This window comes from Brachionichthys hirsutus, chromosome 16 (genome assembly GCF_040956055.1).
Source record: "Brachionichthys hirsutus isolate HB-005 chromosome 16, CSIRO-AGI_Bhir_v1, whole genome shotgun sequence".
In the NCBI taxonomy this organism is placed as follows: domain Eukaryota; kingdom Metazoa; phylum Chordata; class Actinopteri; order Lophiiformes; family Brachionichthyidae; genus Brachionichthys; species Brachionichthys hirsutus.
In genome coordinates, this window is record NC_090912.1 from 5,801,162 (window position 1) to 5,870,884 (window position 69,723).

General features: G+C 42.5%; 5 protein-coding genes across 5 annotated transcripts; 3 read left to right on the forward strand and 2 right to left on the reverse strand.

Annotated features, from left to right (window-relative positions):
* The first annotated feature begins 12,852 nt into the window (after positions 1-12,852).
* On the forward strand, positions 12,853-18,328 carry LOC137905683 (cytosolic Fe-S cluster assembly factor nubp1-like). The gene is made up of 10 exons (XM_068749928.1): positions 12,853-12,883; positions 14,258-14,362; positions 14,521-14,654; positions 15,373-15,441; positions 15,933-15,965; positions 16,037-16,127; positions 16,208-16,362; positions 17,077-17,187; positions 17,353-17,539; positions 17,883-18,328. The coding sequence occupies exons 1-10, from the start codon at positions 12,853-12,855 to the stop codon at positions 17,933-17,935; spliced, it is 969 nt and encodes a 322-aa protein (XP_068606029.1). The 3' UTR covers positions 17,936-18,328.
* A 7,431-nt stretch (positions 18,329-25,759) lies between these two features.
* On the forward strand, positions 25,760-33,682 carry ciita (class II, major histocompatibility complex, transactivator). The gene is made up of 19 exons (XM_068749807.1): positions 25,760-25,814; positions 26,644-26,691; positions 27,121-27,168; positions 27,917-27,982; positions 28,511-28,702; positions 29,069-29,119; positions 29,286-29,399; positions 29,489-29,545; positions 29,657-29,868; positions 30,013-31,217; positions 31,376-31,897; positions 32,059-32,238; positions 32,312-32,377; positions 32,473-32,553; positions 32,649-32,732; positions 32,932-33,015; positions 33,111-33,194; positions 33,351-33,434; positions 33,607-33,682. Exons 1-19 carry the CDS (start codon positions 25,760-25,762, stop codon positions 33,680-33,682), a joined length of 3,309 nt encoding a protein of 1,102 aa, XP_068605908.1.
* Positions 33,683-37,032: 3,350 nt separating this feature from the next.
* Positions 37,033-37,302, reverse strand: dexi (Dexi homolog (mouse)). Its single transcript, XM_068750439.1, has one exon. The coding sequence runs from the start codon at positions 37,300-37,302 to the stop codon at positions 37,033-37,035; it is 270 nt and encodes an 89-aa protein (XP_068606540.1).
* Positions 37,303-38,180: 878 nt separating this feature from the next.
* clec16a (C-type lectin domain containing 16A) lies at positions 38,181-60,280 on the forward strand. Its single transcript, XM_068749619.1, has 24 exons — positions 38,181-38,277; positions 38,537-38,665; positions 38,843-38,976; positions 39,394-39,542; positions 40,006-40,111; positions 41,291-41,296; positions 42,494-42,617; positions 42,758-42,932; positions 43,494-43,544; positions 43,768-43,884; positions 46,847-47,141; positions 48,118-48,226; positions 48,313-48,413; positions 48,927-49,046; positions 49,496-49,605; positions 50,961-51,005; positions 51,513-51,563; positions 51,688-51,816; positions 52,217-52,337; positions 54,507-54,658; positions 54,849-55,053; positions 55,445-55,615; positions 56,558-56,695; positions 57,972-60,280. The coding sequence occupies exons 1-24, from the start codon at positions 38,204-38,206 to the stop codon at positions 58,514-58,516; spliced, it is 3,357 nt and encodes a 1,118-aa protein (XP_068605720.1). The 5' UTR covers positions 38,181-38,203; the 3' UTR covers positions 58,517-60,280.
* A 2,851-nt stretch (positions 60,281-63,131) lies between these two features.
* On the reverse strand, positions 63,132-64,509 carry socs1a (suppressor of cytokine signaling 1a). The gene has a single exon (XM_068750073.1). The coding sequence runs from the start codon at positions 64,507-64,509 to the stop codon at positions 63,745-63,747; it is 765 nt and encodes a 254-aa protein (XP_068606174.1). The 3' UTR covers positions 63,132-63,744.
* Between the last annotated feature and the right edge of the window lie 5,214 nt (positions 64,510-69,723).

Sequence of the window (69,723 nt, forward strand, 5' to 3'; positions counted from 1 at the left end):
CTATGCTGCGCTTTACTGAAAAGACAAACCTAGCATGGTCACCTATAGCATTTTTCTTGCATCTGTGTGAGGTCGGAGGTCACACACACTTCCTAATTGACACCAACGACACACCAACTTCGACTATTCCACCTGCTATCAAATAACAGACACCTCTCTCTCCTTCTGCAACATTAAGTATGACTGAAAATACTCTCACATTAAAACCTGCAGGCCTTATTTCATGTCACATTTGAAACAGGCTGAGCAAAGAGGCAAAAAGAAAAAGAAAAAGCGCTGCACTGTCCAAATACTTCAACTAAAGCTGCTCCAGGTACAGAAATGACTGGAGAGGAATCTGACTGTGAATGAACTGAGATCGTTACAGGCCCTTCCTTCAGCAGGTAGAAGAAGCCAGAATACATGAAAACATACAGGTCAGAATTGATCAAATAAGATGTCCAATGTGTTCACTCTTAATGTTCCATGTTTTCAATTTCCTGATTGAAATGTAGACCTGCAACACCAGCAGACACTGAAATCAGTGTTGGAATACAATTTAATTACTCAGGAATACCTCCTGTCCATTCTTCACGCAGCTCATTATTTGCGTTGTGTGTGAAACAGTGTGTGACTGCAAACCGGGACGACCAAATTCATTTGGAATGGATTGCTGCTAATTTGTACATTTTCATTTGACATCAAAAGGCGTGAAAACAGGCTGAAAAATCGCCTCAAACGAGAAAGACTTGGATACAATATTGCTGTTTTCCACCACAAGACGGTGCCCAATGTGAAGTATTCAAACTGGAAACAAATTAATGAACCAAATTAAAATTAAAAACATTGTTCCGTGTTCCAGAACAAAGAGCTGGAACAACGCCGGTTAATGAGCAGTATATAGAATAACGAACAAAAAAATGAAGTACATCATTAGAATTCATATTTGCCACAGAGTCAGGCTTACAGATCAATTACTTTGGGGTCTATTGAACCACCCGAGACGCGACACGCACAAGAAAACTCGTGCATGCACTACACATTCCTCCTTAGTGGAAATAGAACAATCTATTCTCTTTCATATGAACGGATTTAACGTTCATTGACTGCACAGAGATATATTTAACTCACGCACCGGCTGACGACAACGCCCATTTCATTCCCGACTTCAGTTATGATCCTTGTTAAATAAATAAATAAATACATACATACATACCGGTAAATAAAACCCCACTGGGGGCGGCAACAACGGTTCACTAATCTGCCCTGTGATTAATTATCATACAAGAGAAATGTGTAAAGAAATACCTAAAGGCGATGATATCCACCGACATGCCTTCGCAGAGAAGCAGAGTTGTAGATTATAACAGTTGGGAATAAGCATTCAAACATATGCAAACTAAACAAACAAACAAAAAAGCATGTTTCACTCACCGACTTTGGACTGGAAGGAAACGAAGACGGAAAGTTGCGACTGTATAGAGAAACTTATCAGGTCGAAGATTGATTGCAGTAAAACAACTTCCAGACGACAGTCCCTTCAAAAAAGCAAAAAAAGGCTGAAAGACGCACGTTCTGTTGCCCGTCTGTCGGGAGCGCGCGTAGGAGGTGCCCGAGAGCTGGAGCTGGGTGTGGTCTAGGAGGTGCGCGTGGGTGTACGCACGCGCGTGTGCGTGGCAGCGATAGGAGAGGGACTGGTGACAAAAGAAAAAAAAAAACGTGTCACCATAAAATGAACTTAAGGAGTGAGAGGAGAAATATTCTACAGATGAGAAAAGAAGCGAGGAATGCAGAACTCAGAGAGGAAAAGGAAATGAAAAATGAAGAGGAAAGAAGTCAAGGAGAATGAAGAGAATACTGAAGAGAATACTGAAGAGAATTGCAGAACGGTTCCTCTTCCTCTCCCGCTGTCAGTGTTTCTTCCCTCCACCTCATAAAGCAGGCTGAACGGTGCTCCGAGGGAGATTTGGATTTCAGATCTCTACAAATTTGGATCAAATTCTTGCCTCTGTGTCTCAGAATATACTTTATAATAAAAATATTTCCTCTTTTCAGCTGCTGCTGCAAATTTAGTACACATTCAGGGGCGTTACTAAAAAGATTTTTACCAGGATATGCTTGCCGCTCAGAACTATCTATTTTATTTCAAAAGTTATGCGTTAAGATTTTACATTTCACTCCAGGCAGAGTTGATCATTTCTGGACATACGTGTGTGTGTGTGTTTTCTTGAAGATGCTTAAAAGACTGGCTATACACTTTCATGTCTGTTGGGTAAACATGAAGCTACAGTCATCAGCTTAGCTTAACACAAATACTGGCTGTTTACTGCATTCAGTCTTCATGCTAAGATAAGCAAACCACCAGCTGGCTTTATATTTAATGGGTTGATATATGAGAGTGCCATCAATTTTACAATCTGACTGTAAATAACCCAAGCCTGAAGGAAGGTCTGTGAGAAATCTGATGAATCAAGGTCATCCTCAGCTCCATCAAGCAAGTGTTGTAAAAAAAAAAAAAAAATTCCCGCTGATGTTCCCACCGTCTCAGCAGAGCTGACAGTCTAAAAAGTCTGTTTATACAAGGCCACACCCATTTCTAAAAGGCTTTGGGGCTGAGTCAATAAACTGCTTCCCCCATCAAGACTTGTCATTTGCAAATTGCATAAGGAAAATCAACATTCAACTGGAACCTCAGCAATTAGTCTGCACACAGGAGTTTGCTGTGTTATTCCTAACGCAGGTTATATTATAACCTCAAGAAGTCAGCACATTTGTCCCCACTGACAGCAAGCGGTCATAAGGGGACAGTTTCAACAGACCAGGCACGAGGTGATGAAGGCTCCATTGTCAAGGCTCGTTATTTAGCGCAGGATTCTTTGCATTTTCCAGGCAGCCTCAACACGGGGCTGTAATCACTGCTGGAATGAGTGCGCATCCATCCAGGGTGATGTTGGCACGGAAAGTTTTAAATGTTAGTATTAGAACTGTGAGCTGACAATTTATCACTGATGGTGGTGCGTTCAGGCTCAGTTAAAGGGCAGGGGCGGGATTTGCCCATTGGCCAGTCAGAGAGTGCCCCACAACGCTACTGGTAGTTCTCTGATGTGCTGATGTGTTCCAGAAATGCACTTTTGAAATTCATACTGAAGTGAGAAATGTAATTATGATAATTCGCAAAATAAATTGTTGTTTCATGCTGCGTGAAAACAACAGAAAAGTTTCCATGCCTATTTTTGATCCTGATGAAGGCCGTTGTAAAAAAGAAAAAAGGATCTTCACATTTTCAAGCGTTTGCCTCCGAATCACTTAAATTCTATGCAAGATAAGGCCGGAATCCACCTTAATTTGCCGATAGTGTGTGTGACTGTGTGCTGACACAGTTGGTACTGATTAACTTATTGGTGATCGTATTCCAACGTCAAAAAACGTCAGAGTTAGACTCACTTTCTCGCTGTGATTAAGTCCCAGATCTTTATAAATGATATCTTGAATAATAGCAGAGTACCAAGGAAAGGTTTGCTAACTCAGAGGGTCAAATGCAGAGGACGCTCTCTCCCTGAATGGCTAGAAACTTTTGAATATGTAGCTAGAATTTTAAAACTACCGGTAGGCTAAAATTTCACATTGTCCTGAGATGTGAACGTGGCATTGTCAGGAATCCCATTAACACTTTATTCCAGATCTACAAGAAAGGATTTTCATAATAACTTTATGTTTTACAGACAAGCATCCAGTGAGCTGTAGTGTCATTTATATTTTCTTGTGTGTCCTTGTTTTTTGCAGTAAAACTTCAATTTTGGATCCGGCATGCTAAAATCCATAAACAAGTCCATCAATTACGATGCAGCTGCTCGACCGCTCCTCGTGTGCATGTTTCCGTAACAGACAGCAGGGAGGAACGCTATTAGGGTGTGTTTTTTAAAGCAGCCTCAGGACTCCTGCTTGTGTAAAAATAGCAAGTTACCAAAGAAATAACTTTTCATTAGGCCCAAAGGTGTCTCAAAAATGTTTTCACACCTTCACATTTGTACACACACACACACACACACATGGTGTAACAAATAATTGCTGCAGGAATCCACCCAAATCTTGTGTTGTCTGGAAAGGAGACAGAGATATGCCACATTGAAACGCTTAATGCAATGGATTCTCTTTCATTGCCTCTGTGTCTTCTCTCACACACACACACATTGTCTTGATTGGGATTGTCATGGATTGTTATGTGCAGAGTGGTCCTCTATAAAACCTGATATTCCTGCACCAGGCCAAGGATGTCGGTTGAGTGTCTCTTATTTCATCTGTCACCTGTGTTTCAGCCTGTTGATCATTTCAACACAGCACACACACACACACACACACACACACACACACACACACACAGCTTGCGGCTGTTTAAACAACAAGCAATCCCATCATCCACAGCTCCTCGTGCATTCACAGCGCCTTCCCTAAAGCGTGTCATGTGTCCACCTAAAGGTAAACACTGCTAATGTTGGCGACCCACTCATCCCTGCAGACATATATCCGTTACCTGGTATTGTCTGTAGTTGGAGACAAGAATAAGGTATAGACATCTCCACCTAGAAATTCCATAACAAGCATATCTCAGCATAGGACAGAACTGCCTCACCCCTGCCTTGTTTTCTCTGCAGCTTCCACCTCTGGGAGACACCTTCAGTTTTGTTTCGATATTAATTCACACTTTTGTGCTTTTTTTTCAGTGATTTGCTAATCTTCTAAAAACATAAATACTTTTTATGTTTTTAGAAGATTAGCAAATTAGCAAAAGTATTCTCTTCCTTTAACAAAATGAGAATCCCTCCCTAAACTCAAGCATGTACTGATGTAATGACCCCCCCAAACATGAAACAAATTGCTCCCCATCTAAGACTCCTACATCTAAATGTAAGAATGCAACAACATACAGTGTTCTCTCTGCATGTCTTTTTCCCTAATCCCAAAAAAAGAAAATAGGCAAAATTAACATGCATAATGTGCAAGTCAATTAAATTGTTTTTTATATTCCTGTCCAATTTGTATTTCTTTTGTTTAACAGAAGTGTAACAATGTGTGCCACTTCCCATGGAAACACTTTGAAGAGTCCGTAAGAGTTCTATCGATAATGTTTTTCAAACCTTACTGGTCCTTCTGGTATTTATTTTGCAGGTTAATGATTTGACCATGATTGTCACGGCCTACGGCAGGTACGAACCCAAATGCGAGGCAGTCGAACGGAAATACAAAAACAGCTTTTATTGTCGGCTAGGACAGTCAGGCAGACAGATCCGAGGGGGCAGGCAAAGAGGCAGAGCCCGGGAAACAGGCAGGATCGATACACGGGAGGTCGGTCTGAAGTGCTGGAGAGCAGGTAACATCACTGACAATCTGGCAGGGGTGTGGCGACTGAGCTGAGCATATATAGAGTCCGGGCTGATGTCTGACGGGTTGCAGGTGCTGACAGGAACACAGGTGATGGGAATGAAGTGATTGCAGGAGCAGAGGAGAAGGGAAGACAGGGAGAGTTAGTGGGAGAATGACACCGGCCTGCCTCGAGGCGTGACAATGATGCCTATAACTGCTGCTGTTTCTTAAATGTTAGCATGACTAATCCTATCTCCTATCAAGCTTTATGTACTGAGAACAAATAACAATAATATAATAGGGGAATACCAAACTACTACTATTGTGGATCTGATTTTAATAAATGTACACAGTATGATGTTTAATTCACCTCAATCAATGTTTTTCATTGGCAGCAGAAAAAGGAACTGCTTTTGCTGCTGCTTTCTGTTGGATGTTAGCTCCTTTCATCTCTCGTAGGGCCTCCTGTGTGACTATAAAGACTCAAATCTCTCCCCTGTCTCTCCTTCTCCACCACTTCCACCACCTGGACGCCTGCCAGACACACGCACACACACACACGCGCACACACACACACACACACTCACACAAAAACATACAAAGGCCTACAGCCAGACAGGAAGCACCCACCCCCACCTCCCCCATTCCTCTTTCTCACAGCATGCATGTGTGTGTGTGTGTGTGTCCATATGGAGGCCTGCCACTGTAGACAATCAGCAGGAGGCACATTTAACAGCACAGGAAAAAAACTTTGCTAAGACACGTGATAGAAGATACTGTAGTAGTGGATCGAAGTAATATTATTAGCGAGGGGAAAATACACACAATGCTCTACAAACCAAACAGAGATAGAGAGATGTGATTGTGGAACAATGCTGGCTCTAAGAATGTTTTTAAAGGCTCTGTCCTTCCCCCCCTTCCCCTCTGTTGTGGAGAGGAGAGGATCAGGCGGCGCTGGCACTGCAGTCGATTTCCTAAAGGTTTTTCATTCACACTACTAAGCCTTAAATTACATTTCTTCTTTGTGTGTATCCAGATGGGACATGAAAATATCACAGCCACAAATGCTTTACATTGTATTTGCATCTCTAGATTTTCCTTCATTTGCTTGCATGCCCCATGAGACAATCTCGGAAACAGGTCGGAAACCGGTATGTCAAGAGCACACCAATATCAGGGTTTGTCCCTTAAATACAGGAACTGGGCTCTGGTACAAGGACTGCACTGATAATAAATCTATTTAAGGTCTTTCAGATAGAGTTAACATTTACTGTCATAATAATAATAATACCATCTTTATTTTAGCTGAATGATTAACCTGTTGAGATAAAGGCTCTTTTTCACAAAGCCAGCAGCACATGTCATAATTTACATAACTGTGTACAAGATACAAGAAATATGTACAGCAATACAAATACACATTGGAACCTCATTGAAAAGTGCTGGTAGCAAGATACAAGCGCAATCATACAAATAAAATTCAACCACACTTTCAGAGGTGCCACATTCTAAACCCTTTAGGGTCACAACAGTCTCGGACAGAATTTTAATTTGAAACTGAAAGTTGTTCCTGGAATCTTCCAATGTACATTGTTTATGAGTTAACATTTAAATATCAATAGTTTCCCTCAGCACCTAAACTAAATAATGTCTAATGGCAAAAAAGAAATTGCCTCAACAATTTCTGATTGTGCGTACATTTTAATTTCTATTGTAGGAAATTGCGTGTAGCTTTTACTTTCCTGTATTTGACAAGTGTGTGTGTGTGTGTGTACCTCTATTTAACACAGCATGACCAGAAATAGGCTGCTATCCAGGCTAATCTTCCTTCCTTGACATAAACTCACATGCAACAGGCCAGTCTTCCTTCCAACAAAGATATTTTCATTGTCATCACAACTGCCGCCCCAACTGTCATATTCAGACACGCAAACACATGATGATCCCAGACTGGGAGATAACAATGGTTATTCTGGGGTTATTCTGTTGAGGCAGCCGTTCGGGACAACTGAGGGGGAGAAGGTGACACTGCCTGGCCTCCTATCAGCCAACTCACAAGCTCTCCTGTCTAATTGACCTCTGACCTTTTATAATCTGTGTGTGTACGTGTGTGTTTGCGTGTGTGTGTGTCATCCACGCTTGTGAAGATATTGGCTTCACATCGCAGGCTTGCTCGTGTCTGAGAACACTCGGATGTCAAAGCACTCATATGTCGAGTTATGACTGTGTTACATTACTGCTCGGGTAACAGCTGAGTGAGTAACTGCTTATAATATTTTTTTTATAAACATAAGTGACTCTTTTTGACACATTTTTTTAAACATATAAATGAGATGTCGTGTTACTGCTGTGAACCAGATGTTGAAATCCCCATTAATCAACTGTTGCAGTGTTTCTGAAGCTGGAGGTAAAGAGGGTTAGCTCTGTATGGTGGTGGTGGTGGTGGAGGGGGGGGTATGTGGTCAGTGGTTCGGGTTGCGGGCTGGTGAGATGGGGACATGAGGATAGACTTGATGTCTGGGATTCCTCTGGCTGAAGCCTGACCAGAATAACTACAAGAAGTATCTTGCACTTGGACAGCATGCATGTGTTCCCATGGTGCTCAAATAGATTGCACAAAATCATAAAGATACTGCATGTAACATTTTAGCTAAATTTATAGGCAACTTTATTGGCAAAAATTTACAAGGCTTGGCTAAGTTCCTTTAAAATGTGTCTCAGCAAGCTGGCCCAATCCCAATTCTCCCGTTGTCCCACACGTCTTGTGCTACCCCTCTGTTTTCACGTTCCAGTGTAGACAGTGTGTCCAGTTTCTTTAGTGGGTAGAAGGGTAGCGGTCATCTAATCCTCCACACAGACCAGATTAAGGTTGGAGTACTTCAACATGTGTTAAGACATGTCTCCGCTGCATAGTGCTTCTTCTGATCAGCTATCAAAGACAAGAATGTGCGCACCTCCTCAATATAAGGGCTCTTTGGTTGTGTGTGTGCCAGACATTGACCAATCAGTGGTCTGAAATGTTTCACATGACTTTTCAGTTCCTGCTTATCCCACTTAGAACTACACCAGAGTTGGTACTAAAAAATAGCAGGGACAGGAACCACGTATGCTTTACCTAAAGGGAAATACGAGTAGGGTGGATTTAAGTAGAGCCAGTACAAAACAATGAAAAAGTGGTATTACTTTTTGTATTAAAGAAATACTTCTGTATTTTATGAATTATGCCTCTCTGGAGTTATAGATAAGACCATTATTAATCCTGAAGGATAGTTGTATCCAATCGTTACGCTTGTCTGACTGACCCCTATATAAAAAACATGAAAGTGGTATCGATCATGTTCTCGCTCTCTGCAAGAAATCAGCTAAGTGCCTCTCAGGGGATAACTATTGCTTTAAAGTCTCTCACTGGCAAATCCAAAGTGAGAGAATTACGCTGACTCTGCAACTTCTGGCAGAGAGGGTTATTTAGGATGGAAGTGCATTAAGTGATCTTTGCAGATGAGGAGAAAGTTAGAATTCTTAATTGTCTTGTTTTGACATTTCATCATTTGTCATCCTAATATCACGAAATTATGAGTGCGACTCATTGACATTCTGACATTCTCATGAGAGTTTGTGATATATGATAGTGTGGGTCCAGAAGTCAGCAGTCTGTTTCTTTAAAATAATTAGGTAGAGAAGCAATCCAAGGTGTGATCTGGATATGTGTTATCACACAGGGAGTGTCCACGTCCAATCACACACACAAAAGCGTGAAGGAAAATGTACACACAAAACATGTATAATGTGAGCAATGAGTTTGCATAGTCCATGATTAATGTGTGTGGGTGTGAATTTATTTGTATTTTCATGAAGTGTGGCTTATAAAAGAAAATATTCGTAGTTCTAGGTCTAGGATGAAATGTAATTTTTGATGTTCTCTCTTAAAGCACTCACATTTGCTTTTGGGCTTATTTAATTTTGACATCAAACACAACTGTCAAAATCTTTGTCAGTTCCTGCAGGAACATGGGTTCCACACTTTGGTTACATCCCACAAGATGCAGTTTCATAAGTGAAGGAGAAATTTATATTGAATTTCATAAGAGAAGCAGGAGAAAAGAGGAATTGAAGAGGGCGTGAAGGGAAAATTGGGAGAAGGTGTAGTTCTACATAAGCATCGCATTATGAATTAATATTAGAAGACTTTGCCATTTGAACATGAGCAAATTAAGCTTTGGGTTGAAATGACAGCTGTCTTTAGAGGATAGTCTCAGACAAAACACACAGGTTTTGTACTGAAAATCTCTGTGTCAACCTTTATTCAAGTACAAATATGTCAAACTGCACATTCAAGTTACTTTTCAAACATGCACCAAGGCAGCCCATGGTACTGTTTCCCAGAGGGCAATTTTGGGTCTAAATATAGTTTTAGATACGAGCACGAGAAGTCAAATAAAACTGGCATGTGATGATATTTCAGTCAGGAATCCATTCTAGTCATTTTCGTGTTTTACTATTTTATTATTAATGTGATCTTATTGGAAACTATGATCTCTCAGCCAGGCCCAGGTCTGTGTGGTTAGAATGAGGGTACACGGTCATGCACAGTATCAGAGAACAAAGGCTAAATGACTGAGCTCTAAATGTATTGAAATGAAATCCACAGACTTCTGATTATACTTCACAACATTTCACATGGCGTTTGCTAACTGCAGCACATCCAGATCGCACCCCTCATTTTTTCCATTGTCAACTTACTTCCTCTTTTCTCTTCAGTTGTGCGATATCTCATAATACACTCTCCAAAACACACACAAAACCTGCTCTGTCAATGCTTACAGAAAGTGGAGTTATATTAACTGTGTGTGTGTGTGGGTGGGTGTATTGTTTTGCAGTATGATGATAGTCTGTGCAGCAAAGGCTTACCCTTTGTTCTGGGTAACTCAGTGAACTAATGTGAGTCTATTAAGTGTGTGTGTGCGCACAGATCACTTGCTGAATGGACAGAATGTGCCCGACGTCATAATCAGCAAACTATATAGTCAACTGAACTGTGTGATTGTGCAACTGACATTTGAGATTCTGGGATGTACTAAATGTCAATTTTAATTAATGTTAATAACTCAGGGATAACCGCTGATTTTGCTAAAGAGAAAAAATGCTTTGCACATCAAACACAAATCACAATTAATGTCATGTTTGTAGCAATGTGCAATTAAATGAGGCAGTCAGTCGATCACTTTGGCTAAAATATCTCAAACAGATTTATGGACTAATTTACAGACGTTTCTAGTCAGCCTTAGGAAAAACAGTCATCACTTTAATGAGTCTTTAATCCTTCTTTTTGTGCAATTATCAGCTCCACAATCCACAATCCAGGATCTCCTGTGGATCATCACCAAAATGTAATCATCTGTTCCTGGTAACATTCCCAACATTTCCTGAAATTTTCATTCAGATCCTTTTGAGTTATGTTGTTATCAGACAGACACCAGCAAAAGAAATGATGTCCTTGACGGAGGTAAAAATGATTACAATGTGTGAGAACATGAAACTGTGCAGTGTCTCCTGAAAACTCTTCACTAAGTGATATAATCATTTTTCTCTCTGAATAGGGGCTTAGCAGCACATCGTAAACACGATAATGTCTGCACTGACACTCGGTTGCCTCCATTGATTGAGAGAGTCAATTCAAATCTTTTAGCATTTCCTTTACAGGATGTAGAGAGGCATGGGAGAAATAATGGAGGAGGAGGATATTAAAGCCATTTCCCAAATTATGCTCCCAAACTCAAGTCTCTAAATACAATGTTGTTTTTCTCTGATTGGGCTTGAATCTCGCCTCGAGGGATGAATTACAGGGATGTGTGTTTTTTCCTCCCCTCTGACCTCTAACAAGTTCATACATGCATGAAACATTTTGCACATTAAATGGAAATAGAATGATGTGATTTTACTTTTTTTTACATTTCCTGTTGTACTTAGTGTGATTTAGAATGTTGTTTTTCCCATTTCTATATGCATGTTATTCACTTTCCATCAGACGTCTTACTTATTGTGTTGCTCAGACAGCGGAATCTAATTTTAGCAGCCAACAATGGGTTGCGGCTAACTGTGAATCAACATACATATCACATTACATACTCTGATCAGTGCAAACAATTGAGAGAAGATATGCACAAGCAAACACATGCACAGTAACACAACTTAAAAACACAAAGGTAGCCATGGAAAATACACAGAAATATGAATACTGGCTGAAATACTCAAGACACGTGCACATACTTGCACACCCCCACTGCTCCATCTCACTTGTTCTATGTTATTATGTCAGACAAATTATACTCCTTTGACCACCTTTTCCGGTGATGTCAATGAGCCAATCAAACAGCTTGGTCCTCCGGTTTGAAAGTAGTTTAACGTTCACAGCATAATACAAAGCGCTACTACAGTTCATGATAAGTACCGGACGAGTGCGCGCACACACACCTGTCATCAAAGCTCCCAGGATGAAAACAGTTGTTGTACAGTTGAACAAAGATTCACGGTGCGACGGTTTTTATATTATATTTTTATGTTATTTTAAAATTACCCATTCACTCATTTCCCACTAAACATTTAGGCAATTCTGAGTTGCTGATCTACTGATTTTTGTTTTATGTTATATACTCAAAAGGCACATTAATATCAAAATAATTTTAAGGATGCACAATATAATTGTTTTTTCCTCTGATATCCAATATGCTAAGACACTAATTTGAACATACCATTAACTCTGTCTATATGGAACTGAATATATAATCATATTATAATACCTACATGGTCCAGTGGCAGATGCAAACATGACATTGAATAATACATCACTTTTCAAACTGTTATTATAAACTAGCATCAATGGACTGCGAATACTGGCTTGAAGACAATTTGAATCCTATTTGAATATGACTTTGTTCCTAAACTTTACTCTTTAACCCTAATCAACAGCACCTTCTAGTGGATACATGGAGCTTTATTGGCGGGGGAGCAAGCGCGCAGACGGTGAACACTGAATTGTTCAAATTTCTGTTGTGTGGCTGTTTAATTGAAACAAATGGCTCGATGTCGTGGAGGATTATCTTGTAGGGGGGCCCATATGGTTATTGCTTGTACCGGGCCCCGGCAAGTCTGTTGACGGCCCTAGATATGAATAAACTAATGTATGCCTGATGTTGATGCTGAACACTGTCAAATAATCATTATTGTTTAATCAAATGCCGTGTAGGATAAAGTGTTGTTGTTTTTTGATGCAGTTTACTTATGTTTGTGAATAACGGTAAATAAATTAACATTGATATTTAATAATTAGAACTTGGATGATCACATGCAATGTTGCCCTCTTTAAGAAAAAAGAAGGTAGTTAAGGTAGAAATAATTGTTGCGATTAAAACATTTGGATGATGTTATTATTAGAAACTGGTGCTGTATCCATACGGAACCTCTGAAGGGGAAGACTTTGACGGATGGACACCCGGCCGGATGTACGGAGCAAAGATGGCGGACGTACCAGACAGCGCTCCTGAGCGTGAGCTTTTATGTTTCATTTTGAGCGATTTCTTTAGTCCTGGTTTTGACGGGGTTTGAAAACAACTTCAACGTTGTGATGTATTTGAAACCATTACTTCAAAACCAATACTTAATATTGAATCTACTTGGGATATTCGCTGTTTTCAGAGTTTACTTTCCATATCCAGTCTGCAATCAGTTGCAAGAAAACATTACCAAATGTCCATCTGGGCTGCTTCTGCGGGGACTCGGGCTTCTTTCTACGGTCTATAAGCAAGCGTCGTAGTTCAACTGACGACTCTAAATAATACTAAATAGTTGGAAATTGCATAATTCCATTCTCATTTCCACTACATTATTACACGTTATTGAAGATTCAGTTTAGTACTGCATCCAGCTGCCAATCGAACGCGACTCCCTGGATGTTTGCTGCGCCATGGTGACAGTTAAAAAGAATATTCAGAATCTAGTGAATTTACTTTAGAAGACATTACGAAAAGCACGCCCAGTACAATCAGTTCTAGTTACTAGTCTGCAGAATTATTATCACCTGACAGTAATGGATGTTCTGTCCTGTGAAGTCCCTGTAAAGTATTAAAATCGATCAACAGATCTGGAATGTAGCTTGGATCCACATCAAACTTCAATGCGTGTTAGATCTTGTGGGGGTTATAATGTCATTTCTTTCACATCGTTGTATCCTCGGATCTAGAAACAATAATCTTGTAATCTCCTCTCTCACACAAAATACTCTGCATGTCGATCATGAGGATCTCTATCAGGATGTAATGGATTGTTTCTTCCTAAAACAATTAATCTAAATCTGTCCCGGTTGCTTTTATTTTCTCTTGAGTAACAAACAGCAGTAAAAATAAAAACATGACCTGCTCTGCAAAATAGCTAGGACTCAATGTTTTAGTAATATTTTATTGTCTAAACATTTATTATTATTATTATTATTAACTGATATAAAGTTCATTTTATAATCAAGACTTAGCGTTTTTAGGTTAAATCGCATTTGGCATTTATTATTATTATTAGGGATGAATGCACAAATACATTAGTCTCAACAGTGATTATTGAGCTTTAGCTACTAGCTAACATCTATCGTCTGTAGTCTCTGATCCACGTACACATTTTCCCAAAATTCCTCTTCCTGCATTTGATATGTTTGGAATCTCTACCATTTCTCCTAAAGCCTAAAATAAAGTTTGTTCTGTTAAATCAAAGTTTGGCATCACTGTCTGATGAAATGACTTCCACCCACCAGCTGGTGGCAGAGTTAAGAATGTGTTAAATATAGGCTTGAGTTAAAGTTCAGTCACCAGAACCTGAACATAGATTTTTATTTTCTTTAAGATGATATAGTAAAACCTTTGCTTCCTCCGTTTAGACTGCCCAGGTACAAAGAGCGAACTCGCAGGAAAGGCCTCACCATGTCAGGGCTGTCCAAACCAGAAAATCTGTGCCTCTGGAGCCACAAAGGCTCCCGACCCTGGTAAGACTCCTTCATCTTAAAATTCGGATCATTTGATATGCACAGAATGGCTGTTTCAGATCACTAAATCACTTATGAGTACCCTGTAATTATTCTTGTGCCGCTGCTACCTACTGTGTTACAGTCTCCCTCTGGGTTTTTTTTTTCTTCTTCTCCAGCTATAGCAGAGATCGGAGCAAAGCTGTCAACAGTCAAGCACAAGATTCTTGTGCTTTCTGGTAAAGGAGGGGTGGGGAAGAGCACCTTCAGCGCTCACCTTTGTCACGCCCTTGCAAGTGATGGTGCGAAAGAGGTAAAACCTCAGCCGTCTGGTGGGAGTTCCAAACTCTCTCGTGAAGTTCAGATATTTTCTTTTTTGTCCAACTGGAACAAACCAATGTGGCCTGTGCTTTAAAATACCAGTTCTCTGGACTTGAGTTCTACTCTCATAACTGTGACATAACTGTGATATTATAACAACCAGTAGGGGGCGTCGCAGATGAGATTTGCCTGCTTTAAGCCACTGCAGTTCAGATTTTTATGATTTCCTCTGCTCTTATGATCCATCTTGTTTGTGATGCAGCAGTCAGATTAAACTTTATATCCCAATGAATATTTAAACCCTTCTGAGTTCTTGTTGGTTAAACTGTAAATTACAAGGTTGCACATCTGGTGATTGATTTATTCATGACAGCTCAAAGGCGGCATGTTGTCAACTCATACAAACAGCGTACTGCAAACACACAGGCCTTGCTGATCCTCTGTTTTAAATCCTACAAAACTTGATCTAGAAAGAAATTCATTGATATGTATTTGATATTATATAATATTTACCCAGAGTGTTTCTGCACGTAATAGCACTTCAAAGTGTATTTTTCTCTGTTTAAACTATGTTCCAATGCATATGTATTTCTTATAGTGCAAACAATATAGATATTCTAAGGTTACAAAGTTTACGGTGAATGTCAGTCACGCCTGTCACAGTCTGTCTGCTAAGCTGAAGAGTAAAGAAACTTTGTCATTGATTTTAGGTTGCCCTGCTGGATGTAGATATCTGTGGTCCCTCCATTCCAAGGATCATGGGGTTAGAGGGAGAACAGGTGAGGTGTGGAAAGAGCTACGATCCAGAGTCACATACTCAAAGCAGCTTGAAAAGTTAAAAGATCCTAGCAGTGCATGTCGACTTATGCCTTAAGTCTAACTAACCCTAACCCTATAGTCCCTGTCTCTCCTCTGGACATGTCCAAACCATCGAAGTCAGCCCTCTCTGACCTCGTCTCCAAGACCACACAAGAAGACAAACATTGTAGTAATTCCATGAACCGTTTATATTGCTATTTAATATTTTTTTATATTATGCGACAAACAATGAAGTTAGATGCACGACTGTGTTTCTAGACATGCTCGCGTTATGTCTGTCCAGGGCACATTATTATATCAGATCTATGTTGTGATGAAGTGAACTGCTTATCAGTGTCAGTAATATATTTAATAATTGTCTAAAATTCCATAATCATGACGCCCCTATGTGTAGCATGAAGTAGCTGTACATTGTATATTGGTCAACCCTCCTTGATTTTCTTGTGCACAGGTTCACCAGAGTGGCTCAGGCTGGTCTCCTGTGGTGAGTTGGATTTTCAAATATCAGCCGTTGCTGTTGAGTTCAATGTTGACAGCAAATGTGTTCATTTCCAGTATGTGGAAGAAAACCTGTCTGTCATGTCTATCGGCTTCCTGCTCAGCAGCCCTGATGATGCTGTGATCTGGAGAGGACCAAAGAAAAATGGTGTGTGTGTGTGAATGTGTGTGTGTGTGTGTGCATGTTACGCCAGCATATAACTTATCTGCCGTTTCTCTAAACATCAGGGATGATCAAACAGTTTTTGAGGGACGTTGACTGGGGGGAACTGGATTACCTGGTTGTGGACACGCCCCCGGGCACCTCTGATGAACACCTATCAATTGTCCAGTACCTTAGCTCCACCCACGTTGACGGAGCTGTCATCATCACTACACCACAGGTATGCACAAATTGGCAGCCTGCCCCAGGGCAGCTGTGGCTACAATAGTAGCTTCACCACCACCAAGTATGGAGTGAATGAATAATGCACAATGTAAAGTGTCTTTGAGTGTCCAGAAAAGCGCTCTATAAAACCAATGCATTATTATTATTATTATTATTATTATAGCAGCAATGACACTAAAAACCACAATGGTATTAACAGATTTAAGCATGCTTGTTTTGATGTGTGTCTCTAGGACTGTTTTACTGTTGTTAGTGAAAGACAAGAAGAACTTAACACTTCCTGATGCTTAAAATAGGCTGGAGCCTGTGAGGCAAGGCAGAATAATCATTTCCTCATTCCTTCAGCTCTGACAGCCAGAACTACTCCAGCATGAATTCAGAATTACCGTATTGGCCCGAATATAACACGACCCGACCTTTTCAGCCTAATTTCAATGCAAAAAACATCGTGTTATATTCGGGCCAATACGGTAACCAAGAAAAAAAAATGCTAAGCCAGGAAGTGTGTACTTTTTTGTTTCTTTGTTTGTTTTTCGGCTCATTTCCAAACCAGAGCTTTTCAGTTCTTTGAGGCTATCTGCTCGAGAGAGCCGCAATGGCAACTCAAACAAATCATTTCTCTTCCACTGCCCATACTGGTGCCTTTGTTTCCCCCACATTGCTCTTCAGTTGCCTTTTTTTATTTCTTTTTTTTTGTATCTCTCTTTAGGAAGTGTCACTGCAGGACGTGCGAAAGGAGATCCGGTTCTGTCAGAAAGTCAAGATGCCCATCATCGGCGTGGTGGAGAACATGAGTGGCTTCGTCTGCCCGTCATGCAAGGTTGCTTGCACAGTGATACAAACTGACACATGAAAATGTGCATAAACCACCTCTAGTTTAACTGAAAATGCTTTTGCTGCTGTGTGATAAATTATACAAAATAATCTTTTTTTTTTTAAATGGCAATGGATATGAAAATTCTTATAAAATGTTCCTGTCTCGTAGAACACATCCCAGATCTTCCCTCCGACCACCGGGGGTGCAGAGCAAATGTGTGCAGATCTAAATTTACCGTTGTTAGGAAAGATACCTCTGGATCCGAGGATAGCACGAAGCTGTGATGAGGGCAGGTCCTTTCTCAGTGATGTGCCCGATTCTCCTGCTGCTAGAGCCTACGAGAGGATCGTGCAGAGTAAGTGTTTTCTGGAGGATGTCTCTAGTGTCCGCTTTCTATCATAGCTGGCGGGATTGGGTCACATTTCAGGACAAGCAGGTTACACCCTCACATAGATATATATTCATCTGCCAACGAAATCTGTCATTAGCCTTGTTGGCAGGGTCCATGGAAAAGGGGAAAAGACAGAAGTTCGATATGTCGAATTTCACCGTCGTGGATCTAAGATTCAAAGTTGCTTTGTGTAACAGATGTTTTATTCAGGCAGATCTGAAAAAACAAAACAAATCAGACACATAAAGGTCTTCAGTCACAGAGGAAATGACCTTCATCATCATCACACTCCTCTTTCCTCCATCAGGTATTCAGGGCTTCTGTTCCAACCGAGTGATGGACGAGCAAAGCACCACCTGAAGCGCACGGAGCACGACGTGGCAATGCTTAACGCTTAATGCGTTTCATAAAACAGCTTTACGCCGGAGGAAATTGTTTCTCTACATGGTTTTCAATTTAATTGATAGACTTTTGAATCCCTGAGAGATAACTTGTATAGAGTAGTTGTGAATGTGAATATAACAACAGATTCATGTCCTCTGCTATCTATCAGGGTCAGGTCTCCAGCAGAGAATGAAATGTCGACTTCAGATGTAGTTATAAATTGCTTAATTTATGCTGACTAATAATACTGTGACATTGTGGTATTTTATTTGCATAAACTATAAATCGGATGTATGATTTGTGTATAATGTTCCTGCTGTACTATCATGAAATCACCTGTTGTGGATTTTCTATCAAGAAATTAAAGCAGAGGCCTTTTTCTGTAATTTTGTCCCTCATTTCTTGCCATCTTCTTTTGTGCATATGTTTGACTGTGAGTGTTACACACTGTGAGCCCTTTGTCTTGCAGGGCTCACTAAAATAATTGAGTGACATTTGTATCCTGCAGAGGAAGCAACGGCCGACGCAGCCATTGACACTATTTCTCCAAAATCGTATGATAATATTGTCACGCTGGGTTATAAATATGTATCTTTAAGCACTAAAACATTTCCCCACAAACAGAAAAACAGGGCTAATTAACTACCGGTATGTTGTAGTCATGATGTGTGTACTATTCAGTGAATAGGAATGTGCCATTAAACCTGAACAGTCAGAAAATAGTTTTATCCCTGCTGCTTCTGAGTGACACCCAAAAGCAGTCCCTCTGCTGCCTGGCTCACACGGGGTGAATTTCAGTCTATTTAAAAGTGCAGTGTCATATTCATTCCTACAATTAAAAAAACAACAACCCGCTGTGGGGAAAAATGGACCGAAAGTGCTTCTATTTAGTGGGATCACCTCGATCCAGCATGTAAAACTGGACCTACCGGCCATTGGGACCTCAGCCAGGAATCAACCCGACAACATCTGTTGAGAATCTGCCATTACCAATGGACGAATAGGGCAGCATCTGGTCCGGGCCCAAGACGTTTCTGTAAGTGGTGGGTGAGCACGACCTACATCGCATGATGAGCGTCCCTATACACGGGCACGTGATCACAGATCCGGTCTCAGGTTAGATTACCAAATGAAAGCAAAAAAAAAAATGAATCAAAACAGATGCCAGTAAGTAAAAATGAAAGAATAAATGAGGTGAATTCAGAGGAGGAGGAGGAGGAGAAGGAGGAGTGGCTAGGGATGCCTATCTCTCCGTGCCAACAGTGGTTGGGAGTTACAGCTGGCTCAGGTGGCATATTTGACTGCTGGCTGTGCAACAAGTGGAATCTCAGCAGCCGGCAGCAAAGCAGGATGCCCTGTTCTGAACATGGACGGGTATCCAGAGCTTGCGGCAGCATGCAGGTCCCTGGAGCTGTACACCGACGACTTGAACCACACAGACACGACTGTTCCAAGGTTTACGCCGGCTGCAGAAGGAGCCTTTGCGACACCTGAAGGCCTCTATTTCTCACCGTGCAGCACAGCCGGACTGATCGCTGAGCCCTTCAGTATCACTGGAGCAGAAAGTGATGCCTCGGCACCTGCAGCAACACCCAAAGCCAACCCCACGGGCTGGCTGGACGGTGATCTCTGGGACACAGACACAGCAGAAGACCTGTTTTGTTTGACAGGGAACGTGAAATGCGGCTCTCTGGGATGCAGAGATGATATTTCATGGTTATTTTCTTCCTGTGGTCTCAAGGAAACTGAAGGCAAAGCAGAAGAAAACTCTCTTTGCTTAAGCAAGGATCAGAGCAGTGTGCTGAACAACGGCGCGCAGGGCTCAAAGGTCGATTGCAGTACGACAGACAAGGAGAGGATGGATTCACACTGGGGTCAGTTTTCATTTAATTATGTCACGTCTGTGTTTTGTCTGTTGCTCAACACCTCTGCATCTCCATCTGTTCTCATTTCCGTGACCAGACCGGCGTTCTGGGAATGCTGCTAAAAGCTTGATTAATGGCGGTTGTATGGTTTTTAGTACAGAAACACTTTTTTCAGTCAGAATTTCAGGTGTTTTCCATTTTAGGTTGTTTCCACCTGCCTTGGTTAATGCAAAACGAGGCAGGGTTACTTTCAGTTTCATTTAGAGTTCTGCCAGACAGACAGGCAGAAAAATAAATGGGATGGAGGCTGGAAGGAGAAGTATTCACTGTTCACATCCTCATTTAGAAGTGTTAACAGCACAGCGTGAAAGTTCTGCATTTCACTCAAATATTGAAGCATCAAAACAAAAGGTTCATAAAGTTTTCAATGTATAAAAATGACATACTAAGCTTGATATCATGGTCGTCATTACTCATGTTTGCATTCATTTGAATGATTTATTTATTTATTGCTATATTGAATTGCAATGATGACGATACTCTGAATACTTTTTCTGTTGCACTTCTGTTAGAAAGCCCATATTATTTCAGTCGACAATTGTTCATTTCTGACATAAATCGTCACATATCCCACGTTCGTGAACGCACCATAGTTCTCCGACGCCTTTGAATGCACCATATCTCCGTGTGCAGCGTCGGAGCTGGAAATAGTTTCACTTTCCACACACGGAACAATGCCCTTTTACCGTGGCTTGTCTGTCTTAACAGATAACGTTTACTTCCTTCAGTTCAGCGCTGTGCGTACATGCCGGAAGATTAGTGTAATTACAGCTATTTATTAGAAGTTGAATGTGCACATTGTGTTAATGTGTGCTCGTTTAGCTGTGCATGCTAGTGTCGCCGAGTTATAAATACAGTCCTTTGTTCTAACCGTTGAGTTTTGTTGATAATTATGTCTGTTACTGTGTTATTACAGACCACAGCCAAATAAAACGACCTTAAGTTGGACATCTGTATCCGTGTCCTTTAATGGGGACACTCCTCCATCGCACCTTGCCACTCTACACCACCAGCATTCCCGGAACACAACCCTCTCTTCCTTTTAACTTCCCTATTCCATTTGGTAGTTTAATTTATAATATATAGTGCAAGCCATATATTGAATCATTTCTCTCACTTTATATACCATAGGTTAAATCTTAACATGTACAATATTTTAATATGTGAAATAAATGTAGAGATAAAAAAAAAATGCAGTAAATCTCAATATATTCCACAAATTATCTGTAAAATGTTGGGGGGAAAGTAGCAAGCAAAGAAACAACTCCTGTATAGTGCATACAGTTACCTCAGATTTGCACTTGAAAGCAGAAGTACTAAGAGTACCTCAGTAAAAGGTACTTTTACTGAGCTTCATTCCTGTCGTCACCTAACTCAACCTGTTTACCGGTAGATGTTTCCCATTTTTGATTGTGTGTGTCTGGGTGTGTATGCAATCTCTCTAACCTAAAACAGGTTTGACATATTTTCACTGGTAAACTCATGAACATTAATGGTATGAGAGGGTGTGAATGGTATGCCAGGCAGTTGTCATCCTGCTAATGCCAAAATTGGTAGGTACTTTCCACTTCATGTTTTCTTGTGTGACAATGTATTAGAAATATTTTTTGTAAAAACAAATGATACAAGGAGAATGAAATGCACTGCAGAAAAATTGTGATAGAATTGGACACAAAAGGACAGCAATAATAATAATAAAAAATAATGTTAATAATAATTACAACAAAAAGAGGTTATCCGAATCATCTTACAATATATACCGTATTTTCCGGATTATAAGTCGCGTTTTTTTTCATAGTTTGGTCGGGGGTGCGATTTATAAATCGGAGCGACTTATATATGCTTTTTTTTACAAAATCTGTGAGCGCAGAGACAGTAGCCTACACATTTCTATAACAGGTGTTACAGGGAACTCTGAACCTCCAGAAACCGCGACAGATTCTGACAGGTCACAGAGTTATCTGTCACACCTGTTATCTAAAAACACAAATTAGAAGGGCTGAATGAAAATGGCGCCGAAAAGAAAGTCATATTCCGCGGCTTACAAGCTTCAGATAGTGAAATATGGAGCCGAAAACGGCAATCGAGCAGCAGAAAGAAAGTTTGGAGTGAGCGAAAAACTTGTAAGGGACTGGCGAAAAGCGGAGGTTACGCTTACTGAAATGAAGAAAACAAAGAAAGCTAATCGCGGGCGACAAGCTAGGTGGCCGCAGTTGGAGGAACGAGTTCACGCATGGGTGCTTGAACAACGTGCTTCTGGGAGAGGTTTGTCAACGGTGCAGTTGCGTCTCCACGCCCAGGTGGTTGCCAGGGAGGTGAATATAAACGGCTTTGCGGGAGGACCTCCTTGGTGTTACCGCTTCATGCAACGCAAACGCCTCTCTATCAGAGCAAGGACGACACTGTCCCAAAAACTGCCAGCGGACTTCCAAGCCAAGGTTGACAGTTTCCGCGCGTTCATTGAAAAGCATGTAAGTGATCACAACGGGACACCGGATCATATTATTAACATGGACGAGGTCCCCCTCACTTTTGACATCCCCATGGGCCGAAGTGTTGCAGAGAAAGGGCAAAAAAGTGTGAATATCGTTACAACTGGTCATGAGAGATCACACTTCACAGTGGTGCTGGCATGTTGTGGAGACGGATCAAAACTGCCACCGATGGTCATTTTCAAACGAAAAACCATGCCAAAAATCCAATCCTCCTCAGTTGAAGTCGCCGTGAACGCGAAAGGGTGGATTGATCAAGAAATGATGAACTTGTGGCTTACAAAGTGCTACAATAAGCGACCGGATGGCTTCTTTAGAGCACGCAAAGCTCTGCTTGTGATGGATAGCATGAGAGCGCACATCACACCACAGTTAAAAAATAAATTAAAAGTTTTCAACTCCATACCTGCCATCATCCCTGGAGGCTTAACCAAAATACTCCAGCCACTTGATATCTCCGTGAATAGGAGCTTTAAGTCAGTTTTGCGTAACCTGTGGGAGCAGTGGATGACGGATGGAGAGCACAGCTTCACGGCAACCGGGAGAATGCGCCATGCAACTTTCCTGGAAGTCATTGAATGGATCGACAAAGCATGGGCTTCAGTGACAACCGCAACCATCCTGTCGGGATTCAGAAAGGCTGGAATAATTGGAACTGCAACTGACGACGAGTCTGATGTAAGCGACGTAGAAGAGGAAGCGGCGTCTTGTCTACCTGCCGAGTTGGGGGAGTTGTTCAAAAGTGACACCGAGGATGAAGATTTCCTTGGATTTCGTGATTCGGAGTAAAACCTGATATTTTGGTAAACTTGTTAGCATGTTCTTTGTGCTATATGTTGTTTGGTGTTGGATTTTATCAAATAAATTTTCCCCAAAAATGCGACTTATCCTCCAGTGCGACCTATATATGTTTTTTTCTTCTTAATTATGCATTTTTTGGCTGGTGCGACCTACAATCCGGAGCGACGTATAATCCAAAAAATACGGTAATTTGTATATAGGAATTTGTATACAATGGCGATTTTTGTGCCAGGAAGTTATTTTCACTTTTTCTGTGGCATCTGGCACAGATTTGCATGTCTGGAGGGGTGGTTAGAATAAGTGAATGAAAAAGGAGAACTTGATGTGAGAGCCGGTTGGGATCATACCATTGCACTCCGGCAGCTGAGGCTGGTTGCAGTTGATGGGACTTTACTGCACCGACCGCTTCCTGAGCGATCTGTGTTACCGGAGGTTATCCTGTCAATTCGGTTCTGGACATCTGTGGCAAAGGTGTGTCTCTTTCATTTCGACATTTTCATTCCCACACTTGTTTTTCTCACTGTTCCATGATGCTTTGTTGTTACCCTCGCCGAAGCGGAAGCGAGGGTATTGCAATTGGGTGCGTTTGTCTGTCTGTTTGTCTGTTTGTCTGTTTGTTTGTCTGTCCGAGCGCATAACTCAAAAACTAGTAACCCAATCGACTTGAAATTTTTACAGAAGCAAGGTTCTGTCCGTGGCTCGGTCCTCCCCGATCCGGATCTGGATCCAGATTCTAGAATTATTTTTACATCTGGAATTGTGCCTGTGCTGTAAACTGCCACTTTAAGAGGGAGGGACACGAATGGCATGATGGGAAAAAGAGTCCAGAAGGAGTCTTGTAGTACGTTCCGGAGCAGCAAGCTAGAGCAGGTTTGGCCCCTCTGATCCGGAAGCCCTGTTTACTGTCTCACAAGATCGAATAGTCTTTTTGAGGCGAGGGTCTGCAATCTCTGATTGTCTTTATAGTTTACAGTTTACACTACATTTCTGTAAATAATGGCACACTCCTTGAGTGCAGAATCATGTATTATTTTTTTTCCCAGCATTCATTGTATTTAAAAGTATGTCACTTCATGACATCAAAGCAGTAAAATACTATTAAGGTTTCAAAATTTGCAAAAAAAAACAAAAACAAAGCCCTATGATGCGCTGGCGGTGCATCCGCCTCTGGCCCACAGCAAGCTAGGATAAGTTCCAGCTACTCCCGTGACTCACAAAGTGGGAAAAAGCAGTAGAAAATGAATGAATCTTCATCATCCTTTGTTCTGTGTCTGAATTCCTGATTTAGCCGTTGTGTCATATTAAGCTTTCGTTTCACTTTTAATAGGACAATATTTTTATAAACCATACAGTAACACAAAAAAATCCAAATGAATCAAATAATTTCATGATAGTCCCAGTAGGACAACAAGTCTGTCAAAGTTAATTTCCACTCTTACTTCCTTCATTCTTTCCCTCGTCCATTGGTTCCTGTCCTCCGTTCATGCATCCCTGGTCTCAATATTGTATAATTGTCTATAATCCCTAACTGCTACTTTTGCAATATGGTGTGGCTTTGCAATTTTTTTTTAATCAAACTGCTAAAAAGCAACAATTTGATTACATTTTCTTTAATTTCTCAGGGAATGACTAATGTATTTCATGCAAAACTAAATAAATCATGCTAATTTAGAGGGATCGTATCTATTACTGTGTTAAATTTGGTCCGTCAGACTTAAGTGATCAGCTGTTAAATCCTTACATGGTGGTTGCAGGGCTATGGATTTGATTTTGGAAGAAGGCTCACTAAATTAAAGGAGACAGTTGGGCCTTGGTGGGGGGTATGCCTTCTACTGAATGGCATTCTAGTGTGGATGTTAATTTTTAAATGGCCACCACTAAATAGATCTTTAGCCTGCCCAATCAAAGCATGTAACACACCTAACATTATGTAAATTAGGATTTTTATTGCTACCAAATATGTTATATATTTAAATATGGTGCCAGCAGAATAACATAAAAACTACTGGTCCAATTTTTATGAAACTTGATTGAATGGGCCAAAAAGAACCCATTAAATTATAGAGTGGATCTAACATACAAAGATCTCGGTGAGCTGGTTCCATTGTGGTTGTCGGCTTGAGAGAGCATCTGAGGGCGTTCCAGAAAGACTACTAGTGAAGAGAGGGAGTGGCAAAGCAGTGAATTGGAAAGATGTCTTGAGGCTGTTATACAGCAGTTACTGTAAATAGAATTCCTTTTCTTCTTGATGAATACATGACACATAGACAATGCCAGCATGCACTTCCATTAGGTCATACCTGGAAACTGGCAGGTACTTAAAATACATGAGGCCATAATACCAGAAACGAGTAGAACACAGTTCTAAAAATACAGTATGCGAATGTTTGTCATTAGCTTTGGTTTCACAAATGATTCATGTCAACTTGTTCGGTATAGGGTATGCAAATCAAGCAAGTTTGACTGTAGTATTGTCTTGGAATGATGATAAGTAATGAGTAAAAACCTGATGTTGGCTCAAAGGGGAGTTGTGTGTGTGTGTGCGTGTGTGTGTGGGTGTGTGTGTGTTAGCAGGTGCCGAGATGCAGGAGCTGGATCAGGATCCATATATCAGCCCAGACTTGGGAGATCTACCAGGTCAGTATTTCAAGAAAGGTGGAACGGGATTAATAATAATAATAATAATAATAATATCTTGTAAAATATGCATTCAATTCACTCACCAAAAATCACAGTCATGAAGGGGTCCGATATGCACCATCATGAAAATTGTCTTCTGGCTGGCTCTGATCCAGAAGACAGAGTTCAGGAAACATTCAAACTCATATTTATAGATTAAAAGATCAGTTACAAATAACTCTGATTCACTTTTATTTCTTCATGTTTGGTGTATAAAGATACCAAAAACAAGGTACTGTATAAACTTTTATTAATAGTGATCCGGATCACCATGTGGATGGTGTAAATCTAATTGTGAGGGAAATGAGCTGCTTGGCGGAGGTTCATGCTCCCCGCGTGCTATTTTTTTTCACAGTTTACTGGATTTTAAAACAACATTAATCCCTAGAAATAAATAAATGCTTCATAGTGTTTTCTTGCAAATTTAAAGCACAATTCCGGAAACCATTGTATCAGTAAAATTCTGTAAAGATATGTCATGTTGACTGCATTTTAATTGAATGTATTTTTCCAGAATGTAATGATAATTCAGGAATGTTACTGTAACATTACTTAACGGGGCTTATGTAGGACATTTCCTGTCAGTATTCACCTTTTCACACACAGGTTACATTAGGTCATATCAGATTTAAGGAGCCACACGTGTGAATCTTCTGGATCCATGAAATTTTTGCACTGCTGACCGATCGCGTTTTGGTACATGCCCATACAATTTTGTTGCTTAAAACTATCATATCTTAGATTTTGCAGATGTTTTGTTGAATAATGCTCTTTATGTGTCTTTTAGATTTTTTTTTGGATGATTTTGATGAGGAATACCTGGAGAAAATAGCGGGTAAGCTGCAGCTAATCCTCTGCAATAGTCATGATTTATAGCGTGTCGTATGTGACAATGCACAAATTCAAATATTTATGTGTCAGACTAAAAGGATCAATCTATTGTCCAATTCTCGCTCACAGCTTGCCTCGGCACAGATTTAGGCGATTCATTGTTGAGTTGTGAGGAAGATCTCAGTAGCCGCAGTAAGGATCGTCATTTTATTCTGTTTATTTATCCTCGTGCTTTTAGTCTCATATCTGAACATACCATGTGCAAATATATGGAAGATAATAAATAAGACTCTATTAGAGGGTCCGAGTTTGTTGTCGTCTTTTAGAAACTTAATAATAACTTAATAACATGGCGAGAAAACATGCAGATTTAGTCAGCGAAGTTCATTCCTGTTCATGTTTTGTCTAATCATGCTAATTATTTGTGTTTTAGATTACTTTTCTGAATGCTTTCCTGAAGCGTACCTGGAGAACATAGCAGGTAAGTTTGAACCAAACCTCTGCAAACATCTTCATCATTTATTTGAGTGCTATGATTCTGTAGTACAAGACGACAACGGTCAATCTACTGCGTAATTCTCTCTATCTATCACCCCACCAAGACAAACATGTGCTTTTTGATGCTATGTGGTGGTTTTTGAATTATTCTCGGCCCTGAGATGAGGCTGGCGACTCCCAACCGATCCCAGTCAACTGAGATATAGGATTCCGCATAATTGCTCAAAATGCACAGGTAAAGTGCAATAGTCCCATTATATTCACAAACAGAGCAGTGCGGTCTACAAAGAAGTAAACGGGTGTCTACAAAGCACAAAGACGATGTCTAACTTTGACATCTCAGGACAGTTGCTCTATAGATTTACCCCGTAACCTCTTCCTTTTTTAATTCCTCAAGCTGGTGAGAGACGCACGACGTTTGAAAATGAAGTGAATGATCACGCCAGTCGTTTGTGGTTAGTGTGTCAGTAGCTGCTTGACTGATTCCTTTACTTCCTTTTTGGTGCACTACAGGGGAAACGTCTTTGCCAGCAGCGCAAACGGACCAAACGACAGGAAGAGCTAATACCAGTGGGAAGAGACCCAGAGGTGATATAATCTACCAAACTGCCTATAATCTGCAGCTCAGCAGTGCATACTTAATTTTAGGAATAAAGCTTCAATATTCTGTACTCTTAAATGAATTCTTGTGCAGCAGGTTCACACTTTCTGTTGATGTATTCCCTCTCCAGATCCCTGCTCGCTGCAGTTCAATGGCGACAGCACGCCATCCTGGCCTAAAAGGCAAAGACCAGCAGGTGATCGACATTTTACTTGGTTTTTGTGACACTGTGGCTTAAAATCCTATTTAACAGTTCCCATCATTTAAGGCTAGCGAAGTTTAAAAGTTGACCAAACTCAAGGTTCAGGTATAACACTGAAGATCAGGTTGGTTGACTGGATAAAAACAGCCTTGACTGCTAGTTGGTTGTCAAACTATCTACTCTGTCTTTTACCTTACGCATTTATATTCAAGGTAATTAACTTTTGCAGGCCAACCAGAAACTAAAGAGGAACCAAAGAAATATGGGATCACTGGTAAGTTGCCAGTGTTCCTGCTGTAAATGTATTATTAAGGACTCTTTTTATTTTAATAAAATAATAAAAAATCATCCCAAAGATTTAAATCACTCATTCAAATCGCCGTCATGAAAGTCTTCAGTGTTGCTGCATCTTAATAACATATCAAATAAATCTGAATAATACAGTACGTGGTAAAATGCTAACATCGTGTGCGTTATGCAGCTCAGAACACAACGTGGATGTTGTCATTGCTTGTTCTTAAGGCACTGACCCAGGATCAGCGCTCAGTCCAGCAGGAATGGCAGGCCTCTCCACCGATCCACCAAGAATTGTTCACCTTCATCCCTCCATTCAGCTTATCGCCACCCCAGACGCTCCAGGAAACCTGCAGCTCTCTCAACCGACTATTACATTTTCTCTCCCCAACGTAGCTCCTCCACCCACCTACATATTAGGTAAGTCGATTACCCATATCCAGGTTTACTCCTGCTTTTAGTTGCACCACTTCAATAAGTAATAGCTCTTTAAAACACCCTGTTCGAGAAGGTTATGCCGTTCAACTTCTACAAAGTTCTAATTGCCCTGAAAATATTCACTGGCGATTGGGATTGCTGTGCACATGATAGTAAACCCTTGAAATGCTTGCGTTAAATGCATATTTAATTGCTCCTTTATTATTTCATGTGTTGCGTGTACTTTATGAAACACTTTCTGTACAAAATATTTACACAAACCAGCTTGCCTTGTTCCCTCTTGTATGTGTTTATGGTGCAAATGCGTCTTTACAAGTGCCCGCTCTCTAATCCCTCTTTCCGATGTAGTTCCTGCTGTCGCCCCGCTCTGCAGACATCAAATGCCGCCGCTCTCCCCAGGTGATGATGAAACACTTGATTTTGGGAACTAGTGTGTGCGTGTCTGCTGACTCTATCTCATGTATGCAGAGATCAAAATAGCAGAGCATTGTTTGAACAGCAAAGATGACGACCGATACTGCTGTGGATGTGAATGCGCTTCATTCTTCTTTTCTTGCGTTTGTAGTGGGCGGGGCTGCAGCTCCGGTCCAGATGAGTTCATCCCCACCGGCATCCCTTTCAGACACAACGAGCAAAGCTGTTTCTTTCCCTCCAGCCTCACCACTCTCTCCAAGCAATGGTAATTATGATGTTTGCTTCTTTCTGCTTCTACTTCAATTACTCTGCAGAATAATTACAATGACACAAATCATGGAATTTGATTTTCAGACATATCCACATGTAAGGAATCTTTTCCTCAGTTTCCCATTGTTCCCAATAGGCCACGTAAGTTGCCATATACTTTCACTCCTCTCCTCTATTGCATTGATTTTTCTGGCTGTAAGAATCCTGTAATCAGGAAATAAAGTTTACCGTCGAGCTGTGTGTGATTTCCAGAGGCTGTGAAGGACTACATTCAAAAAGCAAAGGAACACATGAATCAAACCTGCCAGGACATTGAAGCAGGGATTAATCTCGTTTCTCATTATGTGGATGCACATTTATGCCGACGAGAGATTTTTGGCAGCGGGAAAAACAAAAACAAATCACTGGATTCATTCATTGCGGGAGACACTGATCGACAAAAAAACAGGTTAAGTGTGAGTCAGGTGAGACTTTTAATGGATAGGAAATTCACCTATTAATGTGCCATTTGAACACGACGCAACCTTTTGACTCATTCAGAATCCTAATCATTCAGTTTATATACGATTGATGAAATAACTGACTTCAACTTACATTTGTGCATTCAGATCTTTGAACACTCCAACGGAGACAAGCCCAAACGCTGCATCTTGTTGCTCGGCGCTGCTGCTATGGGAAAAACCACTCTGATCAAGAAGCTGTGCTACGACTGGTCCCGAGACTGCGTTCCAAACTTTGACTTTGTCTTTGTATTAGATAGCAAAGCGCTGACGCTGACAGAGCCGATCTTTAGCCTTCAGAGCCTCCTATTGGATCTCTCGTCTTTTGCCCCGCCCTGCTTCAACCCGAATGCAGTGTCCACTCAAATCGCTGCCACCCCAAAGCGAGTGCTCGTTATATTTGATGGGTTTGATAGCTTACGTGAATATGAAACGCTACTCCAGATTCAAGAAAAAGACTTGATACCATCGCTGCAAAGAGACAGTAGCGCACGGACGTACACTATAAGGCAGTTATACTCCGCCATCCTTCAGAGAGTCCTCCTTCCAGGCTGCACGCTGCTACTCTCCAGCCGACCCAGAGGCAGCGCTAGCCAGCTACTCCGACGGGCAGACAGCTTTTTGGAGTTGTGTGGCTTTACCCTCGCAGATATAGGGACATATTTGTCCCAGTACTTCACCACTCCTGCCCTCAGAGCGTCGGCGTCGGAGCACTTAAAAAACAGCAGCTACCTGCATCTCCTCTGCTGGAATCCCGGCCTATGCCGATTGGTCTTCTTGGTTTTGGAAGAGTCCGATGGCTCACACAGCCTGCCGAAAACTTTGACGGGGCTGTGTCATCGAGTGCTTTGTCTGAAACTGGAAAGGGGCAGAAACACCGCTTACTCACAGGCTGGTCCTCAAATGGGAAAGTTAGTGCAAAAACAGCAGATCCCAATTAGATCACCAGCGAAAAGATGTCGGAAAAATGCCCGGACAAAGTCCAGACCACGGGGACGCAAGCAAAGAGCAAGGAGGACGAGAAGAAAGAAAGAAGAGGAATCCGAGGTGGGCGAGAGAGAGATGCTATCCCAGCTGTGTTATTTGGCCTGGCAGGGGGTAAAAGCAAACTCCTCAATTCTGTCCACTGGATGGATCATATCCGATCAACTCAATGGGTTTGGCCACAGGACGGGCCTCTTCTACTCTTACCGCACGAGGACAAGGAAGGTTCCCTCGAGTGGTTCCCTTGGTAGCGATGATGACCTCATCCTGCTGTGGGCCAACCCTTTCCTTCAGAGTTACCTTGCAGGGGTTCATTTGTCTCTGTCCAGGTAAACGTCTCTGTATTCATGAAAGTCTTTTTGGCTAAATGGTTAAACTGATTAAATGAGAAGTGATTGATTGATTGATTGATTGACTGGCAGAGGGAATCCCTCAATGCCCGTCACTCTAGGGATTTTCTGAACTTTTTCTCACTTTCTGTGCCCAGGATCGTATCAGAACGTACCTTCCTCCAGATTCTTGCTTTCCAGTCAGGCACTAGAGGACGCCGACACCCTCAAAGGGTGGAGCTTGAGCTCACGCAGAGATTTGCAGTTGGGATTCTGTTCCAGGACTGGACAGAATTGCAGGGGCTTCATTCATACTCAGAGACTGCGGTCAGCAGGCAAGCCACGGTAGCAGAGTTCCTCAAAGAGCTTTCGTATGGTGACCTGAGCCCCGTCCAGGTCCTGCAGGCATGTCACTACATTTACGAGGCATTTCCCACGCATTGCGATGGAAGCGCCGACAGTGGCAGGGTGAAGCTATTTGCTCAACTGGGGAAGACCTTTCCAGAAGTCCTGACGTTTCATGGAGTCCCACTCAACCCAGCAGACGTCTTCGCTGTGCAGAATCTTCTCCAAGGGAATGAAGCTCAAAGTCGAAGCTTTTTTTTGGACCTGGAAGATTCTGGGATACAGATCTCTGGGCTGAGGGCTCTGTTGGGACTCGACAGCATCAACACATACAGGTAGAGATCAGTCCACGGCACACGAGGCGCTATAATGGTTAAATGATCGTGAGACTGCAGCAGGCAGTAAAGGTAGAATTATATTTGCTTTAAACAATTTAAGCCTATTGTTCTGAACAGTTTCAGCTGTTCTATACTTAACTGTCTGGCTGTCAATCCAGAGCTTGCATTGCTGATGTCATCAGCCTGTGGGAACGGCTGGATCAAAGTGGTGAAGAGGAGCTCTGCAAAAAGGCCCTGTCCAAATTCAAGATTCACCCTCTGAAAGCCACACAGGTGTGTCACGTAGAGCACCTGGCAAAGCTGGTGAACATACATCTGCAAAAGAGGCTGCCATACAGGTAACACACACACACACACACACACACACATACCAATGCAATTTGTTGCTGAAGTGTGTACCTTTACTTCCAGCCAATCAGATTCCTTCTTGGCAGAAGGAGTGCCTGCCATCAAAGAGCTGCACATGCTGGAGTTTGAGTGAGTAACGTGCTGCTGCTGCTGCTGATGATGATGATGATGATGATTATAATGATGATGATGATGATGATGATGACATCATGGTCTTATCTTAGGCTCGGTCCAGAGAGGGGTCCCCTTGCTCTTCCCAAGCTATGGGAGCTCCTGCCGGGTCTACATAACCTACGTCACTTAGAGTAAATGGAGACACCTTTGCCTCTTGATGTCTCTGTTCTGTCTCTGTTTGTACTTGACTGTCTGTCTGTGTTCCACTGTCTCTCTCCTCTGTCAGTCTGGAGAACAGTAAGATCGGGGACAACGGCGCAGTGGAACTGGCTAACGTTCTGGTTTCACTTGGTTTCCTGGAGGTCCTCAAGTGAGTAGAAACATTCTCCTCTGTCGGCATCATCTCCCGCTTGGGTGAGGTGACAGTTGATATTTCTCACAGCAACAAACTGAATCCCACCATACTATTTGTACTTTTTCCTTTTTTTCTTTACTAATTCTACTTTCTAATATAGTGAAATGTGTTTAATAAGCAGCGTTTGTAAAACCAGGAATTTCCTGTTTTCCAGTCTGTCACAGAATTGTATTGGGGACCATGGGGTGAAGAAAGTTGCAGCCATGCTGAGGGAACTACCCAAACTGCACTGTTTAAGGTAAACTCCGACTGTAGACACACACAACACACCCGAAAGGGACACACACTGTTCACTTTCATTTCCTTTTCTCCCGCTTTGTTTCTTTTATCCAGTCTTTACAGTAACATGATTTCTGATGAAGGGGCAGAGAGTTTAGCAGCTGTCCTTCCACACATGGCTTCCCTCACTGAACTGGAGTAAGACTATGCACACACACACACACACACACACACGCAATAAACATAACATAACTATAAATATATAATATATCTAACTATTCGATCAGTTTTCACAAATGCTGCCTCCATCAGTGAAACATTAATGCTGAGCTCTTCGGTCCTTTGGTCTGACAGTGTGAAGTATAACAAGCTGACAGATGTTGGTGCTCAGAGCCTCGGAGTGAGTCTGAGAGGCTGTAAGAAAATGAAGGCCTTGAGGTGAGCTTGCTTCTGTGTGATCAGCACCATATCCCCATCCAGCTTCTTCTTTTTTTTTAAGCCACTCTTTATTTGCTCCAAATACAAAAGGAACGTGTGTTCATCTCATTTCCGACTCCAGTTTGACATTTTCCCCATTTTGTTTCCTCTATTCATTTACATCTCATCTCAGGATGTGGAACCAGTGCATTCCGTATGGAGTGTTTGAGAGACTTCACCAGCAGGACAACCGCATCCTTTGTCATTAGACCCGTTCACAGCCTCTGTGCTTGAAGGCTCTGGGGGGTTTCCTTCATCCTGTTGATCTTATGCACACGTTTACACGTTTTCTGAAGCATGTCTGCTCGAAGGACTGAAAGCAGATAAAACAGAACAAACTGGGGGGGAAATGTGAAAAGATTACACTTGATTTGAGAGGCAAATGTGCACTAGCTGTGCTGATGGCTGATGTCGCCTCACAGCAAGAAGATTCCTGTTCCGCCAATCCAGAAACATACACTATAGGTGAAGGAGGTCAGCTGGAATAGGATCCAGAACCCCATGACCCTACAAAGGAAAATCAACTAATGCTGTTTGTTTGTTTTTATCTGTCTTTGCACCATTTATGCATTTTCTTCTTTGTGTTTTTTTATTCCAAGCAGCTTTCATATGCCTTTTTTTTTGACAGACTGACATTTAACAGTGCCAAGGTGTATGGAACTGTGGATGGTTGGTTTTATAGCATGTTTTTTATTTCACTACCTCTTTCTTACAGTTCACATTTGACTGACAAACCGAGTGAGGCTACACTTCCTCTTATTTTGGCATTCTTGGTGACTTTGAGCAGGACGTTTTTCTTGGTTTGGACGAAACGTGTGAGTCACGTCCCCAGGAGGAAGGTAGTCGGACTCTCAAAGTGATTTCATAAATTTAATTGAAACAATCCCACATCGTAAAGACCGAGCGGAAAAACTTTATTTTAAGAATCTGTCTTTAATGCCACAAAGTAAAGGAAGAGAGACACTAAATCAGTCGAGGGGAGATCTGAAACAAAATAAATGTGAAATCAATAGATTTAGCTACAACCCATATCTCCCACGTTTATCAGCGCAAACCAACAAATGAAATAAAAAAGGTCAGGTCAGAGAGAACAGACTATGATGGTTTAGACAAGTCCAGAGGAGAGACAGGGACTATATCGGTAGAAGGATGCTGAGGATGGAACTGCCAGGGAACAGGGCTAGAGGTCGACCCAGGAGAAGAGACATGGACGTAGTGAGGGAGGACATGAGAGTAGCTGGTGTTGAGGAGGACGATGCAAAGGACAGGGTGAAGTGGAGAAGGTCGATTTACTGTGGCATTTGGAAACTATAAATGAGTCGTTACAGTTTGTTGAATGATATTAGAAATGTTGAAGATAGTGGGAACATGTGGAATGATGAATGTTTTCATCTGAGAAAACGAGGAATTCAAAAATCAGTGACAAAGCTCAGGAATTTCTTTTCACAGAAAATCAGAATATTTTTGGAAGTATGACAGAACTGTCTGCACATTTTTTTTTATTGTATTTACTATACCGTACTCATATAGGCAGAACATAGCACCATACACTAAGCATGTGGGATCCGGCTTCTCCAGCGAGCACCACTGTTTCAAGAAGTGCTGGTATCTGCTGCGCTGGAGGCCTCTCGTGGACAAAATGGGAAGTGACATCGGAGATGTGCATTCACACACCCACGTCCACGTCATCAACAGATGCACGCAATAACATTTGGAAATAAGAGACATAATCGTGACTTTTGATTAAAGTTTATTAAATACAGATTTGAAGTAAAACTCCTGTGATCCACACTACTGTGGCATGTTGAAGTCTGCAGGGTACATCAGCCTTAAACGTTTCACTCGAGTATCTTAAATATTCATTACAGTTCATTCACAGAAGTATTTGTCTGGTTTTCATCCTATGACTTTTTGGTCAGATTCCAATGTTAAACATATTAATTAATGGGTAAAAAAAAAAAAGTTCATTCCTACCACACCCAAAATGAAACTTTGGGGTGAAAGGTCACCAGCAGACTGAAGGGAAGACAGGCATTGAGCTTCAGGGGAAAGCTGGTTTTCGAGTCTTACGTGTGCATGATGATTCGTCATGAAATGTTTTTGTGTGTGATATCTAGTGGAAAGCAACCACACGGCAATGATAAATCTGCACAACTGTGGCAGATGTACTCTTGGATGCTATGAGAAAATATTGGTGCTGTATCGCTTCAAAAATCAATGTTTAATTTAATAGCTATTCTACATTATGCACAGTACTTTCAAGGATTACAAATATCTAATAAGGCAAGTGAATTCTCCCTTTATCGCTGCCACGAGGGCGTTTCTTACATGCACCCACAACCAAACAGATGCCACAACTATCTGATTCTCTGGATGATCTTCATCTAAATACTAAAACACCTCCTCCAGTTCATTATTGCCTCCATGAATAAACATTTTAAGAATGATACACAAAATAAACTAAAGACAGTGCCATTAAAAACACGGTTGACTGCTAATTTCTTTGGGGAGAAAAAGAAAATTGATGTCATGTGATATTTCAAGACTTTTCTCTGAGGCCCTTCTGAAACATTATAAAAGCAAACATGTCAGCAACAGAGAGGACAAACAAGTGAAATGTCTGTTGAGGTTGTGCTTCGCGACGTTTCACCCTTTGACACAAATACTGATAGAAGCTTGAGAGTTAGGCCAGCTGTGAGGACAGCTGTCAACACAAGGGTATTTACTGTTAACATGCAGGGAGACGCTGCACGTGATCTGCAAACACACGCGTGACGCAGACCAACAGAAGATGTAGCACATCAAAGAAATAACTCTCCTCAGAGTGTGGCGCTGCAGGCTAATAAAAGCACGATTCAGGCTCTCCATGCCCGCCGTCTCTCCTGTAGTTCCACAGCCTGTTTCCAGCGAGGGCATCGTGTCATCGCCGACGCTCCGAGTGATCCTGAGAATGCGTGAATCGCTGAGGCAGACAAACCGTATTGGGTGCAGAGCATTCATTCAGCATCGCTTTCTTTCACCTCCAGCACATCCAAGTCTCCTTGTGTTATATTCAGTCCAGAGCGCAGGAGACGCATGCCAGCGTAAAACTCGTAGTTCTTGACAAAGAGTCAACGGCTTCCAGAATGCAGCGGGCTGACTGGCCGCTGATCGGGTGCAGCGGACTTTAACCACCAATGAGTCGCTGATCACAGTCCTCTTCCTCAGGTTAGCGGAGAGACCCTGAAGACCGGTGACACAAATGTTACACCGTTCAAAAGCAATCCTCACAATCAAAGTGTTTCTTCATGCTGGCTGATCTACTGCTTCATTAACGATGTAAGAATGTGACTTTTACTGGTAAAAATGGGTAGAATAGATTGACATGAATAATAAATCTTAGTTCAGGACTATTATGTGAACTCTACTTACCTCGTCTCTGATCTGTTCGTGGAAAAATGGAAGCAAGATCATCCATGTCGAGACATTTTTCTCCACGTGAGCAGCAGGGATTGTCCCAATTCGCCCCATCGTCACCACCACACCTTGACTTTCACTGTCATCCTCCAGGACTGCCATGTCACTCAAGATACCCCTCGAAGACGTCCAGCTCCGTGTCCGTGTCGTACGGGACAGACGCGGGGTCGGATAGCACCCCGAGGTCCACCAGTGCCTGGTCCATGTCCTCGGGCAGAAATACTATCCCTACATTCAGTACGATGTACTCCATCAGAAAGGCATAGTAGAGGATCAGGACGTTCACAAAGAACAGGCCCAGATAAAACATATATGGGAGTTCGTCCAACAGCGATTCAACCGAATCTAGATGGGCATAAACCGGATGTGTCATAGACAAAAAGAAAAAAGAAAAGAAAGAAGAGGAATAAATATCTGGATCCGTGTTTTTCGTGTGATCTGGTTGGCTGGTGCTAAAAATCTAGAAATCCTTTGGTGGAAAAGGAACTGGGGGCGTCCATCGCGTCCCGACGTGGAAGCAGTGAGGGGGGGGGCAGCTTCGTTTTTAAAGTCTGGGTTCCTCCAACGACAGTTTAACCGCGCTTATCAAAAGGAAACGAGGAAAGACATGCGGACACGAGGTCGCACTGTTCATGGCTAATTATATCGCACGGATCGAGTTCGCCAGCTCAACGCGTTCCTGACGTCGGCTTGCGGGATTTCACGCCATGTATACTCAAACGGACGCTAAAAACCGCAACACCGAATGGGAGTAGAGGAAAACGCTAACATTTGTACAAGACTCACACTGGAATGCTCACGAACACGCGAGTTTGACGATGTCGTTACAGATAAATGTCCTAAAAAAAAGAATTGTCGTCCATGTCAAAACAGTCCTGAACACAAAGCGACGCGTGACGCCTCGGCAGCTGATTGGCTCACGCTTTGTACACTCCTGTTGTGATTCGTCTGCTGATTGTCAGTCGGGGACGTGTCGCAACCTTTAGTCGTCATTAATAACATGGGAAGTGCATTTTGTAGTTTTCTTCCAGCCCAACTTATATATGATCGGAAACAGTGCAGCTGGGAAAGAACAACAACTCCCAAACGAACCGTGATTTGAACCATTTACGTAATGCTCCCTTGCCCTGCCGCTGATATCGCTGCCTGTCACTTTCTGTTTTGCTAAGTGGCTATCCAGACGGGAAAGTGGCTGTAATGGTTACCCAAAGATACTAATGCGAGCAGAGACAACGAGCCCGGCAACATAAAGCCACCGTTTTAACATTACAACCATGTTTGGCCGGTCACGAAGCTGGGTTGGAGGGCAGGGGAGAACGAAAAATATCCACTCCTTGGACCATTTGAAGTAAGTAGCTAGCATTATATATACACGCTAACATCAGCCGATGTCGACAACAAGCGGCAATGTAATTAACTGAGTTGTCATGAGCTAAAAAAAAAACAAATTAGGTAGCTGTAAATTTAGTTGGCGAATTAATAAGTCGAGTTTCTGCTTGGCAAGATAACACTGGATATGTGGTCTAGCTTGTGGCAGGCTTCAACAGTTGTATTCCTAAATGTGCTTTCTTTGGCTCTTTTTCTTTTCATTCATGTCTCTACATCAGGTATATGTACCATGTCCTAACCAAAAACACCACAGTGACCGATCACAACAGAAACCTTCTAGTTGAGACCATCCGTTCGATCACAGAGATCCTCATCTGGGGTGACCAGAATGACAGTTCTGTGTTTGAGTAAGTGCCAGTTAGTGTTTTTACATCATATATGTATGTATATTTGTAAGATCCATGTGAATCAAAGTGACAGATTTGAAGATAATTATATTTCAAGAAGAAGTAATTGCGATCCTCTTGTATGCGTTTGTGTGTACACTAATATAAATGCATGTATATACACCTGCATATGTTCAGTTTCTTCCTAGAGAAGAACATGTTTGCCTTCTTCCTGAACATCCTGCGTCAGAAATCAGGACGTTACGTGTGTGTCCAGCTCCTCCAGACTCTCAACATTCTGTTCGAAAACATCAGTCATGAGACATCCTTGTGTAAGTATTACAATCAGCGCTCTGACAAGTTGGCTGAGGATATAAAGATCTTAAAGCGGTGTGCATGTGATTCAAATCTGTCACCAAACAAGTTGGATGACAGATTTCAGACTTGGATTAAAAAATACTTTTACGTGGTATTATACTGGAAAATGTTGTGTTAGAAATGTTAGTTTTGTTGTTACTTGGCAACCACATGCCCGTCGAATGATATGTTAACTTATGCAGTGGCGTTCCATCCTATACAAAGTAAGTATGGTTTGTGTTTTGATCAATTGTGAAGGAATTAAAACATGCATGTGGTATTGTGTCAGCAGGACTTGTGTACACACTGTGCTCAGTAATCAATAGTTCAACCTCACTGATCTGATGAGAGGAGAGCAAACACAAACCTTTGTCTTCGCTTCTCTCCTCAAGATTATCTCTTGTCAAACAACCATGTAAACTCGATCATCGTCCACAAGTTTGACTTCTCAGACGAGGAGATCATGGCCTACTATATCTCCTTCCTCAAGACCCTGTCCCTCAAACTCAACAATCACACTGTGCATTTCTTCTACAACGAGGTGAGGATGGGCTCAGTGATCTGGCCAAAAAAAAAATATCACGGTCTGTTTATTCATTGTAAAAAAAAATACACAATACAAATTGCGATCATTGTTCTCGAGTTTGAAAAGCCTTCTAGGAGAGAATCAGAAAAATGCAGAGCTACCGGTTTGTCAAAGGCAGATGAACCAAGTGCAGCATGCTGACGTGTTGGATCTGTCATGTCTCACGCTGATAATCTATTCATTGGGGGTGAACCTCTGCAACCTTTATGCTGTGCTGATTAAATATAAAAATAAAATTGCTCAGGTTTTAGCACGCAATTCTAACTTAAAAATGCAACAATGCCGAGAATGTCTGTCCCCACCAGCTTCTCTCTCTCTCTCTCTCTCGCTCTCTGTGTGCGTGCTTGTCTGTCGCCTGAGTGAGGCGGTGCAGTTCTTTGCCATGCTTACTGGGTCCCACTCTGTCTCCCACACACAGCACACTAATGACTTTGCCCTGTACACCGAAGCCATTAAGTTTTTCAACCACCCTGAAAGCATGGTCCGTATCGCAGTCCGCACCATCACGCTCAACGTCTATAAAGGTGAGAACCCACGACGCACATGTGCACATGCTAATCACGCACGCACACAAAAGCATGCGCATACACAGTTTTTAGAATTCTTTCAAAAAGTACTTTAAAATGAACTGCTACATGGATATTTTGTCATTACTCACAACAACCCAGGTTTCAGGACAGCAACACTTTATTTTCTGTGGTGGAATTCTGACTTTGTTCATCCGATCCTGTCGTGTGTGTGTTTATCCTGTGCGTTGGAACCTTTCCTGTTATTTATTTAAATCATTTTTTGCGCTTGCTTTTGTTTGCCAACTAATGTATAACATTACAATTAATTATAGATTTAATACCCAAGCCAAGAGTTATCAGGGTTGAAGTTCACTTCTTTTAACTTTGCTTGGGTGCGGTGCCTAATATTGTGTTATCACAAAGTCCAGTATGACTGCCCCATTACACCATTCTTAGAATAGTCAGGAGGCACTGCTGTAATATGATATATTCATTTCTTGTGATTTTTGTCCACTGAAAACTTGAGTTATGTCCAAATATTTTAATTTGCAATCACTTATCAAATGCTTGAAATACAGTAATACCTCAACATACGAGTGCCTTGACATACCAGTGTTCCGAGACACGTTTTTTCCATTATTATTAGCGTTGATTTGGGTGTTTTTAGATGGCCGTAATGGATTAAATTGTTTTCAGTTATTTTATATGGGAAAATGTATTTGACATGCGAGAGATTTGAGTTACGAGCTCGGTCCAGGAACGAATTATACTCGTATGTCAATGTATTACTAAAGTTGTTGTCACTTATCAATTCATTAGCTCAAGCGCTGCTATCCATGACAAACTAGAAAAAGACTTTTACCAGCATCAGTGTAAGTTTTTTTAATCTGTTTTATGTACAGGTATATTCTCTATGAAGAAGGTGCTTGGTTCAGTCAAAAGCAAACGTGAACTTGTAGATGTTGAGGATGACTTAAACTCCTTTTCCAGACGTGCCATTGTCTGCACTTTATTTAGTTGAGGTGCCTGTGGGGAACCTTCCCACCTCCACCCGTCCACAGCCACCCCTTAACTCACATTAACCCTGTCTGTGTTTCCCCCTCTCCCCTCTCCTCTTCAACAACCACTCCTCTTCCTCTCCTTGTCTCTCTCCTCTACCTCCTCCCTCTACACGCCCCATCTGCCTAACTCCAGTTTCATGTAAGTTGGTTCCATTCATTCAGTCTTTTTCTCAGGGCTGTGTATCCAGAAACATTTCTGACCTCGTTCAGCCATATTTGATGCAGTTGCTTTTCAAAAACTAGTTTTAAAGTGGGTCGTAAGCCATTCAGTATTTTTCTGGTTTGGCTAATTCTTATCATTATAGTCATTGAAGTTTAACGCCGCGACTATGTTGATTTAAAAAATGTAACAGTGTGGAGACTGTCAGTGTTTGTCGATACCAGCCCTGTTGTTCCTGAATGTATTTGTTATATTTGCATAAATCCAAATTGTTTAAATTCCTGTTCTCGTATACCATTTTGTATCACTCAGTCCCATACATGCTAAAACCTGCATGCAGTTGGCTGATCTAAATAATTTATTCTCCTTCTAAAGACTTGACATCTGCAGCACCACTCATGCTGGTTGTCATGGTGATGGGCTTAAATAGTTTTGGTGACTGTGGTGATTCAATCGATATCTCCCCTTGCTTTCATTCTCAGTTCATGCACTGATGGTTTAAGCTGAGACGACGCAAGTTTTCTTTTTATGTGTTTCGTTTGTTTGGTTTGGCCGGTCATTCACTCCCTGAATGAGAAGTCAGTTTGACCCATGCAGAATGGAAATTACCGGTATTATCGGCTAACATTTTTTTCCTTTGAATAACTACGTAAGCAAGTTGAAGGAGGCAGAGCTGTAAACTTCGCCAATTCAGATGCAAGAATGAATTTTTCATTGCTTTGGTATATCTGCTGCTCTTATTTGTAGTATTAATGCCTGTAGTGTTAGATACAACACCTCTCTTTTATAAGGCAGGCCTGACCTTCATCTGTCTGATCTGATTAATCTATTACAGCTTTATTTTGTAGTCTGTTCAAGCAGTCAATACATTTCAGGGCTAGCCAGTTGTCTCGGTTCATAGTACACAAGGCCTTCCTTTATTCCCATACACAAACAATAGATTGACTTGATCTGCTCCTGCTTAATTTGACCCAACATCTGAATTGGGCTCTTGTTTTCAGTGGTTTTGGGGCTTTGGTGTCGGGTTTTTAATTTTTTCTTGAATCATGTTCAACAATCTAATTGTGTTAATTTTTTTGGGGGGGGGGTTATAAAGTGTATATTTAAATGAGTATGTGTGAATGTCTGTGAATACTCGAGACCTGCAGCCTCGTAAACAAACTCAACTCTCTCTAGTGGACAACCAGCACATGCTGCACTACATTCGAGATAAGACGGCGGCGCCGTATTTCAGCAACTTGGTCTGGTTTATCGGCAGCCATGTCATCGAACTGGACAAGTGTGTGCAGACGGATGAAGAGTAAGAACCATTGAATCCTTCTTGGTGTTACTCACCGTGACCTCTAGAGGGCAGACTTGTAAAGGATTTGTAACCTGAATGTGTTTTGTTTCTTGATTTTGATCCTTTCCTTCTCTCTTGGAACCTTTTTTGTGTTCCAGACATAAAAACAGAGGGAAGTTAAGTGACCTGGTGGCAGAGCATCTGGACCACCTCCACTACCTGAACGATATCCTCATCATCAGCTGTGAATTTCTCAATGATGTTTTGACTGACCACCTACTCAACCGTCTCTTCCTGCCGCTCTATGTCTACTCCTTGGTTGGCACCGAAAAGGTTCAGAGCTGTGCTCTTCTGTCTTGGTCGAACTTAGATCCCATTAAATGTTGAGAGCGATCCAGATACACGTCTCCGGCTTTTCCCATTAACTTATAATGGGGGCGTTTTCAAAAAATATCTTTAAAAAATATGCATTCAATTCTGTCACCAATAATCCAAGTCATAAAGGGCTCTGATCATTCACTATCATGCAAAATGTCTTCTGGGTGTGACCCAGAATGAGGTCAGGATTATTCTTTTTACATTTTAACATTGAAAATCCCATTTATTCAAAAATCTGTTTAAAAATGCACAACTCCGATTCACTTTTACTTTTCATGGTTGGTGTATAAAGATACCAAGAACAATTTAGAACCTTTTGATGAAGATCCAGATCACCATGTGGACGGTGTAAATCCAAATAGGAGGGGAATGAGCTGCTTGGCGGAGGTCTACGCTCCAAGTGCTTTACCAGTTTTAGCTCTTTGCCTTGTGTGTCTCCGGTTTTATTTCTTTCATCTTCTAAATGACTGTTTAGTGTGTAACTTTGACTGAGCTCTAGTTTTCTTTTTCCTTTAGTCTGAAGAGCGAAAGATCAACCCTCAGGTGTCTCTCTACTTGCTCTCTCAAGTAAGTAACACACTTGTCAAATTGATAGCATTATACCAAAATATATCTATACCTACCAGATGTGTGGTTTCTTATGGAGAGCTAACAATAGCGGCAAAAATTATTTTGAGGCCGGGAAGCCGTCCTGCATTGTTCAAAATATGTTTTGTATTTGTGAGGAGGTCGACCCGATGTTTTTTTTTAATGTGCTATTGTAACTCATTCCTTTCTTTGTGTTTTCTAGGTGTTTCTGATCATCCACTATCAACCGCTGGTCAACACACTGGCCAATGTGGTCCTCAACGGAGACCTGTCTGTCTTCACCCCACAGACGGATGTGCGCAGCTCACAAAAACACACGGTAACACACAAACAAGACGTACACACGGTGCTTTGTATAATGTAATATATTCATCGCACACATTTGCCCTCTCTCTGTCTTTCTCGGTGTGTCTCTCTGTCTCTCAAACACAATGAGTTCCAGAAGTGTGCGTAGGTAGTTATGACATTTTGGAGTCATGCTTTTCTCCCTAATTTACCCACATCAAGTAAAGATGAATATAATTATCTACAACTGTTTATCAAACTCTCTCTCCTTATTTCCCATTGAAGCCCCCGACTAGACCCTCCTATTTCTTCCACCTCTCTCCCTCATCTTCTCTTTTTAGTCACATCTGTATCTTTCAGTCCTTTTTCTCATTGTCTGCCTTTCTTTCCATCTCCCCCTCCCTCCCCCTCCCTCCCCCTTACTTTCACTGCCTGATTCCCCTCACCTCTCCTCTCATTTTGAATTCTCTCCTCCTCTTAGTCTCTTCTTTCCTCTGCTCCTCTCACTTCACCACCACAAATACACGCACACACCTTTTGACCATCTTTTTGTGAAGTTAGCGGGTGTTGAGGTGGTGAGCGTTTCTGAGAACCCTTGTGGTTGTTCTCTGTTTTGTGTGCGAGACCTGTGGCTGTTGTAAGAAGCAACCTACATTTTCAGTGAATGTGAGCGGAGGTGTGACATCTAAATAATGTCGGTTTACCACAACAGGAGGCAGCCAGCGATTCATTTAGCAATTGTCTCTGTTTCCACATTTTATGGCTTTAAAAGTAACATCCTGCAATCAGGGGTGTGTTGGGATATTGTGTGTGTGTGTGTGTGTGTGTGTGTGTGTGTACCTGTACCTGTACAACAGAAGCTCCTGAATTGTTATGAAGCTTTTAAGCAGGTGATTGTGCATAATTTATGTGACAGCCGCTTTTCACAGGCTTTAAAAGGTGGTTTGTTTGTTTTTTTGTTTTTTTTGGTGGTGGTGGTGGTGGGGGGGGGGGGGTCTTCAAATGGACTCAGTTTTACCTTTGCCAAGAAGATTCAGAGGAGCTTTTCTAATTACTTAAGGAAATTCCTGATGATGGATGAAAATAATTTCTTTTTAAAGGCATTTCTTCCATGCCAAACTGCTGCTGCATAATTATTTGATTCGTTGTAGATGAAACATGGACGTGGGTTCTGTTTTTGGACAGGTGATCACACGTACTTCCTGTTTGTGCACGATGTAGCTTTAATTAGGTCACATGAGGGTACAGTGACACAGCTGGCTCCCCTAACCCAAATGTCTTTCCTGGAAGAAGTGCCTTTTTTCCTCTCACTGTCTCTTCTTTTTTTTAAAAGCAGGCTTACACGAAAGTGCACCAATTAGCCATATTTTGCAGCTGTTTTAGCTCTGTGTACATTTGTCTTTGACCTGAAAAGTCTATATGTGTGTGTGTAGGTGTGTGTTTGTGTATAAGTGTAGGTGTGTCTTAAATGCTGCCTGACCTCCATTTGTTTCTCAGCATATTGAGAATGGTTTACCAGAACAGGTGTGCCTCTCTCTCTCTCTCTTACACACACACACACACACACGCACACACACAAGCACAAATGTACACACTTGAATAGGTGTCATTGTGATGCAAATGAGATTTTTTTTTCAGGGTTCTGTGAACACAAAACTCACTTTTTCAGTTCAGATTTGAGTCATGGTTTGTGATTGTCGTGGCATCGGGGTGTAGATGGCTGTTGTCACCGGCCAGCGCTCGCAGTGCGGTAAGGCCAAACCACCAATTTAGGGAGATGAGAACTGGTCTGAGCAGATGATCGAGGTCTGTCTGTCCTCCAGACTGACGTACTGCACACATTCTCTACCGGTGCATCGGCTTTACTTTGTAAACCACAAGTTGTCTAACAAACAGTGGTTTGTTTGTTTCAGTTTTGTTGTTAGTGATGCAGATTGCTCGTGGTAACGGTGTGCGCTTGGCTGCTGCGTCAGACGGTCGATGTCTTCACATCAGAACTAGAGTCAGGTCGCTGGAATTATGAGTATGAATGAAGTCAAGAGGACTAGAGCACTTTGGCTTGTAATAGCAACATGGTGTTAGTTTGAACATAGCTAAAACATCTAAAACACATTAAATCCCCTCTCTCAGCCACTTTCGTGGTCAGTTTTCATTTTTTTGTTTATTTATTAGGCATGGCAATAATTATCAGTGATCAATCGGGTTTCCTGTAAATCACTGTCTTTATGCAGCATTGGTGATCAGCTGTTTCCTCTGTGTGTGTGTGTGTGTGTGTGCGTGTGTGTGTGTGTGTGTGTGTGCCAGCAGCTTGGTACACGCTTCAGGGCTGTATGCGACAAACTGCTTTCTTCATCGCTCAGTGTGACTGCGTGTGCGTGTGCTCGTGCGTGTGCGTGTGCTCGTGCGTGCTCACGTGCGTGCTCACGTGCCTTCACACTTGTGTGCTAACTGATCATTTTCTTTTCTTCTCAAATGAATATTTCTCAAGAAGGAAGTGGCTCGTGCGTTTTAACACGCCTCTATCAACAAGATGGCACAAATGATTTACTGTAACCGGAGTTTGAGAAGACGAAGGCAAATCGGGTGCAACAGATGTGCTGAACGATCATGTGTGTCTGCTTTACATGCAGACCAACCAGTAAACGGTTACAGTACCATTGCTTTCTGGAAGCAGGGCTATTAACTGTTTAGCATCAATACTCGACTAAATACACCCCTTCAGTTTGAATTACCGGTAATACACAAACATATATCTTCTTTTTCCTCAGCATGAGCTGAGGTTGGCTTGTGCTTTTCAGCCCAGTGCTCGTGTGAACGTTACACAGCCGCCATTTTGTTTGAGGTTTGAATGCACACAATACTTTCACAGCAATATCTTCACCAAAGAGGATTGCAACAAAATATAAAGCTGATAATTATTCAGTGATCCTCGCACCCACGTGGCTGACTTCTTTTTTCCTATGTTCAATGCTCCGTTTTTCTGCCCCCTCCCCCAGACCGGTGCAGCAGGTGTGCGTCGGTTCACCAAACCCCCGGAGTCTCTGGAGCGATCCCTTGAGCTGTCGCGTCACCGGGGCCGCAAGAGAACTCAAAAGAGGCCAAACTACAAGAACCTGGGCGAGGACGAGGATGAAGAAAGGACTGGGGGAGGAGGAGGAGGCAGTGGTGGGGGAGCAGAAGATGGCTGGGAGGATGACGGCAGCGGAGAGAGGGAGGGAGGCCGAGAGAGGGAGAAGGGAAAAGGTACAGAGGGTTCTAAGGGAAGCAGAGCAAGTGGGGTGACGGCGGAAGGTGAGTGTGTGTCTCATTGGACGCACTATACAGGACCGTGTTTTGTGTCTTTATTCCCATCAGTCTGACGCAGTCTCCCATGATGCACCCTGGTTACCCAACAGCCACCATAGCAGCAGTCCTCGTCTCCAAACAGAAAAGAAAGAGATGACAGAACAGCTTAATAGTTGGCAGCATCTGAACCTTGACCTTTATATGGCGGTCTTTTTTTACACTTAATGTTTGAGCGCTGAATCCAGTGTGCAAATGACTGCTGTCATCTCCAGGGATTTACCGTCTATCAGCCTCTACTCAGGAATGTAGAAGTAAAGCATGAAGAAAGTAAATGTCTTCTTTGTTTCGAGATGAGGCTTCCCTATTTTTGCTGCTTCCCCTGTTTGGCACGGCTGATCATGAACTTCCATGGCAGCTGACTCTCCATTTCCACGGTGACGCCTCATTCATACCGCGCTCCTCACCTCTCCGCCTGTTTCTCACTCCTGCTCTGTGTACATGTGCGTTTTACGGTTGTGGTCATTATCACTATCTGAAATGATTCCTCCTCTACCTTAACTGAGACTCGGGAGGGGGACCAGTGCCGTACTTTACAGTGTACGGGACCTTTCAAGGCCCAAATATCGGTCATTTTTTTCAGTACGGTTTTCTAGCTCACATGTTGCTGTGGGCTGCAGAGGAACGGATTCGAAATGACACACCATTTTTGGGTGGAAAAACCACCAACCATCTTCAATTGACAGAAATAGATCCGATGAATGAACAGAGTTTAGGTTTAATGTTAGCTGAGATTAGCTTTTGCATTTGTTGCCTTTCTTCATTCGGCAAAGTATGAGAAGGAAGCCTTTCAGAATGTACGTTACTGTCACTGGGGACATTTTCCTCTATTGGGTGTGTTTTTGCCATGTGATGGGAATACAAGAACAGCTCCACATTCATGGGTATTTATGCAAGTATGAAGTACGTGCATTTGTGCACACAGAGATAGAAATGGTGGTGATGGAGAAGTGCAAGGTGCCGGAGCTGACGGAGCAGAACATCACTGATGAGGAGAAGACTGCTGCAGCCCGAATGCAAACACAGCGGAGCAGGTACGCACACGTTAACACACAAACGGATTGGTGTGGAAGGAAAGACGGGAATGCTCTAGACTGATGATGTCTTCTCTCGCTTTCAGACCGTTTTTAGACATGGTGTACAGCGCTCTGGACTGCACCAGTGACGACTACCACGCCCTGTTTGTACTCTGCTTGCTTTATGCTGTCTCACACAGCAAAGGTTGGCCTTTCATGTCAAAATACACACATAGAATTAGGTCTATGGCTGCTTATTCTACTGCAGGGCAATGAAGAGAGCGTTGAGTATAATATGATTGGCTGGAAGGCAGTGTCAGGGAGGGTGGAGACCCTCCCCCTATTGTGGGGCCCGACACTACGCTGTCCGTCATTCTTTTGTTCACCTCTCTTTTCTGGATTTATTTTAAAACCTCAATTCATTTTTGAGTGACTCAGTATGAATCCCTTCTACATGGAGGCTCTCCACCCTCCCTGACACTGACATGCTTAGTCCTAGCCAATCCTCACTGGCAGAATGCAGTAGGAGCTACTGATGAGGTCAGGCCAAGGGTGTTACCAATGTGAGACATGAAACAAGTGCTAATAAAGACAACCTCCATGTATTGCAATGATGGATGCAGTTATAAACCTGTAGCATCACAGTATTGAAGCATTTGCCACTTATTCTACAAACAGCCTTTTCCTCACCTGATTTGACTGCCTGTCTTTTCTGCAGGCATAAACCGAGAGCTTCTGGAACGTTTACAGTTGCCAGTTCCTGAGCAGGAGAGAAATTGTTACAGTCTGGTGCTGGTAGAGAGACTGATCAGAGTTATAAGCCAGGCAGCGCAGCCAGGTAACGCGTAAAGACTCTCTCTCTCACACACACACACACACACACAATGTAAACCTTTATAAACACACATACAGATGGTCCTCACTTAACGACGGCGTTACGTTCCAAAGACCCCATCGCTAAACGGTCTCAGCGTTGAACAAAACCCCCATTGACCGACTTTTTGTGTGGTCAAAACAGGATAAAGCGGACATGAAAATGAAGGAATAAAAATACTTGATTTGCATACGTATAGGACATTTATACTGTACATATGTATGTACTCACAATTCTACAGCCAGTACATTCTGCTTGTCGTAACAGTGAGTCCTTGTTGCTAAACACACACTTTTAAATTGAGGACCACCTGTATATAACCATCTATTATATATATTGTGAAGTCAAAATGGAACTAAAAATAATAACGATCAACATTTATTTTCTTTGTGTGTGTGTGTGTTTGTGTGTAGATGGTAAAGTGCGTCTCGCTACCTTGGAGCTGAGCTGCCTCTTATTAAAGCGGTCTGTGCTGTCTGGGAACAATTGTATAATCAAAGATGTTCATCTGGCCTGCTTAGAGGTAAAACACACGAGAGTACACATTATCTACATGCTACATACATAAATAAAGTTTTTGCATACACACACAGGTTCAGGTATCAGGCCTGTCATGAAATAACTATCTATGCCTGACGTCACTTTTCTGAATCTTTAGGTGACGGTTTGTTTGTTGTGTCTTAACATAACATTTTTCAGTGTAATTTACATGTGATGGTTTAAAAACAATGACAATAAGTATTATCATTTTCTCCTCCTCCAATATTTAAACTTTACATCTCACCTCTAAATTGTCTTCTCTTCCTCCTCCTTTGCTATCGCTGACCCGTCCTTTATCTCCTGCTATTCAGTGTTTCTGGGAAATCTTCCATTTCCTTATTCGACACATGCAAGTCAAACTTCTCGCTGCGGGTTTTTTCCTCTCTTTAAATGGGAGTTACAGGAAATACTCATGTCACTACTGCTTGTGTGATAAAGTTTTAGTTTTGTTTTTTGTTTTTTTTCCTCCAAAGTTAATCTTATCTGTCGGAGCTTGAAACTGAATTGAAACCTGACCATGGTCTTTTTAGCTCGCAGGTCTGGTCAGGGTTCACTGAGTATCGAGCCCAGTCAGTGTAGCTTTACTGGGGGTTCCATCTTCAGAAATGGTTTAACAGAGAGCCCCTTTCAGTCAGGTCGTCAATCCTTTTTTCTTCTTCTAAATGTGTGCTAGTTAGACAAAAAGTAATCATTCTTAATCTCTGAGATTGTCCTAACTCGCCTCCTTCTCACTGATGTCTGATAAAAAAACTGGCCGGCATTTCTAAGTAGTTTGTTCAGCGTGACTCACTAAATGCTTCACATTGTGTTTTGATTTCTACCTTCAACTGGAACTGGTCTTGCGGAACTTCGTACAGGAGAGAAAGTGTTACGTCATTTAATGTTTAAAGTACATCATATTGGTTTCCTATGAAGTGTCATACTAATTAACTCTTGAATAGTCATGTTAACAATGTTGTCATTTAGAAGCCACCATCGGCGTCCTTGAGTGCCGAGAAAAGCGCCTTTAAATAAAATGTATTATTATTATATTGCGTAATAAATCTCTTGAATAAAAGAACTATAAAATCACAGCATATTTTATTCAATTTCAACATGAATCTAAATTAAATGGAAATTAGTTTGTTCATTTTGCCAGTCTGGCTTCTGTCCCATGTAAATTTTAAAATATGTTGAATTTCTAATCTAAATAATATTTTCTTTCCATTTATTTCTACGATCCGTTTGTAGTTTGGAAATATATTCTTATTGTGAGTATATTTCTAGACATTTGTGTTCAGACTGTGTATTTATTGATTCATACTGTTTATATTTATACATACATGCTTATGTTTACAGGGTGCTAGAGAAGAAAGTCTACACTTGCTGCGGAGATTCTACAAAGTGAGTGTACCCGACACGCACTCCTTAGGGATCTATCATTTGAGTGTATTCACTGATAATAACAGCAACCATTTCCCTGAATATGTTCCATGTGAAACTGAAACTGCTTCCTCATATTTATTGGACTACATCATAAACAAACTGCTTTTGTGACAGCTGCTTTTTTATGACTGTCTGTGGACATCGGTTTCTGATTCGGTTTGTGTCTCTTGGCTGGACTCCAACCATGTGGAGTGGACCATCAAGACAGAAGACTTTAATTTCAGCAAAATTCCACTGTGAACAACAAACAATAAATTAAATTAAATTAAAGAATTTAGGATAAAGACTAACCTGTAAACATTTTCTTCAGGATCTCAGCGGCACAATCTTACTGAGTACAGCTTGACTAAATGTTCCAGGCTGTGTGTAGCATGAGACAATTATTTGTTTTTTAAAGTGGTCTCGCTATCCTTGCTTGTGAACGAGTGAGTCTTGAGGAATTGTAATTTTATTCTGTTACCTCAGGGAGAGGAGATCTTTCTGGACATGTTTGAGGATGAATACAGAAGCATGACGGTTTGTTTATTTTCTCCTTGAAAGATTAAATCTGACCGACTCAAATTTACAAATGTATTCTTGAAGCTGCTCATGTTTGCCCTGATACTGGATGTGTTTTAGTCTGCATGTGTGTATGTTACAGAATAAGCCTCTGAATGTGGAGTATCTCATGATGGATGCCTCAGTGCTGCTACCACCCACTGGTACCCCTCTGACTGGCATTGACTTTGTCAAGAGACTGCCCTGTGGAGACGTGGAAAAGACCCGGAGAGTGCGTCTAGAGCAGACTGGAGCTGGTTCACTTTACATTTAAACAGTTAAATCTGAAGTCAATAACTATGAGGTTCTCGGGTTCCTGAAAAGTTGAAATATGAGTCTCCCCTTGAACCTTTGGATCACATTAAATCAAACAATCCGTAATTTTTGCTGAAATATTTAAAACACCTCAGTATTTGCACAATAAATAAAGAACTGGCTACCTGTATGTGGAGGGTTAGCGCAGATGAAAGATAAAATGTCATAGCCTCAGTCAGATAGTGGGAAACAAACACTCTATGATTATGTGATTATCTCCTGTCTGCAGTTTTTCATTCTTGGACTTTTGCCATTTTTATTTTTGCAACTGTCAGTCTCTAACCGTTTTTTGTGGGGCCTGTCCGGTCTGTCTACAGGCAATCCGAGTGTTCTTCATGTTGAGGTCCTTATCGCTTCAGCTCCAGGGAGAACCTGAGATGCAGCTGCCTCTGACCAGGCCAGAAGATCTCATCAAAACTGATGACGTCTTAGACCTCAGTAAGACACGAAGTAGTTGACTGTGCATGGAAGAAAACTAGACCACAGGTTGTGTGTGATGCAGCTAAGCTGTTTGTGTCGTTCTCTAACATCAGTAATTATCTCCCTGTATCTCACACCGACTGTAAACAACACCGCAGACGTGTAAGGGCATGCTTAATAATAGGTAGACACATTCAAAAACGCATGGGTGTTGACAAATATACACACGAATATACACACACTGAGAACTCTCCTGTATGTCAGTCGTACTGTACGCACAAGTTGTAATGGAAACCTGAGCGTGGTTACCTTTGCCAAGTTACCACAAGAACATTTTCACAGTGAAGTTTACAGCAGAAATGATTCTATCAAGCATGCCGAATGTGCGAAAAGCACACATTTTTACAAATCTGATGCTGAACATATTTAGCAGTACAGATGTAAGTATTCTAGCTTCCGTCATCAGTTTCTAAAAAGGTCAGTATCTCAAAAATGAATGTTTTGGCTGCTCATCAGGTCCTTGTGTTGATACTGTAATAGCTTTCTGTATGCAATGTATGCCCTGCGCCATGTAAGTACACTAAAGTGCACTAAACGTTTTGGAGAAACACATTTTTAGAAGACTGTCAGTTTTTGAGTAACTTTTTCCAAGATGTTTTCCCTTCTCAGTGAAACTCTTCCCATGGTGTCAGAATCTCAGTAATTGATTGTTTTAAAACATAATTCCTTGGTTTAGATGTATTAATTAATTTATTAATTATTTTACAAAGTCGTCACTTTCATCCTGGGTAAGAACTCGCCTAGCAGATTATTGTGGGGAACTCGAGGGTCTTTCCTCATAGGGTTGGGAATTTTAACCTGCAGCCTTCCACCCACAGACTTTTCTGATCCGTTTCCACCTCGAATTTTACCACATCCTCGGGTATCTGTTGAATCACAGAACATTTGCCGGTGTCTAAATCCGTATCTGTCGGTGTAGGAGTACTAAAGTAAGGTCGTGTTGCATCCCATCAACAAGAACTTGGCCCAAAGTGTGAAGGCGGAACTCATGTCAATCAAAGGGGGGGCACAGTGATTCTGTTCAGCATGTGGATCATTAGTTTCACAAGATAAGCATTAAACTAATTACAAACTTAAATATATATATATTCTCAGTAGCATTAACTTGTCCATTACATACATGTCTTTATCTCTTAAGTCTTTTGAAAGAGGTATATTGACACAATCCAACCTCAGAATTTCAGTAGGACTTGGAGTTTTTTTTCCCCAAACCTCCTCAAGTCTGAGGTTTAAGTTGATCAGACTTCCCTTAATTTCCATGTTTAACGACTCTGTTTCTGTCCCCAACAGGCCATCACGGCAAATCTAGGTCCAACTCGGCAGCTGGTATTTCTTTTTTCGATGATCACTGTTTTAGTGGGCGAAATCAAGTTCCTGGCATCCCTCTTTGATCTATTAACACGAGAATGCGTTACACCACATGCCACCGTCTACATCGCCAGCTGACTGACCACGAGAGAGACACAAATATCATTCCACCAAAGATATTACCACATTAAAGGAACTAATGAGTGTACGCGAAGAGGCAGTCAGTTCCATTAGACTCAGCAGTTTAGAGTTGGAGAATTGAAAACAAGAAACTAGATAGAATGTTGATATAATGCAGGTGAAGACAGAGTAAGACTACAGAAAGAATTTAATTGGGGCGGTGTTGTGCGTCAGAGGGATGTAAAAGTTTTCAATTGGAACCAGTGCGAGTGGGTAGGTCATATTTAAAACAAAACATTTCCTGTTTACTTTGCTGTAGGTTTTGTGGTGAGCTGAAGTGTCGCTGCTCAGATGTTGGCGTATTGTTTGTTCATTGGCCTCCTAGATGTGTGCGAGAACATGGGGGTCTGTCCTTTTTAAAGGACAAGAAAGTAACAACCAGTCTTAAAGTCGAATGCAGACCCCCCGTTTTTCCCTGTGGGGGAATAAATAAAAGCCCCCCTTCACATAATTATTTTTCCATTCCTCCCCTGGCTCTTGATTCCTAGTCTTCTTTTCTTATGCAAATACATATTTTATGTGCTTTGAATTCAGAATGTCATTCCTAACCAGTAATCCCTTCGCCGAAGATTAAAGAGAGAAAAAGAGAAGAGACGAGCTGAATTACATGGCGTTGACGCCTCTGTCTGTCGTTTACAGATAACAGTGACCTCATAGCCTGCATGGTGATCAGTAAAGATGGCGGCCAAGCCCAGAGGTTCCTTGCTGTCGATGTATACCAGATGAGTCTGGTCGAGCCAGAAACCAAACGCCTTGGATGGGGCGTTGTCAAGTTTGCCGGCCTCCTGCAAGTAAGACGAAAGTAGTGTACTCCTGTAGTGGATGTGCCTGTGCGCCATCTGTTGACATATAGTTTTTGTGATGAAAAGGACACGACTAAAATGTAGTATAAAAATAAACACCAAAATATTGCAACACTTTCTTCTAACTGGTATATTATATCTAAATATTCCGTGTCTCCCCGCTTCTTCCTCTCAACAGGACATGCAGGTGTCCGGTGTTGAGGACGACAGCAGAGCGTTGAACATTGTCATCCATAAGCCCAGCTCCAACCCCCACGCCAAGCCCCTCCCCATCCTGCAGGCCAGCTTCATCTTTGCGGACCACATCCGCTGCATCATTGCCAAGCAGAGGCTGGCCAAGGGTCGCATCCAGGCCCGACGCATGAAGATGCAGAGGATTGCAGGCATGTAAACAGAAAGCTTTGTAAAGCTTCACCCCTCCTTTTACAGTCAAAGTAACACACAATTATGTTTGCATCATTTGTCATGTTAAATGTGGATGAGTCATTTGCACTTCCTGTCCTGATGTTCTTATACTTAAGAATCATGCACTAAATAATTTCTGAAATGTTGCCAATGTACTTCAAAAACAAAAATCTGACTTACTTTCCTACATTAAATGAGTTCATAGTTTAGTCTAATCTATTCTGTTTCCTGGTCAATAAGGATTGAATGAAGTCCCTCTGTGTAATAGAAGACAACTAGCCACTTTCTTTTATCCCACATGAAGAGTTTGTCACTGTCCTAGTTCTGGGTTTCTATCCCTCTGACACTCCCCATCTCCTGTGAATACAGTTCTGTTGGACCTGCCTGTCCAGCCCAGCGCCACAGAGGTGTTGGGTTTCAGCCAGACAGTCAATGCTTCACCCAGCGGCTTGCCTTTCCGATTCTACGAACAGTCGAGACGGGCGCCCAACGACCCCACGGCGAGCAGACCAGTGTTTGCCTCCGTGGATAAAGTACCAGGTAACCGGATTCTCTCATTCCTGCAGCCTGGACATTAATTCAAAGATCTGGGAACTGGGCTGTTTATTCCCTTTTCCCTGCTTTAAGTCCATGCATCGCAGACACTACGGGGTTGCGAATGATCACACATCAAGTCCGCAAATGTTGGCACCTGTTTGTCGTACTTGGAACTTTTATGAGAAATATGGCATACGCTATGTTAAAAAGATACGGTAATTGAATATAGAAAGTTTCTGAATCTTAGAGAAAACTTTGTTAGAAAGTTGTGACCTTCAACCCTGATCATATCTGTGGAAACGGGTGTGATATGATCCCTAGTGAAGATGTGAGTCAGCGTTCTCTACTATCAGGAGACTTCAATCAGAAGTTCTGTGTTGAAAAAGACTCCTCTGAGAATACTGCTGAAACCTTGCGAAACTTTACGGAAGCTTTCATTTGAGACCTGTTCAAGTTTGGTTGAAGACGTTTCACCTCTCATCCATGAGAGTTTACATACTTGTACTCTTGTTGGAGCAGGAAACAAAGAAGGGACCGAAACCACCAAGACAATCAGACTCCGCAGTAGTATTAATATTTCCTTTATGAACGCTAATGTTTCCCGGCAGTCATGAAACCTGACTAACGAAACCCCTGGAATCAGGTTAGTCAGGCTTCATGTGTACTTATATGCTGTGTTAGGGTAAAGAGCTGAAATACCTTTACACTGCGAAATGTAACAAACCAAGCATGCATGTGCACAAACCCAACAAACCGCACCTGTCTCAGAAGCAGGTGTGAGCATGTGAGCACACGGGCATGAACAATCTTTTCTTGCTAAAAAAGTTTTGAAAGAAAACTTGTGAATTGAGGACATCGGGCTACATGTAGGTCGTCTGAAGTAACTTCTCACGGTGGTGGTAACGCGCGTTTGTCTGTGTCTATACTCGTGTGTGTCATCTCCAGGTTTTGCAGTGGCTCACTGTGTGCCGCAGCACAGTCCCTCGCCCCTCTCCTCCCCCTCGCCTCCCTCCAGCGGGAGTGGAAGCACAGGAAGGTGTGACTCGGTTACATCGAGCACCATCTCTGCTCAGAGCCCAGCAGGTATCTGACATTCGGAACATTTGCTAAGTGCAGGTACATCTTCCAAACACGTACCTGCTTTACTCACAGAAATAGGGGTGTAGTTCAAAACACCGTGTGGTGGTGTGAGTTCAACCTTCTAAACACTCTGGAAACACGATCAACTGTTTACAGATGTGCATCATAATTTAGCACGTTCCTGCTTCACAGTGTGAAGCGTGTGTCTTGTCTTCATTTTACGTCGTATCAATGTATTTGACGCCACAATGCGACTGTAATCCTGTTGTGGTTTGTTCTGAGTTTGTAGCTCTGACATTGATTATTGTAAAATAGTTCTGTTGTATCTTTCAAACTGCACCATTACACTCTCACGATGTAAGTATGCTTACATAGTAGTGTGCATCATCCACACTAACTCTGTTACTGCGCTTTCACACCTACCCAGTTTGGTCCAGTCTCAGGGTGCAGCTGTGAAACTAGACCCAGATCAAAATCTGGATCAAACCGTAGGGTATTGGTCCAGCAAAAAATCTCCGGCTCAAACTGAACTGTGATTCGGAGACAGTGTCGGTAATAAAGGAAGGAAGCGTAGAGACAATCAGTCGTGGTAGAGAAGAGGAGACGAGGAGGAGGTGAGATATTTAATAGTGATCAGGTCTGACGACGGGATGCAGGAAGGTCTTGGAGAGCTCCAGAGGGCTTTTGCTCAATTGCAGTTTGGAACCAAAACTAACTTCAGTTAAAACTATCAGGTGTGAAAGCGGCAGATTGAATAATACAGCTGCTGCTACAGCCCCCCCCCCCCCCCCCTTTATGCCGTGTGCCCACCCTGTACCTCTTTATCCTGCTAGAATCTATCTAGAATGTATCTCCTCCGACCTGCTACACGCCGTGTTCCATGATGCATCCTTCATTTTGAGCGGCTTTAACAAATGTCAAATGTTGCTTTGGAGACGTGTTCAGTTCGTTTCCCAGCTCTATTAGTTTTTCAGTCATTAGTGATGACTCTTTGACTCTCTCCTTTATTTACAATGCTGCTGTTTCAGCACTTTTGAACATTATGCACCAAACCACATTGTGTGTGTTGGAATCAACTTGACAGTAAACCTGTTTCTGCACTGAGGTACTCGGTGAGCACACTGGTCTGCCTGTCTGTCTGCCTGTCTGTCTAAATGCATGTGTCGCCTCATTAGATGGCTGTACTGACAGCATTCATCGCTCCTGTGTTCGTATGCAAATCCCCGCTGTTTCATGGGTTCACACGCCTCACTCTCTCCTCTTCTCCTTCCTCCTCTAGACGACGGCACGTTTTTGGAGCACACCCCGCCCTCCTCCTCAGGCGGAGAAGGGGAAGAAGTAACGCTTGTCTCCTCTACAGCCGCTGCTCCGGCCCTGGCCCCGAGCCTCACCCCCGCATCCCAGCCCACCATCTCCCTCCTCACCGACGACAACGCAGACGCCCTCAGCGTCGAGTCGTTGACGCTGCTCCCTCCCGCCCATTCCTCGCATCTGCACCACTGCACCAGCCGCGTCCCCCCGTCGCACTCGCTCCAGAGGCCAGACGCCTCCATCACGGAGGAAGAGGAGGCTGCGGATGGTGAAGAGAAAAAGGGGGATGTCGAAGAAGGGCTGCAAGAGAGAGAGGGGTCGCCAACAGATGAGACTTCTGCAAGTGTAACAGAGGAAACCATGACAACGGCGCTAGTCGCGCCCACTGATGAGGCGCCAGAGGTTGGAGGCGTACCTGTGGAGGTTAATAGAGACAAAGAGCTGCAAGACAGAGACACTTCAGCCACAGAGAAGACGGAAGATGAAAGCCCGGACTCGCCTGAACTGGATTAATAACACACACACACTGCACTCGTGCACAAACATCACACAGGACAGTGACTTGAGAGGGATTGTGATTGTGTGATATGAATAGAGTTAAGGGGCTTTAGGAAGCATCTCAGCCTCCTTCTATCACGGAGGGAACAGAGGATGAAGCAGACACTGGTCCGACGAAAGGGAGGCTTTAAAGCACATCTTGCGTGTGCCTGCTCATGTTTTTAGCAAGCGCGCTAAAGGCACACAACCAGCAACGTTTTCTACTCATTCGAATCGATTGTCAACTCAAAGACACACACGGGCTCTATTTTTGTTTCTTGACTGTTACCCACTGGTGTTTTCTGGTGGTGGTCTCTGCTGTGCTAACAGACACACACACACACGCACATCCCGGACTCGGACTCACCTGCTGTTTTTTGATGGCAGGTGTGTCTAGAACGGCCATCATGATTGCGAGTTCTAGATTTGTTTATTTATTTTGCACTGGGGATCTGTTTATTTTTTTTAATTAGGTGGCGTTCATCCTGGATCAATCAGAACTGATAGTGTAAACGGTACTGAAGGTGGCGTGGACGGATCCATGGCTTCATCTTGAACGATCCAAAATGAGGTGTGTGAAGATGGCCTCGCGTGGAGCACACTGTCGGTTTCCGTCGTTGTTGGTGTTGCTGCCGTGGGCTGCAGGGTCACTTTATTACAGTTTAGCAAAGCGTTGGTTTCCAGATGTGCAACAGTAATCGGCGAACTTTAACCTCATTGGATTTACATTGATTGTTTCTGCATTCTGGGCTCTGGAGTGGTTTTATCTGTAATGGGTCACTGGGTTTGTAGTGAAAACTTTACTTTATGTGTACATGTACGCATCACTCTTTACGGGAAGCATAACAATAATTCTGCAACGCCAGCCTTCTCCTCAGGTCTGAACATCGCCATGACAACACTGGGTTGAATGTAGTATCTGCTGGTTGCCGCTCAGATGCTGACCTGAGCTCAGTTGATGTTTGCATCCTCTCCGCATTTCATGAAGCGACTAGCGGTAGCTTAGCATGCCCGGTCTCCAAGAAGAGCAGTGTTCACAGTCATCCCAGGAAACAAAGCATTCCTGGGAAAGCTGTCACTTTTCCTTGAGATGCTGTTCCAAGGTCTGTATCTGGGGTTGAACTCGCCCTCAGATGAATAAGCTACTGCAATAACCTTAAGAGAGGAGAGATGAATGTAACAACTTGTCTTTCCTACCAGAGTTTCCTGATTCATTTCAATGGGATCTGTGTTTTAATCCTAAATTCCTGACTTGATTTCTCACTAAAAGTTCATCTATTCTCTCGTCCTTCCTGATCCTCTTAATTATTTTCACTCCTGCCTTTGCATTCAGCTCAAGCCCTTCCTTCTTGTGCCATCGCCACACAGCTAAAGTCTTAATGCTCAGTCGTGTATATTTTTTAACTGTGATATGTGTAGAAAGGAGAAACTCAGCAATACGTTTTCTTTCTCATAGTATTGCCATCTTACTAATGTAAATATCTGAAGAGTGATGATCACTGACGTGTGCTGAAGAGGCCTGGCTCAGTTTGTAGAGCAGCTGGTGGCGCTTTAAAGGAACGTGTCGTCACGTATGGAGACGTGGCAGCATGTTGTCTCGAACCACTGGCAACCTCAATCCAAGCGTGTATAGTGGGTCTACTGTTTATATGCGCTGTAAATGCATTAGCTTTTAAACCTGTTATTGACCTCACACCGAGGAATAAATGAACTCTGCAATAAATTATTCTACCTAGCAACACAGAGACAGACGCTCTTTTTATTTCTCTCCTTCAGATTGTGTTTTGCAGGGTTGGTTAGTCGGGTTGAGAATGTCTAATGAGATGAGGTTTAACCTATTAGATTTGGCAGCGAATGGGAAAAAGATGGACTCGGGAAGCTTTCCAGACCGGCATGTTGTGCAGCGTAATCAAAGGTGGGGCCCTCTCCTTTGTTCCGGATCAATCTGACTGTGGAGATTGAGGGTATTCTCCTGTCAACAACCGAAGACCAGGAACAAACACATGCACCGCCTGTGCATGTTTGTCTTTGCTGTGAAGAGAAATTGTTCTGTCTGATGGATGTTCTGGCACTGGGCTTGTTTAAAGGTGCTGCTGTGATTTCAGTTCAGGCTTGCATTACAATGTAATTAGAAATCTAGCATTACGACATTGTCTCTCTACATTTGCCGCGTGTTTGTGGCGCTGCGGCAGAAACCCATTCAGTCACTCTGCGGTTCGAATGCGTTGCTTTTATCTCCGTTCCTATGTTCAGGGAAGTCGTGTGCATGCGTTAACGTCCGAACGGGTTCCTGGTACTGTAACCGTACTGAAGAGCTTGCTCGCGTGTGCAGGGTTTCTCTGTGCACAGCCACAGCCACAGCACACCTGTCTGAAGACTGGTGCAGCCGTGCACTGTGTCACCCCGACCGCTAAATTTGAAAGGCCTTGATTTGTTGGACATGCTCTCGGTTAGCCGGTCTTCTTTCTTAAACTCTGCCCTTCAGGCATTAAGAAAGAAGAGCTTACCGGTAGCATGAATGTCGTACTTGTGAATCCTTGAATGCGGTTGTGAGCATCTTTCTCTTGAGGTAACGGTTTTCATTTGATTTCTCTGGAACACTATGTGAGTGTTTAAAGATGGAAAATTCCGACCATAGGATTCTGGGGGGGGAAGAATCATCTGATAAACCAAGGCTCACTTCGTCTTTTACTTCTCAAAATAGACAAGTATTGAAAACTGATTACTGAGAAGCCATGAATGAAACTGTTAAGTCTGAGTCACTCTCACACACACTCGCGTGATTTTAACTCTCCGAACAAAGTGAGTATTCATAACATGAACATGCTTCTTAAAACTAGATTATAATCCCAACATTAGACTCGTGTTCCAGTCTGGTGTGTGTGTGTGTGTGTTTACAACAACTTCCTCAATCTACTCTCAATCTACTACACTCTCGGATTTAATGCAAGTCAAATTGCGGATGACTCAACATTCAGTGTGTGTGCGTGCGTGTGTGTGTGTGTCGCTACAATCGCCTAGAAAAAGTCCAGTGACGGAGTTCTGGTTTGATTGGAGGAACTGGTTGGAGTTATCTCAGTTTAAAATTTTAAGCTGTGCATTACAGAACGGAACCTCAACGTTATTGGAATTTACACCCTTGTGACCTCTGTGATGTTTCAATAATGGCAACACCCCGAGAGAGACATAAGCTGGTCCACCCAAAAGACAAAACACCCAGATACAGACAACTTAGTGTCTTCTGTCCAGTGCAGTGAAGAATGCAGCGGCCTGGACAAACAACCTCCACAAGCGTGTGGCTCAACACAGGGGCGTACCTGAAAGACACAGGACACTGCTTTGGGGACAGTAATGTCCAGGTGTTAGCCAGGAAAGATGGATGGTTTCAGAGAGGAGTTAAAGAGGCCGTCTTTGTCAAACTGGAGAAACCATCCCTGAACCGAGGAGGAGGATTAAGACACCGTTTTTCTTTGTCCCCAAAATCCTCAACCCCCGGCCACAGCTCAACATAACAGCTCACTCAAGGGTGGGGGAGGAAGGGGGGGACAATGCCCATACACCTTATAGATGCTAGCGATTCTTCGCTTTTGCTCCTAATGACGTGTGAATGTCGGGACTTCTGCTTCTTATTTGAATGTGAATTCCAATGGAGCAAATATCCTCTGTCCGACGTGGAGATTTATTTTCCTATCATCTGTAGCAGGCGATGTGTGAAAAGATTCAGCAGAGACGGATGAGGCTACAAACAAGTGGACTTCTAGGAACTATAGATAAAGGTTTAAAAAAACCAAAAAGTACATAAGTTTAGAAAAATCAAAAGAACTTGAGGTTTCTGCGGTAATTGCAGAGTCATGTTTCTAAACAAACCCTCTGAAGTATCCTGATAGAACGCTGAGTCACCAACACACTTTTGGAGCACGATTATTCTTTTAAGAACATTTTCTTTTAGGAATAATCACAAAATCTGCCCTACAGCTTGATATACACAATACTTTTAAATTCAGACCAGGTTTTCTCAAACTGGGACAAGTTTTAAATGCTTTAAGAGTCTCTCTTTCATTTCATTGTGCCTCTTTTTTATTTTATTCATGTGCATCTTAGGATTTAGAAAATTAAATATAAAGTCTAACTTGACCTTAGACTCACATTTATGCCAAACATCCAAAATGTTCCACTTCCTGTCCTGAAAACCACTGAACACACACACACACACACACACACACACACATGCACGCTTCATTATGTGTCACCCTTGTTTCTGGTAAGTGTGTATGCGTCTATGCATAATGGTCCACTTACAACCAGAGTATAACCTACCCACCCTACAGATATGAATCACGGTGGCGACGATACTGTACGCAGCCTCGTGTTCACTTCCTGTCTGCTGACAGAAGAACCTATGATTGATTGGGGGTGTGGGTGTGTGTTCGTCCCTCTTTCTTTCCATCTCTGCAAACTCCCACCTCTCCCTCGCCTGTGATTTGGAGGACCAAAAAAATAAATAAAATACAAATCAGAAAGGGTCAGTTTAACTGTTTTATTTAAAATATAATAATAGGAAATAAATGATTCAGTGAGTTTCCTCAACATATACAGTACATTTCCAGAGCCTGATATCCTTTACAATACTTCATCTGTGTAGCTGTGATGTAAACAGTCAATGAAATTAGAGTATTAAACATCTGCTATAAAAAAAATTAATCCTACAGGTACTGGCGGTTTGGCTCTAACAGTCTTTCCATTTACTTTTAAATATTTCCGGGTTGCTGGTGGCGACAACAGGAGCGACAACAGATCCTGACATTTTCAATACAAAGTCGATGCCGCAGGTTTTGTTCTCTCTGTAATCATTCCATCGTGTCTGTCGTCTCTTAATGCAGCGTGGACCAACGCTTCCCGCTTCCTTAAGCCCAAACGTCGCTCCGTCCTTGTGCAAGGTGGCGTTGAGTCTCTGGAGGTAACGTGTGTGATGAAATGTCCTGCGTGAACCGGCTCCGTTGCCCGGCAGCGGTGAGGACATGTCTTGTGAATCGTTCTGCAGCTTCTCTGCAGCAGAGCTGCTTCAGTCAGTAACCGCAGTGACACGGTCTTAACGTCCAACGCATCACGACCAGAATTTATGAAGCACTCCTCTTTACGAGTTGGTAAAATCTGCCTTCTGGAGTTCAAGGATAATTCTATCAAAGTGCTACAAAGCAATCCCGTCATAGTCTGTAAGGGAATTCCGACAGGAAGTCTTGGGCGACGTGGGTAAGAGGCAGCTGCGGTATCTGGCTGCCTCCGCCGCACAGCTCCATAACGCGCTTCCTGCATCGTTCCTGTAGCGTCGGCTGCCATTTCCTGTAAGGAATGCTCAGGTTTCTCTTCGGAGAGTTGACGTAATACTCCAACAGGGCGAAGAGCGTCGGGAAAGAGCGCTCGTTGCCCGACAGGGAGAACTTCCGCTGTTTGTAGCTAATGCGTACGCTGACCGGGCCGCCCGTGGCGTGGTAGGACAGCGTGAAGAAGACGTCTTTCTGACGGCTGTCTCGGATGAGGAAGCTTCCCAGAGGGGCGTCCCGCAGCATGCGATGGGCGTCCTCCACTCCCAGCGGGCCCCAGTAGAAGCTGCTGTGCTCGAGCTTGGACGCCGTGTCTGTGATGATGTCACAATCCTCCTGGGAGGAGAAGGTGGGGAAGTGGGTCAGGTAAACCGGAGCGATGGACGGCGATCTCGGCGTCGGACTTGGAATGGCCCGCTGCTGACACCGCTCTGACTCCGAGGGGGGAGGGCCGAGCACATGTCTGGCCAACGGCGATGACAGGAAGGATGATGATGATGATGATGATGATGATGATGATGATGATGACAGTGAGGACGATGAGGATGAAGAGAGGGAGGAGTTTGAAGACAGGGACAATGATGATAACGACAATGAGCTTGCCAAGCAGGTCGTGTCACGGCCTTCTACGGTGCTGTGGGCTACCATCCTACGGGGGAGAGCGGCCCCAGAGCCTCGCCCATCGCTAACCACGGCGCTGACATCCTGCGAGAGAAAGGACACACGTTCACGCACTCATAGGGACGCAAGCTCGGCAGATTACAGTCAGTTAAAACGCCACACGATAAAAATAAACAAGGCCAAGACAGAACTAATGTGTGTGTGAGCGGGAGAGGGAGAGAGAGAGAGAGAGAGCACAATGCTGAGTGTAGATTAGAAAGTAATTCTCATATCCATGGGTATCTGTAGAATATATGGTTTATCTTGAATACAGCGACACATGACTGCGGTGATAGAATTTATTTCTGTCTCCTTTCCTTCTCTTTTTAATTGATTTCACTTGGGAGTGATTTTTTTAATCACTAACAAATCAAAAGAATCTCATCCGATCATCTAATCTGGCTGTATTTATTGTGTCGGAGTTTTTCCCAGAGACTTGAAATACTTCAGAATCGATCCGGGGCTGAGTGAAGCCTCTACGCGGGTTGGCACGCGCGTCGCGTGCGTGACTCACTTGAATTTCCTAAAATGCGTGTTGCTTTTAAGTTCAAGGAAAATGCAGCAGCTGCCAATTGTGTTAGAAAAGGAATCTGCTCGTTCAGTTTTCACTCCAGTTGGATATTTGGAATCAAAGTGGCGTGAAGCTCCGCCCTCTATTTTTGTTTGTTTGTTTTGGCAAAAATAATATGTGAAATAATTGTTTTAAAAATGAACCCGGTGTCACTCCGGTTCGTGCGCGTCCAGACAAGCGCACGTTCCTCTCTCCTCAGAAAACACAAACTGTCTCTTACCGTTTTGTTCTGACCGCAGATTTAGAGATTTTAACGATCCGTTTTGTGCGTAATTCCATAAAGTTGCAAACTGCGCTCCGGGTGCAGTTTAGGTCCAGCAGGGATGCAACTGTTGTTGTTGTTGTTGTTTTGTGGGGGGGGCAGAAAACAGCTGGATCCAGAGGCAACTCGGTGACCTGCCGTCTCAGACTTCATCGCTCGTATGTGAAGCCCTGTTTATATAGCGTCTCCCCCCCCCCCCCCCCCGGAAAGCTTCCTCGAACAGCCGCGACTGGTGGGCGGAGACTTTCTGTAAAACACAACCGAAAGTGAAACTGCGCTGGGATCAGCCAGCCACGCTCCTCTTCTCTCTTCATCTGCAGCCGCGCTGCAGGAGGTTTACAGAAAGAGCTCCGATTCGCGTAACCGTGCTTCATCGTGCACGGACGATTTGGGAGGTTTTTTTAAACTTCATGGAGCCCCCCCCCCCCCCCCCTCCATAGTAGTTTTTCATTTATTCATTTATTTAGATTAATACAACATTAATTTTAAAGTTGTTTGAGGCTCCCTTTAGGTCTTGCTTTAATGCAGAATATCAGGCTCAGAGATTCTCAGACGTGATTCACAGCTGGTGTCAATTTAGCGTGCCTCATTCATCTTATGTTTTTGGAGTAAACTGGAGAACCCAGAGAACCCAATGTGCTGCCCAGTACGAAAACACCAAATGTTCTATTTACAGGAAATATTCAAAAAAAGCAATATTGTGAAATCTTTTGATTCGCGGGGGGGGGGGGGGGGGGCAGTTCTCTCCAACGGACTTCCTCAATTGATGCAGGCAGGATTTTCCTGCAGTTGAAAAGTGGGTTTTATGAGGCCTTGGCATTTGTCTCATGAATCATATGTTGTGACATCCAAATGGTCTCTTAGCTATTTCTAATTTCAAAATCAAGCCACGTCACGCCATTACCATGGAAAATCATAATATCTCATGTAGATGACGCCCAGCGTGTCGTCCTCTTTGCAGTCTGCGCGTGCTAAGAGTCACCTGCTTCACATTAATACCACTGTGCAGTCATAACCTCTTCCTTAATGCAATGACTTTGAATTACATCAACTGGAGCCATATATTATATATATATATATATATATGCACATTAAATGTGGGCACCACACCATTTTCCTTCCTTTCTTTTTCTACATAATTTATGTAGTCAATTTTAGCCTTGCAAGAGAGAGAGAGAGAGTATAATAGTATAATAGAGAGACAGAAATAGCTAAGCCCAAACTTCTTCTGCTGTCTGGCTACCATGTCCGGTTACTTTGGAGGTCAGTTTAGAGCCAGGGAAGGTCATGCAGACAGACGTCAGATGAAAAAAGAATGGGTGAGGTCATTGCGTCGGTCAGTTTCATTTTGACTGCCTGAAGATGTTACTGACGTTCCCTCTTGTTCCTCTTCACAGAAGCACATTCCCAAATGTCGTCAGCTTTTAAGGGCCCTTCAGATTTTAAACCCAAGAGGTCTTGAGTATTTATTCCCACGCAGCTTTTTATAGGTGCAAAGGGGCCCCAAGTAAAGATAGAAGGAATTTTAAAGAGGCGGTTTCAATGAGTGCAATCCTAAACCGTTGGGCATAGCCTTCACACAGACGCCTGTTTATCGTTATTGTCTGCAATGCAAAGCCGGAGCACTCATAATGCACAAGGCAGGGTCATGGGGTTTACAATGGGACTGGTTTTACTGGTAGGCTGCATGTGCTCTGCGCTGCGCAGGTAGAAACAGGTTAAAGGCACTTAATCGGAATCTCACACACACACACACACACACACACACACACAGTGTTGGCATGCATGCAATGCAGACGTATCATATTCTATCTCCAGTCATGTGCAAAGCAATGTGCACACGTGCGTGTCTCTTGCATGCTTCTAATGACCCAGAAAGCCTTTGTCTGTGCTCAGGCTCCGTAAGTTTCTTTTCTGTGAAACTGTGACACAGCCAGCAGAGCAGATGCATGTTGTGTCCAAATAAAGTCCTTGCGTGTTTGAATGCAGCCGCTTATCAAACACAAATAATCCTCCACGACATCAAATGTTACTGCACGTATTTTATACTCAGCTGTTCTGTTGTGCTGTTCATTAATGGAATTGTATTTGGACTTGTTACAATACACTCTGTGGGGTTTAAACCTTTTACAGTGCTCGGACAAATCGAACCTAAAACATACAGCCGGACCGAGTCTGTTCAGTGTTCCCCTTCTGTGCGCTACCTAGGGTATGGTTTTATTTGACATGCTGGGGAACTTCACAGAGAGATAAGATGTGATGCTCGGGGCTGTATCCTTGTCTCATGTGTGGCTTTGTGTCTGGTAAATGAGATGTTCAGGTCAGAATGACTCCCTCCCTAACTCCACCCACCCTGCAGGAATGTTCTTTGTCTTCTTCTTGCTTTGCTGTGATAGCAAATGTTCAAAGTCAGTGTTTTTGTTCATTTGTTGAATTATTAATTCATTCTACATTTACAGGACAACTTTCATTGAATTGAATTTGAAATGGAATCTCTGATGTTACGCAACGCAACGATGCACACATGAACCATAAACCCGCTGTGAGCCGGTCACACTGTGGGAAATGGCATCATTAGCCAGCAGCTAACAGCGGCTGTAAAAAAAAAAAAAAGAGCACTTAATGTTGAGTTTGGCGCTCTTGTGGTGTTTGCGTCGCGTCGAGTGAATGTGGTAGAGGAGGAAAATAGAAACGCAAAACTAATAAGGAGTTAAACACAAACCCCTTCCACACTGAAAGAAGCGCTGAAGTAGTTTTAGTTTTCACCATCGACTAAAATCTCTTTGACCTCAATGGCTATTCGAGCCGTGCAACGGCTTCATGCTGGAAGGATTCGGTCCTCGGAATCTTCTCAGTCCGTGATGCTGATTTAAAGACAGAGGTCCTCCTCCAGTTGTCGTTGTTCCCTCATTCCTTTGTCCCGCCCGCTGATCACATTTCAGTCCCCCGAGCGGCTTTTGTTTCTGTCCTCAATGCATGTGATTGTTCGCCTCACCCGAGCAGTGGGCCCGGGAACAGAGGTCACCGTGGATCTGCCAGTGGAATCCCAACGTTCCTGTTAAGCCATTCGCCAGGTTTACCCGAGCCAGTTTGACAAGGCCGTCCTTTTGTTCAACTCTGTCGTGTGGCCTCTTGAAGTTCTCCACGCATTTCCCTGCAGGTTATTGCGTCTTGGTATTTATTATTTTATGAATCTCACTGGATTTTATTCTTATGATAAACAAACACTTTATCTTGAACGAGTTGATTAACTTTACTTTTTGTCTCATCCTTGTCTGCATTTCGTTCACGCTGTTTCTTGGTGAGGCTGATTGGGAAGTTCACCCCAATGTCATAGTTAGTCGTGTAATCAACTGGATGCCCGTTCGCCTTGTTGGGAATAGTCCAGTATTGTGGTACTTGGATCTGGATTGTCTTGGAAGAGGTTTCCTGGTATTGGCCAATAAGTTTACTTCATCATGCATTTTTCCTTTTAAGGAAGTTGTATTTTCTGACTGTACCAACAGTTCTAGTGAATCTGAGTCATGTTTCGACTTCAAACATTGAACCTCTTCCTAGATTCAGATTAAACCCCTGGGATGTGTGTGTGTGTGTGTGTGTGTGTGTGTGTGTTAAAGTGCTCCCTGTAGATGCCACTGAGCACATTTGTCTTGACAAAAATTGTGTTAATCAGTTTGAGCTCAATCTACAAAAAAGTAACTTTCAAAGTGTTATTAAAAGCATATGAAACAGATCAGAGTGAAACGGAAATCACCCCGATTTAATGATTGAAATCAAGATTTGACTCCTGTTGAGTCGTTTCCTGTTTTTTTTTCCTCTTTTAGGAAAAGTGAGAAATGATGCAAAGACTGTCGATGGTTACAGGAATGCCTAAGATGTTCCTTGTTCCTTGTTTCATGTTTAAATTCAAAGTAATAGTTTTACTTTCAGGCCAGAAATGATGAACATAAATCTAACTTGACGTCTTGGTGATGAGTTTTTAGGATCTGATTACCACCACTGAGGGGGGGGGGGGGGTCCTTTTAGCAGAAGTTTGTCTGGATGTTAGCAGGTTTAACACAAACTACTTGAAGAACTTTTGTTGGGTGATTCAATTTGGGGACATTTTCAGCTTTTTATTTGAGTGCTTTCCTAAACTTTGTTGAAGATAGAACCGTTTCATTTGGGAGTATTTCTGTGTAATGACTCAGCAGCTGTTTATATTTTTCCTTCTGTACCGTATTCACTTTGAAATTCCAATGAATTTACACATCTAAAAAAACAATGACATCATTCAATGGGCTGCATTGTTGGCCTGTCTTTCACTTCCCTGGAAAAGTGAGTTGACTTTTAAATAGTTTCGGGGCATTTATCAGTAAATACCAAAGAA

Excerpts from the sequence above, each read along its gene's own strand:
- LOC137905683 (XM_068749928.1), top strand. The coding sequence starts at position 12,853 with ATGGCGGACGTACCAGACAGCGCTCCTGAGC. Across the intron at positions 14,363-14,520 it reads CACAAAGGCTCCCGACCCTG|CTATAGCAGAGATCGGAGCA; the intron begins GTAAGACTCCTT and ends CTTCTTCTCCAG. Across the intron at positions 16,128-16,207 it reads GAGAGGACCAAAGAAAAATG|GGATGATCAAACAGTTTTTG; the intron begins GTGTGTGTGTGT and ends TCTAAACATCAG.
- ciita (XM_068749807.1), top strand. The coding sequence starts at position 25,760 with ATGCAGGAGCTGGATCAGGATCCATATATCAGCCCAGACTTGGGAGAT. Across the intron at positions 29,546-29,656 it reads CATTGTTCCCAATAGGCCAC|AGGCTGTGAAGGACTACATT; the intron begins GTAAGTTGCCAT and ends TGTGATTTCCAG. Across the intron at positions 32,733-32,931 it reads GGTTTCCTGGAGGTCCTCAA|TCTGTCACAGAATTGTATTG; the intron begins GTGAGTAGAAAC and ends CCTGTTTTCCAG.
- dexi (XM_068750439.1), bottom strand. The coding sequence starts at position 37,302 with ATGACACATCCGGTTTATGCCCATCTAGATTCGGTTGAATCGCTGTTG.
- clec16a (XM_068749619.1), top strand. The coding sequence starts at position 38,204 with ATGTTTGGCCGGTCACGAAGCTGGGTTGGAGGGCAGGGGAGAACGAAA. Across the intron at positions 49,047-49,495 it reads AAGCCAGGCAGCGCAGCCAG|ATGGTAAAGTGCGTCTCGCT; the intron begins GTAACGCGTAAA and ends GTTTGTGTGTAG. Across the intron at positions 51,817-52,216 it reads ACGTGGAAAAGACCCGGAGA|GCAATCCGAGTGTTCTTCAT; the intron begins GTGCGTCTAGAG and ends GTCTGTCTACAG.
- socs1a (XM_068750073.1), bottom strand. The coding sequence starts at position 64,509 with ATGGTAGCCCACAGCACCGTAGAAGGCCGTGACACGACCTGCTTGGCA.